This window comes from Coturnix japonica, chromosome 1, assembly GCF_001577835.2.
Source record: "Coturnix japonica isolate 7356 chromosome 1, Coturnix japonica 2.1, whole genome shotgun sequence".
In the NCBI taxonomy this organism is placed as follows: domain Eukaryota; kingdom Metazoa; phylum Chordata; class Aves; order Galliformes; family Phasianidae; genus Coturnix; species Coturnix japonica.
Genome location: NC_029516.1, coordinates 77,441,350 through 77,513,438, shown reverse-complemented (window position 1 = coordinate 77,513,438; position 72,089 = coordinate 77,441,350). Strand labels below are relative to the sequence as shown.

At 38.5% G+C, this 72,089-nt stretch overlaps 1 long non-coding RNA gene across 2 annotated transcripts; it reads right to left on the bottom strand.

Moving 5' to 3' along the window:
* Nucleotides 1-23,013: 23,013 nt before the first annotated feature.
* LOC107321058 lies at nucleotides 23,014-50,516 on the bottom strand. 2 transcript variants are annotated; one of them, XR_004309061.1, is made up of 3 exons: nucleotides 49,371-50,516; nucleotides 48,888-49,020; nucleotides 23,014-28,744 (listed from the first exon to the last, which is right to left on the bottom strand). It is a non-coding gene; the product is annotated as an uncharacterized LOC107321058 (long non-coding RNA). The 2 variants fall into 2 exon arrangements; XR_001558442.2 differs by lacking the exon at nucleotides 49,371-50,516 and having other exon boundaries at nucleotides 48,888-49,358.
* Nucleotides 50,517-72,089: the final 21,573 nt, after the last annotated feature.

Sequence of the window (72,089 nt, the reverse complement as noted above, 5' to 3'; positions counted from 1 at the left end):
CTTTGGAGAGGGAAGGTTGCACAGACACTGAAGAAGAATAGAAGATAAAAAACGTCCGGTCTTAATGGAATATCATGACCTCTGCTAGCACTATCTCAGACCAAGCAGAATGTAAGTAAATGTTTCAGAACAAATGCACAATGTTTGCAAGCTTTCTCTTTCTGTTTCTCACTGAGTTAAAGAACAGAGGGTTGTGAAGGAGTGCAAAAGGTCAGGCCAAGAAGTTTACAGCTAAAAACATTTGTGGTTTGCTCTACAGAGAATTAGAAATGAGGAAATAGGTGAAAAGCAAAATGGTTCATGAATGAATTGCTCAGAATTAGGCATTTCTCGCATTTGTGTTTCACGTGCTCTGCACTGATGCCCTGGAATTGGATGTGCTGGAGCTCTAACTATTGCAAATCAGCTTTACACCAGTGCTTGTCCCTTTCTTTATGGAAAAAGGTGGTAGTCCAGTGAAGAAATGTGGGTCAGCGTGCAGTATGGACAATCCAGTTGATAATGTTTAACCAAATTATTTATTTTCATAGTGTGACATCCACTACTGTATGATATAAACAAATTTATTTCAATTTCTGCCATCATAAACATCTATGTATGTTTCATTGACCTTCTAATTTTGTATGTATGCCTGTAAGAACGTGCTGTTTTGGGAAAAATCCACCTCAGAATCACTTAAGCTGTGTTTCCACATGATAATACACCTAATTTTAAGGTGCACTGTAGAGAAATTTGCCACATGGCATGAAGTGCTGGAGCTGTATGAAGTTTCCCAATCAGTGCAAGCTGTTCAAAACTGTTACAGGGGAAACTTGTTTGCAGTAAGTTTTATAATAGAAGGCAGTGTTACATCCCATATGTAAAGCTTAAATGCAGCTTAAGGCACAGTCCTGTGTTAGTTGTTCTGGGTGACTGTAAGAAATATGGTTGCACGACTGCATTTAGTCCTATGAGAATAGATATGGGTGGATGAGCACGTCTTTTATGAATCAGAAAGAGAGACTGTGCAGCCATACCTGTTTGCAACTGGTTCAAATATGTTAGTTTCAACACATCTTATCAAATTCACTTACTACCTTAACTATCAAAAGGAGCGAGGTTTTGTATGTTTATACCAGTGACATGAAACAGTGCCCTGTTGTGATCCCATTTGGGCACAAAACGTAGAAGAATCACAGTGTGATTCCAGTGTCATGTTGCTGTAGATACTGAGTGCATCTTCAGAATTTAATCTACTTTGGAGTACAGTCGATCTATGCTAGCTATCAAAAAATAATCTGAGCAGTCAGCAAGGTACAGTGTGATCTGCTTCATTCATCAAACTTGTGAAGTTAGGGGACTTTTGTAACTTCCCACTGCCTGAATCCATTGTAATAAATTTGGATTGCATGTCAATTGCTGCAATTTATGACTACCTATCTCTCCAATCTGAATATGTATGTGATTTTAATTTAAGGCTTCCTTACTGTACAATATTTATTATCAGTTCTTCATTTTAACCAGCATTGAGTTAACTGCTATTTTACACTCCTCCAATGTCTTCTCTTTTCAAGGTCACCAGTTTTGCGACATCACTGAAAATGAAGTAGGACGTATGGTTCTGTTTAATCAAATTTCATGCTCTGCTGCCTCCTTCTTATGGCCTCTGTGCTAATTGATGAAGTTTTCAATTAAAGTCCTCCATCTTTGTTTTAATTCTTTGTTAAGGTTTTTATTCCATTACATGGTTTCATGAGATCTAAGTTGGTACAAGTGCAAACTGTCTCTGCCTTTCTAACTGTCTAGTTACCATGATTTAGCTATATTGCTCTTCTCATTCCCCTCTTTCTTATTATTAAAACCCTCTGTGGACTTGAATCATCTGTTGGATTTAGACTTGAACTCCAAAAGTCTGATTCATCCATCACTGAGAGATTAGTTTACCTCATGAGTTGTCATGGATAAAAGTTTCTCTGTATATCAGTCCTTTCAAGCTGTCTTGCTCAGCAACAATGAAGCAAATTGCTATTCCTAAAGATATGCTAAAATGACTCTTGTTACTATATGGGTCCATGACAGGCATGTGAAGGAAACCTTGCCTAATGGAGAGGTTTTCCTAGCAAGCACTGATTCTATTTTCATTCTTTATATTGCGTTTCTGTGGATCGAGTAAATGTTAATGTGGCAAATATGTATTGATGCACAGGGCTGATTACTCATTTTGTATTTTATAACTCTATGTTTCAGCCCCTAAGTAGCGCTATATCGAATGTGTTTCGAAATCCACTATCATGTTCATTTAAAAAAAAATCAAATAATCTTTTGTATCAAATGATTTTTTAAAAGGGCAGAGAAAACGCTCTGAAAGAATCCATACAAATATATTTTTTCAGGGAGGCTTTGTTTGGTTAGGGGCAGTTCTTCATTTTAAAAGATGAGCTTTTTACTTATGTTCTGATACTCTCAACTCTGAAGAAAATACAGACCAGATAATTCTCTGAAAAATCTGCAACAACTGTCAGAAGTCTTAAAGGTTTACAGTGTAGAGTCTGCTTTATGATAATCTTCAAATAAAGCATGAAAGCTTATAAAATAGTCTCAGTTTTCTTCTTTAAGAGAAGCAAAATCAGATTTTCTCTCCAACTTCAGCTAACAGAATGTTAACACAGAGCCGAAACATTGACAAGAATGACTGTAACAGAGCAATTCCACAGTTGCTGGGCTTGTGCACTTTAGTATGCTGTTTTAGAGTTGTTATTGCACTTAAACTATTCCCCTCACTCTGGGCTGAAGAGCATACTACAAAGATCTGTGCTCTGAAAATCTCACTGTCTTCTGGTGTTGAACATTCTGGCAGTTACCAGGGAGAACCTTGAGGTGGCTGGGAGTACCTGGGACTTGGAATTCAGGAAGCATCAGGTGAGATCCTGCTTCCATTGCAGGCACTGCCAACATTCCTGCTTATTTCAAAATGGTCAAGATTGTAACCTAACATCCAAGATGATATCATAGAATCATAGAATCGTAGAATCATAGAATGGCCTGGGTTGAAAAAGTCCACAATGCTCATCTAGTTTCAACCCCCCTGCTACGTGCAGGGTCGCCAAGCACCAGACCAGGCTGCCCGGAGCCACATCCAGCCTGGCCTTGAATGCCCCCAGAGATGGGACATCCACAACCTCCTTGGGCAACACGATCCAGTTTGACACATCCAGAGTTGATGGCATAGTCTATGGATCAAACACTGTCAGGGATCCTTGGGCTTCTAACACTTGTACATACAGTACCACAAATAGGTTTAGTTGCAGAGTTTTCTCCTCAAACCTTGCACTTGCATATTGTCAAGCAATCCAATTTAACACTGTCCTTGGATACTAATGTTCCTTTCAGAGTTTAGCAACCTTGGCGGACTTGCCTTCATCAATTGATGTGATTGAATTTTGAACCAGTAACTATTTGCAGTATTTAGGATATTCTTGAGCAAGGAAATTCCTAGTTCAACTGCACTGCCTGAAGTACATTTGAGGTTCTTTTATTTGCATTCAGCTTACCATCTGATACTTACTCCCACAAAAAATTGTTCCTACTTCTTGCTTTACAAAAAATCAAAGTAATCATTTCCTAATAATCTTCTCCATGTTACTGTCATCTCTGTTCATTTGTGGATATCTACTCTCAGTTGTCTCTTTCCTATACACAGAGCCTCAATTTACTTATTCCTTGTTTAGAGAATATTGTTTACTAAGTAATATTACTATCCTCATTTTTTTCTCGTTCTTTTACAGCCCTTCTGATCAGAGAGCTAAGACTGCAAGTAGTGTTCAGCTGTGGACACACCATGGGTTTATACAGAGGCATAATTATGTTTTTAGATTGATTCTGTTTCCATCCCAGTAATTACTTGCATCCCACTTGTTTTTTCTCCGGCCAATTGGTTTCACAGAACAGCTACTCTAACAGGGAGTTCTTATTCCAGAAGCCCAGCGGTTAGTTCAGAGCTCGTCCTTGCACACATCATGTTGAGGTTGTATCTCCTCTGTGCACCACTGCGCATTTAGCAACTCTGCTTTTTAGCTTTCATTTTGTCCTCCGCTGTTGTGCCATCTTTCAATATATCTTTGCAGCCTCTTTTAATTTCTACTGTCTGAATAATTTAGCACTGTTAACAAATTGGTCTTCTCACTATTCCCTCCTCTTACCGAGACATTTTTGAATATGTTTATTAAATGCATTTTGAGAGGGAGATTGTTGAAAGCTTTCAGAATGTCCTTTGACTGTGTTGTGGAAAGCCTTTGGAAAGGCTTGTACTCTCCATGTCCAACACCTAAAAGCGAAACCACTTCAAATGAATAAATGCTTTTGCTTCAATCTCTGTTTTTCCCTTCTTCTCCTCACCACAATATAGGTCAATAATGTCCCTCTTTTGCAAACTATTTTAGGACATTGGGGAATTAAGATCATATAAATGCTACCTTACAGTATTTCTTAATTTAGCCATTTCAGTAACGGCTTATGTGGTGAATGTTTGAAGTAAGTCATAGGAAGAATACAAACTGTTCTTTAATTGTGTCTGGCAGCCATAATAATTAATAATTGGAGAGCAAATGTTGCCGGCATTTGAAGTATGCAACTGTTACAGTGAAATAAATTTATAATGTGCCCTTGCTTTAAAAAACCCTCAAAGCCTTTTTGTGCTTTCATAGGCATATTCTAGAGTGTATTTCCTCATGCAAGTTGGCAATTCCAGGAGTGCAGAGATGAATTCATATTTAAATCAAGACTGAAACAAATATGAAGACAATTCAGAATTTTACTAAAGTAAGTGAATCAGATTTCCTTATTCTTCTCATAGTTATTCAGTACTGCTGAGCTTGCAAGAAAACAATTAAAAAAAAAAAAAAAGAATCCACTCCCCCAGCCCAGCCAATAATGAGAGCAACAATAAACAATAAGACAACTTGCTTGACTTTATTTATTTAATTTTAATATATGATGTGTTCTCTCTCAACACAGTGAGGCACAACACATAGTAAATATTAAATCAGTTTTATCTGTGAATGCCTTTAAGCAGCATTTATCTGCACTGGTTGGTTTTTAGGAGACAGTAAGTAAGTACTCAGTAAGTAAGTACTCAGTAAGTAGGAAAATTTATCAAACTTCATTTGCTACCTGGGGGATGCCCAGACTGTGCAAGGAATGGACTTGTTCTTCTCATTCAATCCTGAATAAAAGCCAGTGTTCAGCTGTTTCAGAAGCAGATTTGGCACCAGCCAGATGTGCTCCCCAGCAGCCATTTTCCACCAAACACAGAAATGCCAATACAGGTTTCTCTCAGTCCTGGTGTATTTCTTTCCCCAGATTCACGTGATGCTGTGTGCTCAGTTCTGCTGTTCTGAGCCATCTGTCCTACAAATTATAATCAAAGATCTCCTTGGTTCCTCTGTGCCAACCATTAACATCAATACCAGTTCCACTGTAGGCAGAGATTGGTCAAAATGATTCCTTCTTGGATTCACTCCAAACTCTGTTATTATTCTGCATTCTGTGTCATCTAGAGCTTCTAGGCACAGTGCTCTGATTGTGTCAACCAAAGCCTTAAGGATAAAACAAGGAATAAGAATGTTAATAGTATTATACAAGTATTAATCCCACAAAACAGGTGGGAAATTGAGTTGGTAAAGTGAGGAAAGAGAGTAATATGTGAAATGTCCGACTGCATATCTCCTTTCCAGACATTCTAAACAATGCCCATAAATTTTGGTCAAATCAAGAAACATATTAAGTCATCCATTCCTCATATGATAAGCTTCTCTTAGAGTGCTTTAACTTGTTTTTTTCCATGGCTTCCCTCATTACAATATACCAGCTCACATTTTTCTGAATATGTCTGGTGCAGACCTGCTGAATGGAGACTGGAAGGTGGAAGGAAGCACAGGAGTTTAAGCTGCTGCTTTCTGAATGGAGATGATACTACCAGCTTCTTCCTTGAGAGAGCTCATACCTGACTTTGTTTTTCTGCTATAGTGCACTGAGGACTCTTCTGCTGCTCCACTGATATTCAGTGGGCACAGATGGATTATTCTTTTGCTCTGGAAATGATGCATGTCTTTATTCCTTACCTTATTTGTTCATTATTACTTATCAACTGTGTTTCCTGTCTTTGCAAGATGACAGATAGGTAGCTGTTAACCTTTCAATCCTCTTATTGTCTCTAAGTATTTGGCTGACCCTCGTAAGTGTGCCATGCCTGTAATTCTTGCATGATACAGAATGTAGACTTCTCTAAGGTCTAGCTGTTATAACTCTAAGTGCCGCTCATGCTGGTGACTTTGTAATGTGCACAAAAACTCATATCACTTTCAGGTTTAATTGTTTTGCATAATCTAAGAAAAGTATTTAGCACAGGCTACCTTATATTATGCATTTAAGCTTACACTTCAGCCAATTTGTAACCAGTAAACTAGTAAGAGAAATCATTATTCTGATTAACAGCTGAATAATACATTTGCAGCCTCCTGTTTCAGAAGTTACTGTGAGAAACAGCCTTGTGGTTTGCTGTATCTTCTGCAGTCCAGCTGGCTCACTCTAAACTCATGTTTGCTGTATAAAATCCTAAAACAGCTCTTCTTAAATTTAGATTTTATTGAACTTAGTCATTCTATTTTTAAAACTGTACTGCAGATTACAATCCAAACAGATCAATATTTATAACCCAAGTAGTGCAAAGAAAATACATTAATAAGTAAAATAGAAATGATTGCACTTTCATGCAAAACTTGGTGAATCTGATGTGAATGGTACAAATTTTAGATGGAATTATCAGGAAAGGAAAAATGTTTCTGAAAAGAAAGAAAAAAAAATCTGATTATTCCTACAGAACAGGTAGCAGATTCTGATCTACTTCTGTTTAACACCAGTGAATGAAAAATAATTTCACTGATGTCAGTGAAGGAATACCTTTACCTGAGAGAAGGAAAACTGCAAAACCATACTTGCAGAGCACATGGTCAGTGAGGGAAGCTGGGTTCTTCTGGTAATGGTTGGTCAAGTTAAAGTAACTTGGCTCCTAAAGGTGTGATATCACACAATGCATGAGAAAGCAAGCCTCCCAAATCACTCGGAAAGTCTTACTATCTCTGGTAGCAGTGCATATTTTGGTTCTGATATTATTGTATCACATGGCTCTGCATACGTTGTACTTTGTTCACCTAATCTATGTAGAAACTGTTTCAGGGGAAAATTGCACTTGATGTTTGTGCAGTCACTCTCTCTGTTAAGATATTAAATGGACATGCCAAAACCTCAGTCCACTCTGCAGTCTAAAGTAAGTGGGTATGCCTCAAGCATTTCCCTCTTCATAAAAGTAAAGTAAATTCAGTAAAGAATGTGCCTACTTCTGAGTAGGAGGACAAGAGTGAATTTCTGTCACCTTTAACCCTTTTTTATTTTGGCTCCTAGAACAGATTTGCACAATCCTGGGCAGTGATGTCCAGGTCCCAGATAGGTTCCTGTTTGTTCTAGACTGTCTGAGCAACCCCTGAACCATGAGAAGAATGAAGAGAATTCAGGAGCTCACAGTGTCGGCTCATCAGTGTTATTTTTATACAATCAGGAAATGTCCTATTGAGTGTAAAGTTTGCTAATGAGGAGAATCTGGCCACAATAGGATTGGAGTAAAACATCTCTATTCAGTATAACCAGAATTGCATAAAACCACAACTTGTTCTTTTTTGTATCATGAAAAAAAAAGGAAACAAAAAGCTAGCCTTTTTTTTCTCCCTTTGAGCTGTCAGATCAAGAACCTTACACTAGCAGCTGCCGTGTTGTACTTGTTCCTATATAAGTCAACAAAAATCAAGATTGACTTTCTACGGTAATAAGAAGTCATAAGCGGCACATACAGGTGACTGTATGAAGAGGTTTCATTGCTTCCTACCACTTCAGATGCGCTTTGGTCCATGTCAAATTGAATCCACATCCCTCAGAAAAAAAAAAAAAGAAAAAAAAAAGATAAAAAAAAGGACTTCATTGTCAACAGTAATTGCCAGGAACAGATTCTCTCCTTCCTCATCTGTCCCCCGAATTGATATTAAAAATGGTTGAAAAGCTAATGAAGATGAGGCAATCCCCTGAGGATACTTCTGAGAACACATTTGTCAACCAGCATTTGAGTCAAGCACTTTCATGAATGACCTAACTAGTATGCAGATTCTTGCTGCTGTGACAGGAAAAAAAGTATCAATTCCTATCTCTTGCCTGGAGATCTGTCAATATATTTTTCTGTGCAAATGGGAATATGGCCCACCACAACTTGTCTGCCTGTAACAAGAAAGGAATGGTAGATTCTTGTCTAATTATGTGTTAGATTTCCCAGGGAAGAAAAAGGCATGCTTTCTCAAATTCATCCTCATCCAACTCTGATTCATCTGTGAAAAAGTCATATCTGAGATGCTGTTGAATAACTAGACAGTGTAAATCTTTTTGCAGTCGTGTTGTCAATTCAATTGTGAAAATTTGAAAACACCTGAGCATCCCCAGTGGAAGCTGTTTTGTGGTTCAGTAGGTTTGGCAGGGGTGGCAGTCCTGAACAGGGTGCCAAATTCCTTCCTTTTGCTTACTCATGGGGAAAGTAACTCCCATGTGTGAGGACTAGCACTTGATTTTCCCATTTACTGGCTAGATAAACAGTCTTCACGCACTTAGCTCCTGGAAATAAATCTTCCTCTCTCTTCTGAATTTTGCCTATATGAGCATCAGCCCAAAGTGTTCTACTCTGTGAATTTTCTAAGTTTCCCAGTCTGAACACCATTACCAAAAAGTCTCTTGACATTTTGCCATTTTCAAGTTCTTCATTCCAGTTCTCACACTGAGCTTCCTTCCCTGGCTTGGCTTTTATTTATTTGTTTGTTTGTTTGTTTGTTTATTCTTCCCTTTGCATTAAAATCCAGAAGGAAACCAATGGATTTCAGTACAACTCTGGGATGACAGATGTGGTAAAGAGGGACATAGGCATCATCTCAGTGGTTGGTCCTTCATAACCGTTGCTGTTTCTTTCTCAAAAGAAGGAACAGGTACAAGAAATGAAGAGATGTGCAAGTGCCAAACTCTCCCTCTTTAGCGCAGGCTTCTTTGGGGAGTTCACAAAGACCTGCAACGTATTGCTATATGCATGGCTGATTGTTTTCTGGTATTTTTCAGTTACCCACTGACATAGGAATCTAACCCTGCTGCAGAATTTAACTATAGAATTTAAGCCTTTGTGGTTTTACTTAGATTTCTAGCTCTCCTACTTGCACAGAAAGTGATCTTTGTGTAGCCCTGTGCTGTATTATCCTCTCCAGCCCACACTCTGACAGCATTTAAAAGAGGTGCGACTTTTCTCTTTTCATCTAAGTGGAATGTGTAATGCCCCTCACTGAAGATTTGTCTTACTAAATAATTTGCTCTTTCTCATTTCATCTAATAGAACCACCTAATAAGATTATTTTATTGTCTGTTCCCAACATATGTTGCGTGATATGCATTAGAGTGTGTGTATAATTGTTTGATGCACAAACAGGTGCTGAAAAAGTGGGAGTGAAAGAATGAGTTGGGAATTACTTAGCAGTCCTACTTAGCAAAATGTTTTTGCCTTTGCCTGACAGAGAAAGTAGAAGGAGTAGAAATGTCACAGTGGCTTCCCAAGGATCAAGCCACCTATCTTGTTCTGGTTTGATTCTGGCTTCCAAAATTTATTTCCCTATTTTTCATATGTGCTTTTTCAGTACATTGGTGAGAGAAAATAAATAGTGTTGAACTCTTTATGTTTATTCCGTTTGTTAATAAAATAAAGACAGAGCAAGTGGCTAATTCATGGCTTTTCCTAAAAATATGTCTGCTGCTTTTTAAAAACAGTTCTGCTGCTTTTCACTGTGTCTTCTCCCAGAATTTAAGTCCAAATTTAGAGATATTCTCTGCATTTCTCATACAGTAAAAATCTGTAGGTTTATATTGCCATTTCTTACAATGGTCTTGTCTTTTGTTCTCTCAGGTGTAGCTGTAAATAGTGCAATGATAGAATAAAAAATTGTTGCTGCTCTCTGACTGGTGTTGTATGGGTGTAACCTTTTCACTGTAACCAAAACTCTATGAATATTTGACCTAGTTATGCTCACTGTCAGTTCTGACCAAACCACAGGACCCCATAGTCTTTTTGAAGATAGAGGAAGGTGCAGTTTCCTGTTCCCATCTCTCTCTTTCTCTCTCTCTATTTTTTATATATATTTTTTTAGAGATATCCAACTGAATAATCAATTGGCTTTTAAGTGTGTTAGCTTCCAGCATCACAACATTACTTACAGCAGTTTCCCAAGATGCAAAAATATACACTATCTTTCTAAGTCAGTCTATGTGAGGAATTCTCAGGTGCCCAATTCTGTGTAAGGAGTTAGGGTATACTGCCTACATCTACCAGGAATGTAGCACTTTCAGGCAGTCTACTGAAATATGAAGTCTCCAGAGCTCACCTAATTCATCTCCAGTTGACTGGTACCTTAAGTAAATAAACTGATTTTACTCCAGGAGATATGAGGAGATTTGTTTGATTTCATCATCATTGTAAGAATTTCTGAGGACAGGCACAGTCCATATTCCTTCTACATCACCTCAACCTCTTTCCTGAAGAGTAAGAACTTGTATTTTATTACATTACTCATATCATAGATTGGGTGGGTGATTGGGGATGCAGAGCATGCCTTTGCTTTTGTCTGTTCTTGGTAGGAAATTCCCTTCATAATCAGATGCTTACTCTCATGGCAACAGCAAGCTGTTAAGCCAGTGCAAAGTGAGCATCCTGGATGGGATTTGGCAGCTGTTTGGAGGTTGATGCTGCACTTTTTCACCCTAGTAGGCAATGCATGCTTGGTTGTGCAAAGGGAAAATGTGTATCCAAATGATCCAACTTGGTATAGGAGCATTTTGAGTCAACAGTTTGACAGAGCTTTATTTCTTCTTAAAGGGAAGAACTAAAAGCTGAAACAATGTGGCTTCATCATCTGATTCTTATAGTTGTTTCCAGATCTTAAAAACTGATGGAATGTTTTTTACTCCAGACAGAACATCCTCTGGGTAAGGAACTGACGGGCTCAGCCATGCATCAACTTGCAATGAGTATATTCCTGCAATACAAGTCAGCAAACATTTGTTTTTGTGCCATAAAAGGCCAAGCAAACATATCATTATTATTACTATTATTTTTATTTTATTGTATTTTAGGCTGGTATTTGGGGACTTTGAATATTTTTTCAAAGAAGGAACTGGCAAAGAAGATTAAGTGATCTAATAATTCGTAATAATGAGTACTGCATTTGTGAGTACTACAGAAAGTTATATTCTGGCTTTTGGGACCATGCATGCATTTTTATAGTGGAATAAATAAATAATCATTTGTGACTTCAAAATGTAACAATCTTTAGGAGAGAAGGGAAGAGAAATTCATGTTGATTCAATAGAGAACTGCTGTTCCAGTTTGCTACAACTTTAACAAGAAGGGATATGTTGAAAGTGTACAGAATACTGTGTATTTTTCATGTTTACTGTAAAATTTATACTTCGAATTAAGTACTAACTTGATATTTTTCTCTTTACTGTTGGACTGTGAGACATCTACACTTGAGACATAATAAGTAGTTATGGAAAATATTCCAAATTCAGGCCTTTTATGAAGGCAATGTGAAAGAGCTTTAGTGTCTTGATGCCCTTATATCTTGCTTCAGTTTTTAAAACTAGATTCAGTTCACTTCCGAACCATCACTGTAACCTCTAAGCTATTGCTATAATTTATGGTCAACTGGGTATTGATTTACCCACACCAAATGATAACATATGCTAAGAGCAGTCCCAGAGGACCAGTGGAAATACTTGGGCAGTAAAATGGAGCATAGACTTCCAAAGTCTGACCTTACAGCAATAAAATCAGTTAATGTGAAAAACTTTCAAGAGTTTGCAAATCATTGATATTTCCCATTTTGAGGAAAACCAGGTAGAATTATTCATAATGAAAATGTCATTGCAACTGTTGTCAGATATGAGAGCTTGCTATTTTCTTAGGGTGTGAAAAGGGAGTGTGCTTTACCTCCCATAGTGAGAAGCAGTAATTCTCATGAAGAGTCAGTAATGTAGCTCACAAAGGGGAGTCGAATTCTCTTCTGGTGTTTAATAATTATAGGTCATATTGTGCCTCTGGCTGTAAAGTAGATCACACATCAGGAGTATGCTGCTGACCATTGGTACTAAATTCAGCTTCCAGATGGTGTAATAAGCTTCCTGAGGAGTGAATGCAATCTAAAGGATTCTTGTGGTCTCTTCTAGGAATGGAAAACCCAGCCTGTCATGCAGGGAATTTCTGAACTGCCAGAATCAATCCAGGTCTAGATTCGTTGGCCTAAAATGTGTTCCTAGGCCAGACAGAAAATTATTTCATAGTCTCAGAAGATTATATTGTCACCCTTCTATCTTATTCTGACAAGGCATGTCTTTAGTGAATTCAGTAACACAAGTTGAATACCAATTAACTACACAGCTGCAGCAAGTCTTCTCCACTGTGAAAGGATCAAATTATGATCAGATGATGTAAAAAATAAATGAAAAAATGCCCAGGCCATACACACTGATACATGCAAGTCATTTATCAGTGTTGTAACTGCATTGCTTTACTGGTGCTGTGGGTGGAGGCATTCTGGATTCATGCTCCGTCTGCATGTGGAGCATGCTACAGGACAATGCTGGGGCACTGTCCCTCAACCATGCTCTGCTTTCCAAAGTGAAAACAAATGGTTAACTGAGCTGGGGGAGAAGGAATATGCCCTGCAAAGGATCCTCTGATGCGAAGAAAGGTGAGTACCTTTAGCAGCTGGATATAATCTAAGGCAGTTTCACTGTATCTAGATTGCAAGTATATGGAAAGTATGTTAGAAAAGTTTATTGTTAGCAACATGGAAAAATATTCCACTTTAGAAAAAAGAATATTAACAATTGCCCAGTGGCGCAGTGGTAGGAATGCCGCGTTGCAACACTGGTAGGCCCAGTTTCGAATCCCTCCTGTGGCACAAGTGGTAGAAGTGCCGCTCTGCTACACAGAGGCTCGAATCCCGGGGGTTGGACTCGATGATCTCTAAGGTCCCTTCCAACCCGCACGAGGCTGTGATACTGTGATACTGTGTGAGCAGATACAGACTGGTGGCTTTACATGGTTTATATTTAATTGTTTAGATATCTGTTTTATATAGATTATGTTTAGTTGTCTAGCTACTGCCTTGTTGTAAGGTTTCTGTCTATTTTAAGAAGACATTGACAGTTTGTGGTTAATGATTAGCTCACTGAATGGCTGTGGTTGCACATATTCTTCTCTCTTCATAATTTTCTTGTGGATTTTTTTTCCCACTTTTGAAGTGTATATCACCTTTAAGAGCAAAGTGCTAGGCAGGGACTGGTGGATACAGCCTCAAGGTGATGTATTCATTTATTTTAGGATATGGAGAATGAGGAGTGGGAAAACTGAGTCTGTGTGCCAGAAGTGGCAATCCTCACGCAGAACTGAGAGTCCTGGCTAATGCCAACATCAATGACACCTTTGCAGCTTGGCAAAAGTTGGTTATCATAAAACAAGAGACAAGAGACCAAATTCAGCTCTTCTATATACCCCCTTTAACTCAGAGTAATTCCAGTCATGACGGAGGAAGTATTCTTGTCAGTATTATTAGTGGCATATTTGGACTCAAACTTTGGCAAAAGTAAGCTTAGTCTTTGACACAGTAAATATTCAGTTTCGTTTACCTTCTTCATGTTAATGTCTTAAGTTTATGCTACACTAAATAATAAATAGTACAATTTTATTAGATTGAGTAGACACTTTTACACTCAGTTATTAGCTGTTTAGACATTGGTAAATGGTCTGTTCTCGGGCATGCTGATGCTTGATATCCTTTTTTCTTCAAATGCACATTCCGAATCACAAACCATTTTCTTTTTAAAATCTTTCTCTTTCTTTTCTTTCTTTCTTTCTTTCTTTCTTTCTTTCTTTCTTCTTCTTCTTTCTTTTTCTTCTTCTTTCTTTTCTTTGCTTTCTTTCTTCTCTTGTTTTTTCTTTTTCTTTCTTTCTTTCTTTCTTTCTTTCTTTCTTTCTTTCTTTCTTTCTTTCTTTCTTTCTTTCTTTCTTTCTTTCTTTCTTTCTTTCTTTCTTTCTTTCTTTTTCTTGGGGATGTTATGGATTGATATTTTATTAATGTCCAGAAGCAGAATTCTTTATGATTCCTTATCATTCTTTCTCCCAGCCCTCAGATCAAGATCTGTGCATTAGTACAAAATGATGTATAAGGAACTTGTTTTAGTGGCTTATGTGATCAGCAGAGAGCAAGCACAGAGCCTTCCAGAAACTCTTGGCAGGACCCTGAAATGATTATCACAGATGAGTGGCTGATTGCAGAGCTGAATCAATCTGTGATTACATTACAATACAAGGGCCAGTTTCTGCAACCCCTTATTCACGCAAGCAGTCCTAATGGAGGCAAAGTTAAGAAGAAGAAAGCTGAAATCATCAAATTCCTTTCAAGCATAAAAACCACCCTCAGGAGTTAAGGGGTTAATGCCTTGACAACTGCCTTCCCCCTACATTTTCCATCAGCTGTATAAAGTGTGGAATGAAAAAGATTAATTTAACAGTTGCTAATGGCTGAAGTAAAAACAACTCCAGTTCCCCTCAGACTGTAGTTATTGCTAACTCAGTCTGCAATTGAGAGAAGCTATTTCTTCCAGAAATCTGTTTAACTTTGAAAGAATAGCAAAAACTTCCTTAACCGGGAAAGGCTTTTATGGGAGAATAATTTGCAGGGTAGCCATCTGAAGCTTTTTCTTGAAAGCACAGTGCATTCTACTATTATATTTTGAATTTAATTAGAACTGTAGTAGGAATTATCCCTTGTTTCCCTAGTTATCCTAACCCCAGTGTAACAACATGGGAACAAGGCATGATGTGTTCAAAAGACAGAAGGATATATGATGAAAACAAAGTGGGGAGCGCTGGGTTTGGTAACACACTCCTAGGAGTGCTTATTCCATGATTCTGAAAAGCATTTAAGAATCTGTACTGAAATTTTAACTGTGTATTTAATCACTACACAAAGTCACTACACAAAGCATTTAAGCTTATGCTGAGCTTCAAAGCTGTGGTCAGTCTGTGCTGATGTTAATGGAGCAGGTGCATCCCAACTGATAAACATGAGGCAAATGGGGACCAATGCAAAGCCACTGGTATCCAAGGAGTACCAAACCTTTATTTAGAGGATTTGCTAAGATGGGATCACAATCACTCATTCCCCACTGCTTTAATGTGCTCATAACATGAGTGCTCACCTGAAGGATTTATAGGCATGCAGTCTATGCCATACCTGACATTAGATTTTGAACAGAGACGAGAGTGTTTTGAAACACATTCCAGCACTAGTATCCATCATTTCCACCCCCATTTTAGTCCTACAGTGTCTGTAGTCTCGTTTTTCTCGAGGATCTCTGCTGCTCAGGAGACTGTCTCAAGGCTCACCTAACTGGTGCTGCCCATAAGCAGAGTCCTTTCAATTTCAGGAGTATATGTGGAGCACATGAAAGACTGAGTAATCAGGGGATGGAAAATGAATGTCAGAAAAGGAGGTTAGTTTAAAAGCTGTACTTTTTTGAGACAGAAATCATATGTACATATATAGAAGCGTTCAATTTCAGGTGTTAAACATGTTAATTATGTTATCACAGGCATAACAATGTCGCCATGAGTACAAAAAAGAGTGTAGCTCTCAGTCTTTCCACGGTCCTTTCCTCTTTAGAAGGAGGACCACTATCTCATTAGATAGTGGTTCTGGAGCATGAGGGGAACATGCGCATTTAGGGACTTGCGGAATAAATATAGCTGAGGGTATGTGTTGCTCAGAAGTAGTCTTGTGAATCTTAATATTGAAACATTTGTAGCATCCAGTCTTCTTTTCAATGAGGCTTTAAAACAGTCCTTTGCATGTATTGAGGGTGTGTTACTGGGTATGGGGGAACTAGAGGAGATCCAGGGCCACAAAGCTGTTATGTAGATAACATTTTTTGGACCAGACTACAAAGAGTTACACAGCAGTGGTATATTTAAACTGATTTCAGACTGGAATGTAGCAAATCCTGATGTTTCTCTCAATCTTTTGTGCACAGAGACAGATGTGAGATATCCAGACTGATAAAGCCAAGCAGCCTGGCTGGGGTTTGGCAGCTTGAGGATTGGATACACACACAATTTTGTATTTCTACTCAAATATGTCCTCCTAAAGATGTAGGCATTCTTTTTAAAAACAACAGTAAAAGAACAATGTATTTTCCACGGAATCTATAACCCCATTGGAGAATCCACTATGCAGTCTTCCTTTTGTGGAGGAAATCTTTTCATGAATGGGGAGAAAAGGCAGAAAGCTCTGATGGGAAAATGTAATAAATATAGGCTGCTCCTTAGGCTTGCATAATTTTCTGTCACTGGCCAGTGACACAAGGACATTCAAGTAAAGATTCCTGGATGCTGTGTTTGATCAAATATAGTCATCTCAGAGCAAGAAATTCATTCAGATGTTAATAAAAACGGAAAGCTGTGAAATCATAGCATTTGCTGCATAGGAGGGAGGCTTTGTCTTCTTTCCTGCAATTTACCCTACTTCATTGCAGAAGCCCAAATAACAGTGTGGATAAATGACTATTATCACAGGACCTGGATTTATATGCATTGTGCAACGGTAGGAGGAAAATTAATACAGAAGCAACAACCTGATGAAAGCCATTGTAACAATAGCCATTCTTTATGAAGTGCCGCATCCTAAACTGATTTTCTCTAAATATTTAAATTGTGTATCTCTGTGTGTAAATGAGAGACGTTCTTGTTTACGGTATATTTTCTTCCTCTCCTGCAACTTGGAACACCAGAAAGCACCTTGTGCTCCAACACCCAAAACAGATACATTCTGTATGCACAGGGATACCCGCCTCTCTCCACATGCACATCTCCCAAAAACCCTGTGAAACCCGAAATCCAGACACCTTAGGCTTCTAGAGTCCCTGATATTTCTTCTTTGACTTCACCTCTGGGAAAAACAAAAAACAAAAAGACAAACAAACAAACAAACAAACAAAAAACAAAAAACCAAAAAAGAAAAAACACCACCACAAAAACAGAAAGAAAAAAAGGACATGCAGTTGAAAACTAGTCTGAAAAAGACATAGGGGTGGAGGGAAATATGCTCCTACAATGTTTTTGAAGGATAGAAATTACCTGCTTTTTGTGAGCTATGTGCCATAAATTCAGCCTGGGCATTTGTTATCCAAATTACCTCTTCCTTTTATCTAATGTATAAAACACTGTCACACTCTTGACTAATGTCTCATTTTTGTGTGTAGATGCAATATCGGATGCATAATTAGGCCAATAATTATTCATGCATTAGTGTGAACTTTTTGAAGTATAATGGTAACTTGTTAAATGTATAATTATTACCACTGATAATTAGCAACCATTTTTTAATGTGCATCACTGCTCCTCTAGAACAAAACAACATTTGCAATACTTAATATTGGAATTTAACACATATCCTCCTGTTTTGTTTTTAATATTAATAACTGCCACATCTCCTCACATGATTTATTTAAGATTGAAGACTTGACTTTGCTTAGGTAAAGGTCCAAATGTCCTATAGTTTTGGTCACTTAGTTGCGCTCTACGTTTTTAAGAAGCTGCTATTTTGAATTTTCCACTAATATAATGACTCTCATAGAATCACATAGAATCACAAGGTTGGAAAGGACCTAGAAAATTGTGTAGTCCAACTGTTCTGTTGTCTTTGCAAAGGGAAAATTTAATCCTTTGTGCCACTGTTAAGAAAACCTTTAACTCCCCACAGACACACCAAATTCCACATGCAATTCTTGAGTTTTTTGCTTGTTGCTTTGGAAATTTAAAGACCAAGCATTTGATTCTATAGATGAAATTCTCTGTGAGGAAGTTTATGCTTAAAGATCTAAGCATGTTTCACTTTCGAAATCTGAATGACAAAATATTTTGGCAATCTTGAAGACAAAATGCGTTTTTCTGCTAAATATTTTAGAAATACTTCTCTAGCTTGACCTATTCCTTTTATTACTATGTGTGAGTAATGTGTTGTATATAATTTTTTGTTTGTGTTTGCATATATGTAGGTATTTATTTGAGTATGCTGCCTATACACATGATTTATGTGCACACAAATTCTTTAAATATAAAATTAAATACAGAAACAAATGGGATACAACAAAATGTTTTCACAATTTATTACTTAATCTGAAGTTAAGTATTTCAGAAGCTAAGGTACATCATGTAAACCTGGTTTTACATACATTACAGTCTTTAACTAGCAGTTCAACCATTACTTCTCAAATAGCACACCCATGTGTATCTTTATCTATAGGTTAAGGTTCTCTAAAAAGAGATGTTTCTTCACTTCCACCCCAGGAAGCTTCACCTGGATGTTGCTGGAGGTGAATGAATCCTTATTGACTTCTAAGCAGATTGTAGAGCTCCCTCCCTGGGCTATTCCATCCTATTTGCAAATGTAAATTGAATATGGTATTTCAAATCCTGATTTTTCAAGTTTGATTTTTCAAACTTTCACTTCACTGTTTCAAAGGTATAGTAGCATTTGCATGATTTTTAAATTGAATCATTTATTATTTTTCTAATGATAAAGGAATTTTGAAAACATTTACTGCAACTACCAATTGATTCCTTTCTGATGCTATAAAATGCTTCCATATGTTTTCAACTTATTACAGACTAAGAGGTCATACTTAAAAAAAAATTGCTATCCAATTTTTAAAAAAGCAATAGTTTTTATTATTATTATTATTAATTATGATAAACCATTCTGGGGACAATTTTGATATTTATTAAAAAAAAGAAAAGAAAAGAAAACACAATAATAAATGGTCAAAACACAAATATTTTAATTGGTTCGCTTCAACTTAGCCCTTAATAGAAAGATTAAATGAATCCTTTTACATTGTCATGGAGTTATCTAGATCAATCTATGCCCCTGATGGGGGAGGGCAGTAGGCCCTGACTCCAAAGAATGGGAAGGGAAAAAGGGAAAGGTGTAGGGAGATGGGAGCTGGGCTCAAGGAAACAAACAGAGCAGTGGCAATGATCTAAGGAGGAAAACTTATTTTACTATGATATCGGAACACAAATAACACAATATAATACAATCTAATTGAAACTGGGGCTAATAAATCAAGTAAAATAAGAGAGAGAGAGTTTTCTGAAGACTGAGAAGCCTGCTTTGAAATTGAAGGCACATGGCTTGGAAGCATACCCACACCTGCTACTAGGCAGTGAGAGAGAGAGAGAGAGACAGTGTCACTTCTGTGATGAATTTTCCTTCTTGACCATGAGGTCCTCTGGGACATGTAGTTCTTCTCTGTGCTCCACATGATATTATGATGTGGAATACCAACAGTAGAAGTTACAAAGACATGACATACATCTACCATTTTTTCCTTCCAGTGTATCTTCCAGTGCCAATTGTATTTGTATGTTGTCTTCTACTGCATCACAAAGAGAATCTATAGAGCGTCAAAAATAGAAACATCCAGACACAGCAGTTCCAATGCTTGAAGCTACTTAGATTGGAGAAACAGTTTGGACCCTTAGAAAAACACCCATTAAAGATTCTCGATCCAATTTCAAATTTGAATTATTGATTTGAATGAAATTTAATGGAGTTGAGAGATGGCATCTAGATATAGTTCTTCTCTAACCAAGTTACAAAACTGATGAAAGGCAATAAAACTAAAGAGCATGATCAAGAAGAACAATTAAAAGCTGAATAGCTCCCTGCTGTATTAGAGTGGCAATAAGCTTTTGTTGCCTTGATTTACTGCTTTGTAAATTGGGAATATCATGTCTTTTTCTGATGTTTACGTTGCACTTAACAGATAATTAGGATTGTCTACATGCTAAGTATTTCAGTCATACATGGGATTTTAATGGCAATATCCACACCTGCATATCAATGCAGTGAAAGACAACAATTTTTGCATACTGCATCGACAACAAGAAATGTTTTCTTCATTCTCCCATAACCTTTATTCTGCTTGGACTGTATGAACCTAGAAAAGCTGACACACAAAGCCATAGTGTAGGTGAGGTTTGGGGCACAAAGATATCCTAGTGTAACTGCTTTCTTTCTGTAACAAATGAATATGGATCCTGATGGTTAATGCATTCAATTCACTAGGAGGATTATCAGTATTTGTACTAAATACTTCTCTGGACAAAAAAGCTTGTTGGGACTGTTTCTTCTTTAATCTCCATTTGCATAGCTTGTCCAGTAAGTCTAAAATCACCTTTCTAAATGTATCAGGGCCAGAATACTAAAAGTTGCATGTAAGCGCTGGGGTGTGTTTCCCTATTTTTTCTCTTTTTCCTTTTTTTCTTACTCTTATTCTTTTTCTTTTTTTTTCCCCTTCCTTTTTCTTTTTCATAGTGATGATGTATAGGAAAAGAGATGACATTACCTTACTTTTAACTTCCTCAGCCTTGTATCTTTGTCAGATGGTCATCTGCAGGATCTGGTGCCTTAGGAGATAGCTTCTATGCAAACTTGACTGGATAAACATACCTGTATTATCATGCTGCCCTTCAGTTAATATATGCTGCCTCTTGGGAAGCCTTGCTAATTCGGGTTCAGTGCTGCACTAACTTTAATTAAATGGCTTCTAATTTTAATTCTAGTGGCTGGCTCATATCTGGACCATATCCTCTTTCATGGGAAGAATGAAACATGTCTGCCTACCATGGTAAGACAAATCCCCATGGTTACTCCTGAACATCTTTACTGAGTTAGTTTTACTTGGCTCTGTGACTGTAATGGCCTGGTGTACTAGAAGCCATGTTAATGTCACATTAGTATTTGCCATCAGATGTTCAAAGGAGTCCTGGAAATATATGTTGAACTGTTACTTTTTAAATCAGGAGCAGGAGGGAAAATGCTTTATCTGTATATTGCTTGCCTCCAGAAAGTTGCCACAACAGCAAAAAAAAAAAACCAAAAAAAAAACCCAAACAAAAAAAAAAAACAAACATTTTGAGAAGAACAGGCAACAATGTCAGAAAGCAAATCAGTAATATATTTTGATTTGGATTGAAAATGATGTAATCTTCCTTTTAATTTCTTGCCGTTACAATTTCTTTTCTTTTTTTTTTTTTTAGTGTATCGATGAGAGTAATTGATGTCTGCCAAAAGCAAATGATGTGTCAGCTTACAGTAATTTCCTCGTCAAATCTAGACAAGTGCAAAAATAATAAATGTAACATTAATCCATCAATTTAACTTGCTACAAAAAAACTGAACTGTTCATATTACAAAAATTCTCACTTTTGCCATGGTTTAGAAAATCTTTTTCAAGTGCAAGTACTTTAATACTGATCAATGACCATGCAATGGAGATGAATTTCATATTCATTCCCCGTTGCTGCAAATTATTTTAATTACTTCTTCAAGGGTTCACTGGCACAATCAGCAGAGGTTAGCAGGTCATCTGGGAACATTTATTCTGCCAATTTGTCTGTTCTTGAGGTGTCAATATTAAAGTATTTTATTTTTTGCTACAAATATTTTATATACAGGAGAACTTGTGACCTCGGGCTTCATGAATTAATACATTTGTTCTGGCTATGAAGGTAAACTGAATGTTAATGCAACATTTCAAATACTATAATCTGAAGTCTTTTGTAAAAGGCATATGTTTGTATTGTAGCACTGGGCCATATTTATGTAATGAGAAGGCATAATGTGCTCAATAAATATTGAAGTTCTTGGCTGCCTGCTGAGCATTTGATATTGAAGCATATCTAGTTATAGATTTTGAAAATGATGCCCCTTTTCATTCTGGGCTTGAATTTGCACCTTTGCTACAGTAATTTCATTTTGCATCTCTGCACATAATTATTGTGAAGTTGATGTGGTAGGGGAACAATAGAGAGAGATACAGAGTTTGCCCTGAACAGCAGGCAGTGTTGTATTATTTTAATGAAACATGAAAGTTTGAGGGAACAAAACAGTAAAACTTCCAAAGTTTCCAAAACACAACTTTGGGGTGGTGCTCTGCTATCCTCACAGTACCTGGAGATAAACATCTAGCAAGAGCATTATTATTATACTACGACATTAAAGGAGAGCAGATTTTTGTTTTCTCATCCACAGCAGAGTAAGGAGTTCTCTTTAAAACATCTATCACCTGCATCCGCCAAGAACTTTGGTGCTTGAGTGAGGAAATGCACAAGAGTGTGAAGTGGGCTTTCTAATCTTTCTTTCCTTACAACAACTCTGAATTAGCTCCCAAGGCAAGTGGACTCAAGAAAGGAACTGTCTTTTCCCAGTTTGCACTGGGTCATTGTAATTTTAAGTCACAAGAAGCCATAACAGTTATCTCTGTGAATGTGAGGCCATTTCTAACGTTCATGTTAGAGCTGAAATGCCCTCAAAACAGGAATATTTTGAGAAGATGTGCACCTAAGGCAGACATTCACAACCTAAGCAGATCTCTAGCCCCTTGGAAATGTTGCCATACAGGAGCTTTAAGGATATACTTTTGCAGCAGCTCTCCTAGGTTTGGGAAGATGGTTGTTGTCTCTGTGAGGACATTTTGCTTACTTGTACTGTTGTCTTTGGAAAGCAATCTGCATGGTCTGTGTCCCCAGGAGAGAGTCAGACCTCTGATAGAGTCCTACTGAGAGAGCCTTTGATATAAACAAGTTCTCTTTACTCGGTTAAGAGGACTGCATTTCTCATTCATGAAATTTTAACTCCTTTAAAATCAATGGGCGTATTGCTCTTGTCTGGTAGCGTGGATGTTATTTAACTTCAGAATTTGCAATAATCTAAGTGATAAAGTTCAAAAAGAAATATGAAAGTTGGCTGTTCCACGGAAGTTAGTAGGCACACGGGAGTAGTCTTTTTTTTTGGAGGGAGGTTTTTCTTGACACATAGGAAAGTTACTCCCCCTTCAGCTGAAACTAGCTGCTGAATTTCTCCTTTGTGTAATAGCAGACATCTCCCTGTGTTCTTATTATCGTTCATTCAGTATAACAACCATAAAAGTATACACAGAGGCCCAGCTACTCAGTCACCACAGATCCATTGCCTTCAGGATCCACCGAAAAATCAAAACAAAAGTGTGCACAGAGGGATCTTCAAAGATGATCTATACTTAACTTAAACAATAGAAAAAAAAAAGTCTGTGTCAGTTCAAATCCTCAAACTCTATGATATGATGTTGCCAGACTTGCATCGGTCACCAGCCTGAGTATTTCATGGTATTGAATCACTGTTACCAGAGATGTCTAATGAGATTCCAAACTGTAGAGATATATATTTTTTTCAATGTAGTGAAACCAGGGTCTTCTCAGTTCTTGTTGGATTACTTCTTAAGGACACAACACCTTCTAAAATTTAACTTTGGTTTTACTTCTTGGATCAATAAAGAGGCAGAATTGCCAAAACAGTGATAAAATACTTTTATATAACTATATCATGATTATCACTAAGTTTCTTCCAGCACTTTAGATACCCAGGTTTTCTACACTTATTTCTCTGGGATGTGTCTTCTTTAGGTGTACATACTCGCAGTGTTCTTTTACAAGATGTGTTTTCAGTTTCTTTTTCCTGGGCAGCAAAAATGTTACATTCAAACATCTATGGAAAATATGCTATGAGCTACATTCATTTCAGACACGATACTACAGCTATGCCTGTGACATGTATCATTGGTGAGAAAATGGACCATTTTCTGTTGGTATAGCAGAACTTCTGCTATAGCTGTTTTCAGATTGTGGTCCTACTCTTCTGCTGCTAATCTCATGGGCACTTCTATACACTTCCTCACTGATTTGCTTCTCTTAGGCTATTTATCTTCTGCAGCAGTATGGGAGTTCATATTCCTGACTCTCATATTTCTGGAGATTACACCACTGTCTTCACAAGCCTTCACTTTGCTGAATTCATTTACATCTCTGTATGGAGTGGGAGAAAAATAGCAGCTTGCTATGCTCCACTCGATCCTCATAGCACAGGTGTAAATGACAAGATACAAGATTGCCATGAGTTAGGTCTAGCTTGAGTTACTCAAGCACTAAGTTATACTTGAAGTTTCAGGTTCAGGAAACACTGGGAACTGCCAATTTTCATGTTATGATGTGGTACAATAGTACAGAATAGCATAAAGTCATACTTTGATCACTACATATTTGTGTACTGTATCAAATTTTGACTTGATTCAAGTTTCAAGTTATAAACTTGAATTTAGATTCAAATATCTAACTCTCAGATAGGCAATACTGTCTTCCAGATATCAGATTTTGTTGTAAACAGTTCATGCCACTCTGTATATATTCTTTGGCTTTTATTGTGTAGATTTCCAAGCATACATTACAGCTGGCCATCATTACGGGGACAATCCTTTGCTTCACTATTAGCTTCCTGAGCTATAAAAATAATACTCTGATATGTAAAGAAAAACAGAAGCCTGTTTAGTATGCAGGGTTAGAGACTGAGGACTGCAGCTACTTCATAAGAATCTGAGGTTTCCATTGCAGTGGAGGACTGGGACCTCAGAGAGATGGACATTTGAGGTTGGAGACCACCATTGCACTTTCCATCCTTCTTGTCTATCAGATTCTCACATGTGGATGTATTTTGTGTTCATTAATTATTCTGCTCCTTCATCCAGGCTTCCACTCATAAATCCAGTGAATCTCAATGATTATGATTAATGCTACTTTGTTAGTAAGATTGTTGCACTGAATAACTTTAAAATTATCAGAAATTTGCTCTAACAATTGTCTTCAGTCATACAACTCAGAGCAAGCTAGCGCAGTAACTTGAAAGATATGTAATATTTTACCTTGGTTTTAAAATAAAATGATCTGTACTTTGTCTTTGTAGATATATATATGGACCCCATAGAGTTCACAGAATGGTTTAAACTGAAAGGGAACTCTAGAGGCCTGATCCAACCCCTTGCTCAAGCAGAGCCACCTGCAGCAGGTTGCCCAAGATCATGTTTAGAAAGCTTTTGAATATCTCCAAAGAAAGACTGCACCACTGCTCTGAGCAGTCTGTGCTGGTGCTCAGTCACTTCAGTTCATGCCGATTGCATCTTGTCCTTGACCTGGGAACTGCTGAAAAAAAAACCTGGCTCTGTCTTCTTTGCAGCTCTCTACAGATACACATCTAAGAGATCTTCCTCAACTCTTTCTCCAGGCTGAAGAGCCCCAATTCATTCAACCCTCCTTCATGTAAGAAGTTTCACTCCTTTAATCATGTTGGTGGCCTTGTGCTGAACTCTTTCCAGTACCTCCAAATTTGCTGTTACCCATATATATTTTTAAGGGCAAAATTTAGCTCTGTGGCTTTTTATTTTTTTGTTTGTTCTAATTATACTGGCTATTTCAGGAACACTTAGAGTGGGAAAAGTAATGAGCAAAAAAGAAATTTTAATTTATTCTCAACTTCTGCTTGAAAGGCTGTGGTCTTTATATAAGTCATCTAAGAAATGAACAAAGGAACAATTTATATTGGAGATTAATGAGTGTGAGAGCCTTCGGTAATATGGCAGTAAGTATCATAGAAATGTTATAAATACCTAAAAATTCAGCACAGAATATATGGGCAAAACTCCAAATGGTTGTCCCTGTTGCAAGATGGAAAATTAAACCCTTAATGGGCAAAACCTCTGCCTGTTATTGGTAAGAAGCACTAAAAGTAGCCATTCTTAGGAGCACTTGTGGTTGACTAGCACTTGTTATGCTGCAGAAGAGGACTAACAGTCACGAGGAAGAGGTTTTCTTTGTCATATCAGCATTTTTAAGTAGAGCACAGATGCTTTATGCTTCCAGGCTTGGTTACATTAGAGAAATGTACTGAGCATAGTGCAAAGGATTTAAAAAAAAGAAAAAAAATGACACGCTGGGTGTTATTAGTATGATGAGTGAAATTTTGCTTCTCTCGCTCATAGAAACTACAGGCACTTCTCACTTTTCCATGAGTTTCTAATTGAGATTAGTATACAGTCCGATATTTTCACAGAAGTCACACAGGCCAGAGCGTACAATAGCAATTAAGTATTGAGTGTACATATGACTAATTAATTAGTGCCATAAGGAAACATATGTTTTGTCTCCTTCCTGGAGCCAATTACCACATGCCGGTGTTATAAAGCAGGATGGGAAGTGGCCCCATGCTGAAATAAGAGTTCATTACAAAACAACATGACAAAGAAAGAAGCTTGGTCAGTATATGCTGACCAAGCCAACCACTACAGAATCACAAACTAAAGGAAGAAAATTACTGGGGAAACTTCTGCACTGAAAAAGAGCTCAAACTGCCTTCAGGGGACAACTTCAGATCTCTTGAACAGCTTCTTTTGGAATGAACGTACAATGCTTGAACATACTAGTATGTTGAATGTGATCTATAGCTAAAAAAAAGCATATAGCCTACTTCTAACGACCCTGTCAACCACAGAATAGAGACAGTTTTTGATATTTCCTTCTGTTGTTTAGTTTGGGTTCCTATTTGTGTTTTATGGTGTCAGTTAGATTCACTCCATGCTTCAGTCCTGAGCTATCACTCCCCTGGCTGTCTTTCTAGCCTCAAAACTGCTCATTCCTCTTGAGAAATCTGAACAAAACTGAACAAATAGTTTGCTTCAGCATCTATATAATGATATGCAGTGCACATACTGACTCTAATGAGTCAGTAAGGATGCAAGTCCAGGCTCATGGGTTGACCCAGGGGTTGAGTCCTGCTTTACTGTGCACTTCACAAAGACAGAAAAGACTTACCAATTCTTCCTGACTTTGGAGGCTGCAGAGATGGTCCATTCACAGTCTTTATCTTGCTGGAATTTTATTATGTTCACAATATTGTTTCCCTCAATGACACTTCCTTAAATGATAGAACCAAACTCTAAGAGTACAGTTATAGAAGTCAGGTACTACTATATGGCTTGGTCGTAACTGCCATGTAATTTTGTTTTCAATCAGCTTTAAAAATACTATGTTCTCAGTTACTGAAAGCATGGATAGTGTTCATCAGCAGCATGATGACTGGATGCTGGCAGAAACTTTGTGTCATATTCATTGAATATTTGCACAAATGGGATCACAGCAGTGACAGTAGTACAAATTTGTATATTACAAACACAAATGCCTTCCAGAAAAAATGGTAGTGACTGGTAATGCCTTTTAATTCTCCAAATTGCTACAAACATAGCTTAGACATCACTTTACCCAGCTCCTGTAATGGAGCTGTGGCAAGTATATATATATTTAAAATAAATCTCCTCAGCACTCTTCATACTTCCATTCCTATTTTACACTAACACACCTCACCATACAAATTACTACTCCGTCAGAACTAACCAAACAGGATTTAAAAATATTTGAGATGTCTTTATGATAAGAATATTCATGAATACCAATCCAGAGTTTGCTTACATTTAACGTAATTCACGTAAACATTTTTCTTGCGCACTCATTCTTGGGAACTGCAGCACAGATGAAAACCTCATACAAGCTTTTGTTTTATACTTTTGCCCATCTGTGCTTCTTGCTGCAGAGAAAAAATAATCCTTTGCCTTTGCTCCTATCATTTTTATTGACACTCTTGGCAGGTGGGTGTTGATGAGCTTTTTGTTATTTTTTTCTGCTTTTCCTTACAACTCCCATCTTTAGCTCCACAGCAGTATTTTAAACATATGCCCCCTTCTTTCCTGCTGTTGTCTTTTTTTGCAACTGAGCACCCCATTCAGTTGCCTGGTTTCTCGTCCTGACAGCTGCCATCCTCTCAGGCTTCTCTGCTTCCACCGTGTGGCTTGAAAATCTTTCTGGAACCTGGGTACTTCTAAGCTATGTCCCACTCCTCTGGAGTAGATCTGAGGGTCTGTGCATCCAGAAGTAGGCATGCTGAATCCACAGATCTCCAGGGATCACCAAATAACATTAGCAATTGTCTTTGCATTTTCTCATTGCCAGTGTGCTGCATATAGCCTGATGATGATATTACCTCCATTTTCCTTGACAAAGAAGATGGTGACAGGTGTGGATAAAAAAGCCAGGACAAAGAATATCAGTCCAACAATGTCTGAAATTGATGCTTTCCTGACTTCCTGGGCCTGCTGAGATCTACCCATTCTTTTGTGAGCACATCCTGCCTGGAGAGTCTGAAGCAAGGTTGGCAAATGCACTGTCATTTCTCAAGACTCCTCTCTGAAAAAGTGAAACACTGGATCCATGCACAGCACCATCATCCTGCTTCTGCTCCCATGTTGTCACAGCCAGAGATGCTGTGTGCCAGCTTATGGAGCTGGCTCCACTGATACTCTGCCAGAAGTGAGCCCAGGCATGCTTCCATACATGTCTGAGGCTGGCTGAGCTGTTGTTGGTAGGGCTCACTGGAAAGCCAGACCTGAAGGTCAGGCTGTGTGATCCTTGCACAAAATACTGCGAGTCATGCTCTTCACTTCTCATTTCTATTTCTGAACTGCTTCTGCAGGGCACTGCCTTGTACTGTTTAAGATGAGCCTCAAGGTAGTCATGATGTATTAATAATAATGCCTGATCGTGCTGGACATGAATAGTAAAGCTTTTGGCATTCTTTCAAAGAAGGAAAGTTCCGTTCTCGATCTGGAAACACAAACGATATTCACAGTCATCAACAAACTAATCAACAAAATTTCATTTAAAATCATCTTAAAATTCATGCTCTGACTCAAATATCTGCCTGTATCTGATACCTCTACAAGCAGAAGGATGTAACAGACAGTTCTTCTCAGCTTTAATATATGGGACATTAAAAAATATCAAGATCTTGTTAAAAGCTTACTCAACAAAAACTCATCAAATGGAATTAATTGCTGCAATTGTCAACTTCTGGATTTTGATTTTGATTTATTGCCAAATGGCAATTTAATGCTTCAGAAATGTAGAATTGTTATTCTGGTGGCACAATATATCAGAGAAACATCAAAGCCGTTTATAGCCTATGTGGCTGAGTTGCACATGAGGTTTAAGAAAATATTCTGTTTAAACACACGTAGGGTTGGTTTTTTATTGTTAAGCATTATCAGGGATAGCAATGTTTCATTGGAGGCAGATCACTATCCAGAAATATAATTAATCATGATTATTTATGTCATACCTAATTATCAGGAAATAGCCCCAGGGATACACTTCAGTTATATTTCAGAACCTTCAGACTATAATTACTTTGCTTTGTATTAAATATTCTCTCCATACTCTTGAAGAAGTTTATAACATAGTTATAAGGAATAAGGTCACAGGGATAGAAATAGCTAATGTACAAGCAAATAATGAAAATACGTGCATTTGGGGAAGCGTTGAGTTATTATGAGCAGTATATTAATTTCATTCTCTTCATAATTAGGTAAAAGAAATGGTTTTCTAGTGTGGTTTTTAATATGTGAGCACACCAGCACAATAGCACAGGCCTTGAAACAAAGAGCTTTTAAAATTCTGTTAATGTAGTGTAAAGTGGATTAAAAGTTTGGGGGGGGAAAAAAAGCCCTAAGGGTCTAAATTCTCAGTATTTTCATTTGTAAATTTTTGGAAGCTATTTTTCAGTGAGGACTTTTCACATTCTAAGGATTTTCATAGCTTCTGGTATCGCTGTAAAAGTTATTTAGATACATTTCTGGTTTAATATTTATAACCCATTGTGTGTAATTAAGGCATTTAATAGGAGTTGTAAAATTAGGTAGGCAACGTACATGAGTACAAATGCACGTAATTTACATTCCTGGTTGTTAATGATGTTGGATGCCTTTAAAATGAAGAAAGGATAAGGTTAAGTATAAGACCTCAAAACACGCACACACTTGTGGACCTAAGCTATAATTTTATTGAAGGGCATACCACACAACAAAGTCATTCCTGTATAAATGAAAACCTGGACATTTATTTTTACAAATAAGTGGTTTTTTTTTTTTTCCCTCTTGTTTTCTCTTTTAAAAAAGACAACAACATATTTTCAGCACCGCTATGTCCGGAGGCTGTTTTTGGGCACACTGTTCTTGCATAACAGCTTCATAGAGCTATGCTGGAATGCACGTCATTACACTGTCTTTGGAAGAAGGTTTGGTAAAGGGGCTTGGCTTCTGGGGATTTTTGATGGGGGAGAGTTACGTACGATCAGGTCCAGAATTCAAAGCATGTCTGGTTATTTTTTTAGCTGACAGAATATGAGCTTAGAGATACTCATTTAGCATAGTATTTTGTTAGGCTCATAACACTAACGTGAAGCTGGGCTCTGCGACCTAAGTTCACATGCTGACTGTAACATAGATGGTTAAAACCTGTGTGCACCAGGGTCCAAAATCTCAGCACAGCTCCCATTCAAGAGGCTGAGGCTGCATTCAGTGGCCTGGGACTGAATGCTTCCACCTTGTTGTCATGCAGCGGGTGCTGGGAACCTTCCCGGTATTGGTACAATGCATTGTGATGCTGCATAGTTTCACTCTTTGGACTTGACCTCATATAGGTCCCACTGCATCTGGAATCATGCTTTGCTAAGATTCTGCTTGTGATTTGTCTGTGACTGCAAACATACTGCCCTGGTGACCACACCATTGTTGTGTGTAGTGCCCACATGTTGTTCTTCATGGCTGTGTTTTTCATGACACAGTTTTGAAACCTCTGCAGAATCTGACTTTACAGAGCCCTCATTAAAGTGAAATTAGAGGATTATTCTCTTTGCTAAATTATTCAACCTGTTTAAATATTAAGAATAAAATAATAAAGATGGTGTTATTTTAAAATGCTGAAAAGGAATGCCTTGTGTTAGGGTTCAAAGTCAACAAACAATCTCCTCTTAAAACCAGGAATGGATAAACATAGAAATTATTTGCTAGTATTTAATGGAGAGGCAGCCCTCAGCCAGAGTCCATTACGATTTAATGACCACACCATCTTTAAATCAATGATTAAAAACACTGTGTACATTTGAACTGCCACCCTCTGTCTTCTGTGAATAATATTATGTGGGACTGAACGTTATTTGGGGAACTATTTCCTCAACAAATGTCTGATTTTTTTCTGTCTTCTAACCTGATAGGTGTTTCATTCTCTGTTCCCTGCTTAACTGGACATTTTTTTCACCTATTAGAATAGAAGGCAAAGTGTTTGCATAATTGAGCATTTAATTAATTAAAGCAACTAATATTGAAAGTCATTGTTATGAACTAGCCACTTGCACATGGCATTTTCCCCTCTATGTTTATTCATTTTCCTGATTTTCTGAGTAATGTGTCAAGGTGATGAGCTGCTTGTTGCAATGGGCAGGAGCAGTCTTCCTTTAACAAAGCATGCAGGTGGCCAAAATGATTCAGTGACTTTAGAGAATACCAGATGCATTTTTTTTTCTTGCAAATTTATAGCTTCCAAAGACAACTCCTAGGTAAGACACAGTGAATTTTATACATCTGGAACAGCTGGAACAGCTGCCCTGAGAGGTTGTGGATGCCTCGTCCCTGTAGGTGTTCAACGTCATGTTGGATGGGGTCCTGGGCAGCCTGGTCTTGTATTAGACATGGAGGTTGGCAGTCCTACATGTGTCAGGGGGTTGGAGCTTGACAATCCTTGGAGTCCCTTCCAGCCTGAGTCATTCTACAATTCTATGATGATTCTATTATACATTTGATGTTGTTCAATCACAGAATCACACAGAATCACAGAATCACAGAATTACCCAGGTTGGAAGGGACCTCAAGGATCATGTAGTTCCAACCCCCCTGCCTGGCAGGGCCACCAAACATACACCTTTACTAGATCAGGTTGCCCAGGGCCCCGTCCAACCTGGCCTCTGTTGTTTTTTTTTTTAGTGAATTTTGTTGATGTTGTAGTAATGCTCAACTTTCACAAAAGCAGTGGCATTCCATCTCCCTTCTTTGTGTGCATTAAAATGTGCTGGGAAACATCCTTGAGCAAAACTTCCTGTAGAAATGAGTGGTCCAGGTGAAAGCCTATCCTCCCCCAAAAGGCTTTGAGGACTTCAGCCCCAAGAAACACTTCAGAAATGAGAAAATTAATTTCCATTAAATTTTGTTTTAGAAATATTTTTTTCTGATTTATGTAGAAAGAATAAAAATGCTTCATAAGGCTATCAGAGAATCATAGAATTGCTCAGGTTGGAAAAGACCTTAAAGATCACCAAGTCCAACCACAACCTAACCATAGTATCCTAACAACCCTCTGCAAAATCAGGTTGTAAGAAAAAATCTGGTAAAACAAAACATTTTGTTATGCAAATTTTTTATTTTAAACTTGATTTGCTACAAATTGTCATAAAAATGGGCAAGACCAAACAGCAAGTATTAATATTCTGCAAGTGGTACTGCTGAAAGCTTTTTTAAGACAAGTAAGTGTCTTTATTCCTAACATGCCTAGACTACTTTTTCACTTTCTCTCCTTTTTTACTACCTTTTATATACTCATTAATAGTTGGATATTTTGTTAAAGAACTCCAAATGGGTGTTTTGCTATTCTTAAATGCAAAACAGAAGCAATCAATAATTCTGTCTGCTGCTAAATAGACCTAGACTCTGGGTGGTGTTAGCAGTGGAGAAAATGAACAGACAGGATTAACAAGTGTTTTGATCATATTGCTGGTTTAATTCTGCTAAAAAACAATAGTATCTTGTGGGATTAAACAGGAATCTTTCTTTAAGAAGATACATCAAAGAATTGGAACTCTTTTTTTTTTTTTTTTTTTTTTTCCTTTTTTATTTTATCTTTTCACCTTTGGTCTTTCCTATTTCAAACTCTCTTCAGGTGCCACATTCTCTTTTCACGTACCTATTGCATTCATCAGCTCTCTCTGTTTGTTCAGTGTTAGATGAAGCGGGCACTCGGAGAGCCTCACCAGAACCTACTGAAAGTCACAAGAACATCCTTCACTGACCTCGGAAACATGTTGTTTCGGAGGAAGTTTCAGATATCAATTGAGCATTGAGATAAACTCTTTCATGTGTAAACTTGGTAGCTGCATCACCCCTTCTCTTTTTGTCACTTCATTACATCGTGTTGCAAAGGTTAGGCAGTAGAGAGTGATGCATTTCCTTTTATTAAGGAGCAGTGGCAAGGAGCTGTTGCTTAGGCTTTGTTTGCTCTGCCTGTTACTCTCAATGTCACTGAAACACAGCATGAAAATTAAAACACTGAGAGGAAGTATAATAATTGTGAGCCGTCGTCCTTATCTACTGAATAATGGCATTTTTTCTACAGCCTGTGTTCCCCGTAGCTGGTGACAAGCTCTGCCTGAATGCGGCTGAGCCACAGCAATGTCAATCTGAATCTTCATATCCAAGTAATTATGAAATCTCCAGAGCCAAGAACTCTTCAAATCAGACATATGCATCAGAGCAAAATATTAATTCAGCAAACACGACACAATATAGCACACTCGTTAGTAACTGATTCCTTTACAGCTTTGCAGGTTCTTTTCCTGACCCATAAATGACACTCAAGATAACAGAGTATTTTTCACTTCCTGAAATGAAAAAATTTTACATCCTTACAGCCAAAGCCTGAACTTCCATCACTCTATTCTGATTTTCAGTGAAATGCCAAATGCTCAAAATCCCCCCCAAAAGGGATTTTTGTACTGAGTTGAGTGTTGTCCAACACAGCGCTCTTCTTTTTTGCTAAAACCAAAACACTGTGCAGGAATTTTGACCATTTTTGTTTCATTTGGTTCTACACTTTAATAACACATGATAACATGTAATTATTCTAGGAAACAAACTGCTTTTGTCCACAATACATTTGTTTCTGGAAAATCCTGCTTTTTGCTGTGCCAAAAAATGAATGCTCTTCCACAGAACCTGTCGAGCTGAATGGATCAGGAGATTCCCTCGGGATATTTTCAGTTGTTTGACTGCAAGGGTCTTACTCAGCTGCTGCCCCTATCCTTTTGAGTTTTAAATACTCCCACAGTTCAAATACAGAACAATAGCAAATAACTGTAAGTAAAAATCGAAAAAAAAGATAGTCAGGAAGGCTTTAGGGCAGGAAGCAGTGTGTCTCCATCCCTCCAGTTCACCCATGATCAGGCTTCATTTAGTCCTTGACTGCTTGCATACGTATATGTGTATGTATAGTTTTTGAGCTAACAAATATTTCTTCTCTCCAAGGATGAAGCTGAAATGTGAATGGATAAGAATACAGTGTATATGAAAGGTGTGGCTTGAGTGGCTGCTGATCCCTTCAAAAACATTTTAAAAGCATCTCAGATTAGTAGAGGTACAGGTTGGGACTGTAAGGTGACACTGGCAGGTGAGAAGCCTTTGGGAGCCTCATCCCTAAGGGAACAGGCAACTAAATATCAGTGTTGAACCACTGGGGGAAAGAATGCAAATGAGAAAGAACAAACAAAGCTTAGCTGATATGCAAGTGTCCTGATTTTAGTATTATTTTTTTCCCCCCTTCATCTTTCCAGCTCTTCTACTGCAGATGAAAATTGCTTTAGAGGAAGCAAGAGCAAAGCAGTATGTTTTGGTGCTGCCAGGTAGTGCTGCCTCTCATGGTGATCCCAGGCTCTGTCACCGTGCCATCTCCTCAAGTCTTTCTGAGCTGTAAATTGATTTAAAAACAATTGTAATGACCTGCTTGCATCAACTCAATCAAACTTCATTATAGAGGTAATAACAGTATGTTAGAAACTGTCATAGATTTTCTTAATCACTCCCTTGGACTTCCAGTTCTTTGGTATTCTGACAGATTTTCAGCTGCCGAGCACGTGCCACTATCTGGATAGTGTGAATGAGAGGAGGTGTGTCAGGAAAAGAAGTAAAAATATTTGACTGACTATTCAATAACCTGCTTACTAGACTGAAAAACAAAACAAAACAAAACAAAAAAAATAGCAGTCGAAAACTAACTACATAGGATTATGCTACATGCATATGAATATTTAAGTGGCACAGAAAGCCCTGCTAAAAGAATATATAACCAAGCACCCTGGAAACATGCTGATGGCAGGGAATGCTGTCCTTAGAGTATGTCCCCTGCCCAGACAGTATTTTCTGTCTGTGACTCAGTGATGCACTTGCATTCTGGACCTGGTACCCTCTTCAGCTCCACCCAAATCAGAACTTCTCCCATTTCTTCCTTTGAATTCAACTTGAGCCACCCAAGAAAAACAGAAGACTTACATTTGTCTGAAGATTAGTGCAACATGGAGAGAGCTTGAAAAGATTTGCATGGCCCAATATGGGTGACTAAGGAGTTTAGCCTGGCAAAATGACAGAGTTAAGCTGAATTTCTGGCTCTGTTACAGGCTCTTTCTATGGCCCTCAAAATACTTTTTAGTCTTCTCCCTACTTTCCAGCTTTTGATGTGCCTATTTTATAGAGTTTTTGGGCCAAGAGGTATTGATCCAAGATTATGAGGCCTTAAAAAGGCTTTGATGATAAGACTTACATAGTTAGCAACAAAGGTAATACCTGTCTATCTGCATGTTTCTGTGGCAGCTCTGCTGAGAAGGAGCAGGAGACAGAGGTGCATGTTCCTCTTGGATAACAAATCTGGATTTTAGCCCAGGCACCAGAGACTTAGATGGCCAGAAGTAAAAGTCTTCAGTTCTAAAGATTTAACTGGGGTCTGGTCTTGCAGCAGTAGAGGACAGTTCATCCCTATTTTTATTTCTAGTCAGTGGGAGAAAGAATACCTGCGTGAATTTATACAGTTCATATATTCACATGACTAAATTTAATGGAAAGAGAGTTTGCAATTGTGAGTAGTTTTGGGGATGATGTAGTGATGTGTGTAGGAGAAGTTTAGAGAAGAAAAGTCTGCCAAGAGAGGAGAGTGTGCCTGATCAGAGCCTGGAATCAGCATTTTTTTGGCTTTGGAAGGGATAAATGTGAGAATTTTGGTGATAGAGACAAAAGGGTAAGAGAGAAGATGAAGAGTGAGACCACAAGGATCCAGAAAATAGGAGGCATCAAAGAAAGAAAGGAGGTCACTAAAATGAAGGAGAAGTGCTGAAAAACCCAGGAAAGAAAGAAAAGAAGATGGTAAGATAGGAAAAGAAAGAAGAACGAAGAGTTACCATTTCTGCACTGCATAGGAAATATTACCTTCAGGAAAAAAATAATTAAAAAGATATTTTGAAAGATAAAAGATGATGGAGAGAAAAAGAACAGAACAGAGTGAAGCAATAAAGAGAAAGAGGGAGACAAAGTACATGCAAACGAAGTTTTTAATTAGGGTAAAGGATAAAGATATCTACAGGAAAAGAAAAAAAAACCACATGGATGAGACATTAATTTATGTAGGGCCCTTCAGGCTCAGGTTTTTATGCCTCTTTTTCACTATTAACATTTCAAAGTTGAGCACGGTTCTTTTCTCTTGGTCATTCTGGACATTTTTTCCCCCTGTGATTCTATACATTATTGCTCCTATAACATAGAATGATGTAATACACATTTTTCATGTTTATATTTTTGTCTGCTCATTTTCTAGCATTGTTTCCTCTGTTAAAACAATCTTTTTATCTTTACTGACTGCAGCTTTCTGGATGACAGCTTCTCTTTTATCTGGGGAATATTTTTTGTAGAACTTGGCACCCAGTCACTGCACATTTGCTCTGCATCTCTCAGCACCGCTTACCATGCATACCTTTCAGGGAATGGCATTTCTTTCTAAGGAAACAATGAGAGTGAAAACTTACTCAGACTATATTTGCCATGAGTTTGTTCATGGAAAATATGTTTTATGAGTACCCTTGCAGTTTATTTTTCATACAGATGATTCCTATGAATTAGCTTTTGTCAGATAGATGGAGTCATCAGCTCCCTTTGCAGTCCCTGACACCAGCACATGCTGTAGGTTTGGACTTCTCATTAAATAAATTAGACTGTAGAAAATACCTGTCTCAGAATCAGATTTACTTAATGGTGGTAAAATATAATGGAAAGCCCTGGTAACACTGTTTGCTATTTCAAAAGCCTTGACACACTGTTTGTATTGCAGCTTCTTCCACTTCCCCATTCTTATTAGGGAAGCTAACACAGCAAGGGAGGCAGGCAGGTGGATAATCATTCTGCCTTCAGCATCTGCATTGCAACACTCAGCAAAGTGCAATTTTAAAAGGAAACCACAGGCTCTGAATGATGCATGCATGTGGTATGGTTCCTCAAGTAAACTTTTATGGAAGGTTTACAGTGGTGGGATATTGAAGGGGGAACATTCATCTGATCTCATTATCCAAATGTTAAATCTGGGATCATAACTGTGTGAGCTTTTAGTATTGCAGTTGTAGGGATTTCCAGATTAGGCACATACACTTGAACAGACTTCAGTCCAAGTAGTGCTGGAGCAAGTGACTATGTGGTGACTAAGATATGGCGGCTCAGACCTTGGCTCTAGATAGGTTCCTGGAAACTTTGTCCAGCCCACAGTGAAGCTCACATCACGTCATCTTCACTGTTTGAGTCCAGTAGTAACCTACTATTTATAGGGAGAAAGAGGTAACTTGCCATAGATTCAAATCAAGTGTCTGAGTGACCAGGATATTTGCAGCACGTTTTCTCTCAGTGCAGAGGCGGTGAAATGGCACAAACACAAATTATGTGCCATGCACAGTGGGAAAAAATCATCCATGACATGGATTTTTCAAAGGTGTTTAAGAAACTGGGCACCCAATTTCCAGCACCTTTTAACAAACATGAGCCACCTTAGAGTCTAGTTTTGAAAAACTCTGAGCTTATTCTGATTCCCTGGTCTTTACTCAGGACAGAAGATGTTACTGATTCAGCAGAATAACCTAGGATCTTCCATAGGAAGAGCTAAGCTGTGAGGGCTTGTCATTGCCAACAATCAAAAAAGGTTTTCTGGGTGATGTTGCCAGAGTTCTCCTCCAGATAAACTCAATACTAGAGCTAGGGGCCAACAAAGTCAGAGCCCCTGAGTGCTGTGAGGAGTGGGATAGACTTGTGATGTGTGAATGGAGCTGGAAATCTTTCTGACTGAAGAAAAAGGATCACGGTCATGGAGAGTAGATGGGAAGAAGGGAAGAGAGCAGGTTAGAGCCCCTACCAGACCCTAGTTCATGTTTTGAAGCATTATAAGCCAATAAAATAAAATAAAATAAAATAAAATAAAATAAAATAAAATAAAATAAAATAAAATAAAATAAAATAAAATAAACCAAAAAACCCACAATCTGGATATGATATAAGTTGCAAGATTCCTTGTCATACCACACTAAATATGTGGTGCATTTGGTGGGATGCAACTTTTTTTTCTCTTTAGCCTTGTTTGGTGTGGGTTAGGTGAAAAGGAAAATTCAAAAGGAGGAAAAATGAGCCAGTTAAACCTGTAGCAGATGGAAGCTGTTTCTACTAGCGTTTAGCTATTGACTTAATAAGTAGAGCTAAGGTTGGAGGGGTTGGGAGTGGGGGAAAATGATGGCCTTGATCCATTTGTTCAGTTGCCCAAGGTGATTAGTTCTTATTACCACAGGATTAAATGACACAAAAAAGAATGGAAGATACATAAAGTCTGCAGAGGCCTGCAAATGTCTTGTGCATCTAAAATGGAGGGCATTCTTATACAGCTGTGTAGACCCCATTAAATTAAAATGAAGGAATAACTGTCTTTCAGCATTGATTATTCTAACTACGTAATTATATTTCTGTATAAAGAAGAAATATATGCATGGCAGTTTTTTGTTTGTTTGATTGTGGGATTTTTTGGTTGTTGCTGTTTGTATTTTTTTTACATAGACACATGCAAAAGTATTTTGTGTGTGTACATGTGTGTATTCAAGGAGCTCTATTACGTTGCAAACAGCCTGACCAAACTGTTTGCCAGCCTCTGGGAGATTTTGTATTAAGCCTTGTATTCTTACCAGCCTCACAATGATCTCAGATAAGCAAACTGCACCTTTGTGGAAGGGATAGAAGAAAATCTATTGTTCTGATGTTTATCTATTTGCATGTTGGGAAAGAAGTGTGATCTCATTCTCCATTCATTGCCTTGCATTATTCTTCTGTTTATCTCTGTATACATTTTCTTTGGCCATCTCTCTGATGCAGATGCTTGAAGTAATCTTAATGAGTAGAAACTCACTGCTTATTATTAAAGCTGTTTAAGCAATGTAAGGTTTCATTTTATCTTGTAAGCTCCTCTTATTCTTAATTGTAACAATCTCATTCCCTAAAATGTCTGTGCTTCCATTATTAACTCCTATTAATAACTTTTATTAATAGTACACCGTTCAAGTTCCCGCCTGTGCTGAAACTCTGCAAAACAAACTTCAAATAGTCTTCATGTTTTGCTTTAAAATAAGGAGAAATACTCCATGTAGAAGCAAAGATGAAGACAACATTGCACCAGAATCTCTATTACGGTTACTACTTATTAACTTACTCTTCTCACTCTACCACAAAGCACTCAACATGCCCTGAACAAATGCTGGAGACATCTTAATTTCAAAGGAGTGCACAATGGCGAAGTAGATTGGGAGGTAAGGTCAGATTGCCCCTCTGCAGTGCAGTACCATAGCTGGAAGCCCAAATCTTTGGTGGGAAAGATCACAAATCTCCCCTGAATTTTGTGGAAGCAACCAGAGAGCACAATGAACTCAGAGAGATGCAATAAGGAAACAGCAATTACACCAGGAGGGTCTGAATCAAACTGTCACTGCTGTGCTGCTGTCAACAGAAGCAGTGATGCAGCCAGAGGCAATGCGGAGCTGGCACCCTCCTCACTGCAGCTGATGCTGAAGTATCCATCATTGCATGTATGAACCGCAGCACGGTGCCACCTCTGTAGTGCTCATGGAGAGAGTGAAAAAGAGGAGGGAAAAGGGAAAGAGGAAGAATGGAAACAGCAAAAAATTAAGTGCAATCCAGCCCTGCCTCAAACCTCCATCCTGGTGAGGGTGGCTGGGCAGAGTGTCAGAGGGAGGACTAAAGGGTTTCGTCCTGCTGCTGCCAGGGCTTCCTGGCTCCTCCGGGTAGACTGACAGGGTGGAGACAAAGGCAGAGAAGAGGGGTGCAGAGCAAATATTTGGGGGCAAGGTACAGGAGGAAAACTGTGCTTACCTCCTCCTGGAGAGTTTGGGTTACACCTTTTGCTTTAGGAGGAAATAAATAATATATTTATTGTCTTTGAAACAAATGGACATGTCGTGCAGGATGCATCACCAGCTTGGAGCCTCTGCCTCCTCCTCTGGCAAGCTCTAGTGCAGAGATGAACCTCGTAGCTTTCTGCTAAATATTTCATCTGAACTGAGCTCTGGGGCTCAGTCAGGATGATTCCAGAGCCCCAAACACAGTCGACATGACTGAGACAGCAGACAGCAGACTCAGCTCAGCTCTCTGCTCAGCTCCCACCAAACCATCGCTTGCTACCCCAGCCCTTTGGGAGTGAGGAATACGCACTTAACAGAGTGCTTGCTAGCTATTATTGTGACCCTGAATATGGCATTTTCTTCTGTTGTACAGCAGTTGTTTCTCCCACTAGGTCTTTCCCCCCCCTCCCTATAGCTTTTCCAGCTTGCTTCCTCTTGTGCCTTTAATAAGAAATGAGACTGAGAGAGGTAGAAATGAGAATGACTACACAGAAGGGACATCAGGTGTCTGAGTTGTCCCTGTGTAGATAAATACCTCTTAGTAGACAAATCAAAAATGTATGGTGGAAGGAGGTTTCTGGTAGATAATATCAGCTTGCTATAACCCAGAAATTCCAACATTGTAGGAAATGTTGATGATCATGATATTTCATTTTGTTCAAAATGAAAAAGTCATGAAGTAACCTTCTCGTGTTCAGTAATTCAACATTTTAAAACATCTGAATCAGATCAGTCTGGAACCCCTCCGTTCCATCTTGGGGAGGCTCTACTTCAAATTTTATTTTAGATGAAAAATTGTAAATGACAAATGTCAAAACAGAAAATAACATTTTAATTAAAAACATTTGTGGGGCAAATTTTGAAAATCAACCTTCTGTTCTGTCCTGATCTAATACGGTAAGATTCAAAATCCTGGTCTGTCTCTGAGTAAGAAATTCTGGCTGTTGCTTAGCCCTGATAATATCCAGAGCTCAAGTGGAGCATTGATCCTGGATCCCTCAACCAGTAAAACTGCTTTTATGTGTGTGTGTGTGTGTGTGTGTGTTCTACAGATGACTTCCATCCCTCTTTATCATAGCAGTTCCCAAAATCAGCCAAAAATATCTGCACAAAAGCCTCTGTTATGTCTCCAGGCTTGAATATGGGCCAGTGTTACATATATGGAGAACAGTAACTCCGTATCGGAGCAGCTATCTCTTGCATTATACTCACATAGTCTGAGCTAGATAAAATACAGAGTGTGAACTGAAATTGAATGGTCCATAAAGACTTTAATTATTCACTTGGGAGGTATGTCCTGAGTCCATGAAAAGAAGGAAAATAAATAAAAGCATTATGCCTTTCATTATTGGTTTGTACGTTTGATTACCGAACGCTGTGCTGGGCAGCCACAAAGGTTCTGTGAGGAACCTAGGACTTGACATTTCCATTACCATGTTGCCCTGTGGCAATGTTTGGTACAGGTGAAGTGTCTTCTATAAACAGACTCTGAAAAGGGCATGCAAAATTTGAAGCAGTTGGAATGCTTCCTTTTAGACTCTGCTACAACATCAGAGGTTCCAGATGCAGTTTTTGGTTAGAGACAAGCAACAAGGAAGATATATCTGAAAAAGACATTCCAGCATCCCTATGTAATTATTTGGCTCTACATCTTCTTCACTTAGGAGTAATATATCCGATAAGGGGACTGCTAGTTCATATCCTCTGTAATGCAAGGCAAAAAGGGTGCTATTTTTCAAAATAAGTTGTCAACTTATTGATGTACTTCGACTATCCTAAAGTAAATATATTAGTATTTTTTAGAAACAGTTCTCTGGTGGTCATCACTTACTTTCCACTGCAGGGCAATATATTGCTTGAGAAAACAAAGTTGAAATACTCTGCCCATTTTTCTTCTGATTTTCATGGGCTTTTCTTATGACACAAACAAGTACCCCATGGCATATCTCTCACGACAGTGCAGCCTGGTCAGCATGGTGCTTCCAAATGTCAGGTATTCCTGCGCTACTGCGATGTGCTCTGTATTGGGTGTCCCCAGACCTCCAGTGCCATCACTACAGCTGGAGAGGCCATGCAGAAGAGATGGCTCCAAGTGCTGAGCCCCAGTGGCTGCAGCAGGAAGGGCTGGGATAAGGCAGGGCTCTCAGATGGAGAATTTCAAGCCCAGTATAGTGACAGGGATTTTTTTTCTCTGCCATAGGATCATGTAAGCAGCCCTGTTCCACCCACCTGTATCATTACTGCAAAAAGGATGCCGTATCTTGTGTGCTATTGTCTGGATTGCGACACACTTTAAGGGGGAAAAGGAAAGGTGGGTGTGAAAACACTTAACTGCTATAATTGTCTCCTATTAGCTTAAGCATCTCTCTCTGTTTCCTGCTGTTGATCCAGTCTTAAGGCAAGGGAGGGAGTAAGGAAGATATTCTTTTGGGTTGGCACACTCTTCATTTTGCTTTTGCTTTACTGTTTTATTTGTATTTATTTAACTAGCAATTAATATGTAGACTATCCAAGATTATGGGTAGTTTTAACAAACCAAATCTTTCAACTATTCTCCTCCTTGTAATTTCAACCAGTCCCTGCGAAGTTCACCTCAATGAGTAAAACACTTAAATTTAAGAGACAGTTTCCCAGATCACAAAAGCAGTAATTTTTATGTGATCCATGGCACAAGGAAAAGTGATGTAATTCTTGTGAAGGAAAGGACCTTGTAGGTTAATTTTTGTGAGTCTCGAGGTACAGTATGAACCTTATTGTTATGGGTAGGTTCCTCATCTTTTTTTCGTATGTTTTCATCGTATACCACTGAAGACTTTGACATGCATTCAGTAGTAGATTGAACTGTGGCAGGCAAAGCAGCTTTGTATTCATCACTTTGTGTCTTGTCCCCCTCTTGGAAACTTCTGACACCATGGCATGGACTGTGGGTCCCCTCCTAAAGCACTGCAGTTTGCAGCCAACCTTATTAAAGTGAAGCTTAAACCATTTTGATTCATGACAACATCCATTGTGCAAAATGTGATGGTCAAGAGGCAACTCAAAAGGTGCTCGGCCACTGCAGCTACAAGGGAAGCAGCTTTTGGGAGATGGCAGAGTAGACAGCAAGGGAGCAGAGATCACTGCTGCATCAGGATTTTAATCTGACAGTGAATGTGTGGGAAGATCCTTAAAGCCTCCCAAAAAACAGTGACAATTTTTATATTTGTTCCCCTGTAAATGTAATAATTCCTTTCCCCTTTGTGCCCGCCCAGATTCTAGGTCAGATGACAAGAATGGTGTCGAAACCTTAAGCCATCTTCAGCTATTTCTTGAATTTTCCAATAACTTCTGGTATGAAATCTGAAGCAGGGATAGAAGCATTGTCTGTCATATTTAGCTGCCCTGAAATTGTGTGACATTAAAGCACAGGAAAACAAAATCTTGAAAGCTGATAATCCCTGCTCTTCACTGGTCACAGAAAAGCCAGGTTAATCTCAAAATATTGATGCCGTTTCTGGTACTGACATACCATCTGCTCTTTTTCATGCTAGAAGTGACCGCATGTGAACTTTAAAACCCATCTTGTAGGTAACGCTTGTTTGCATCCTCAGACATTTTACTTCCGTGTAAACTTGCTTTTCCTTTCACCCATTTGCAGTAGTGATGTTATAACTAACATACTAGAGCAGGCACCAGAGCTTGGTGTGGGTTTTATTTTGATATGAAGGGAAACAAGTGCTGCACCTTGCTTTTGAAAGCATCTTCTTATTTCTGCAATTCTCTGTAGCAATAAAACAATTTATTTAAACTCCTTCTAGCAACCCACAACCTAATTTTCCTTTCTCATTACAAGTGCTTATGACAAACACATCATCCAGGAATTTTTTGTGTATGCAGACATGAATACGCCTTCTTTAACTAATGGGATTGCTTGTTTTATGTGAGATACACGTTTAACACATACATTTGTAATGCAATTATTGATGCAATGGATTAAGTATGAAAACCACAAAACCGTACAAGAAATGAATTCCCAGCCACTGAGAATGCCAGAAGGATTCATGCACGCTGGGAGGAACTAGCACAACAAATAAGAAATGTAAACTGTGACCATCTTTGCTGCTTTATCAATGTTATGGGAATAAGACTGTGTGCAAACAACAGGTTTTGGAGCTGTATCAAAACACACTCTTGTAAACACACATGTATACAAGTGCATGCACAAATGATGTAAACAGAACAGTTTTGTGACTGCATAGTCACTTTACAAAAAGCCAGGAAATCTCAGAATTCAAACAATGGAGAAGACAAAACTACCCCCTCCATTCTCTCTATGTATTATGAGATAGTCATCGATGAGATAGTCACATATAGATTTTTTTCCTAAAGGACTGTACCTCATTTAGCACACAGGACAGATGCTGCTCACTTAATCAGCAGTTATTCAGTCTCTTATTTACTCCTCATTATAAAACGCAGGGCCCCAAGCCTTATTTACTGCACACTATTCAAACCCTTCTCTAAAGACAGAATTTTCAGTTGCCTCCTGGGCTTTTCTATTGAGCTCATCCCTGTGGTATCTGAGCACTTTGCAATGAATGCACTTATTTATACAAGACCCTTGTGAGAATAAGGGATATTATTAGCCCTATTTCACAGATTCACAGACAGAATTTTGGGTTTCCACTCTGAGGCACCTACGGCCACATTTTTGCGGTGTGCTTCAGCTTTATCAGTTTAAAGCAGAGTTCAGGTCCTATTGAGCTTGGTTGCAGCTGTGATACTCAGCGTTTCAGCAAATCAGGCCCCAGGGTATGAAGTCAGATACCCAGGAAATAAAATGTGCAGAATTACTTTCTGCTTAGAGGAAACTTGGTGGGGTTTTTTTGTTGTTTTTTGTTTTTGTTTTTTTTGTGGCTTCTGACATTTTTGTCTAGTCCATTCCTCCTTCTTCACCCAGTCCCCACCTCTCACATCATTTCCTCTGGGCTCCCTGGGGGCAATGGGGCAGGGACCATCCACCAGCGCCTGCGTCCTTACCCCAGTCAGGAGTAGGACAGCTGAGGGACATGTAGTGGAGGCCCAGAGCCCAGAAAAGAACCCCTTTTTGGGACAGGGAGGGGAGAAGGTCGGGCTGGAGCATCTGCTACACCAAGGGCAGCCAGGTGAGAGGAGCCAGAGTCTGGCAGAGCCCTGGGTTGCACAAGCACTACAAAGAAGTCAGTGTATAGAGAGTGAAAACCTGGAAGATGTTCAAAGGAGGAATTTAGTGACACTGTCTGGACAGGTGGGCATAGTATTAGAGGAGCCAAAGTGCAGATGGAATTGATATACCCAGTGGATATAAAGGAAAGTGAGAGGAGCTTCTGCTGTTACATTAACAGTTAAAGATTGACCAAGGAATATATGGGACCACTGCTGAATGGAGCAGGAGATTTAGTAACAAGATACAGATAAGTCTGGCATGCTAAATACTGGTTTTGCTTCAGTCTGCCCCAAGAAGTTCTCCCAGACCTCCTGCTTAAAGAAGGGGTTCAAGGTGGATAATCATAGGATCATAGAATCCTTAGAGTTGGAAGGGACATCTGAAGGCCATCTTGTCCAACCAATGGCCAGCAGTAGATGAGAAAGGAATCAGAGATGGCTTGCAAGGACTCAACACACACAAGCTGAGGAGGTCATCAAGAAAACCAAGATCAAAAAAAGCCAGTATCTTTGTAGTGGTGCATGATAAGATACTGAACTATGGGCACAGGTTGAAAAAGAGGAGGTTTGGCCTGTAGGTAAGGAAATACGTTCTCCTGTTGAGTATGGCCAGGGAGTGGAGCTGACTGCCAAGCAATGTTGAGAAGGTTCCATTCTTGGAGGTTGTAAACATCTAACTGTGTACACTTCTAAGAAGTTTGGTCTGGCTTCTTGACTGACCCTGCTTTCAGCAGGAAGTTGGACTAGGGAACTCCCCAGGTCCCTTTCCTCCTTAATTATCCTCTGGTCTTCCTGAAGTTTCAGCTTTCCTTTTTTTGGCAAGCACTTTTTCCTAACCGAAAACTAATCTAAGATTTGGCTGTGGTCTTTCTGACATTTGAACTATCCTCCTTCACCGAAATGTAATTGCAAGAAATGCACTCAGCCCAGGGCTGGCTCATGCTCAGGGAGGCGGGAATCTGAGAAATTAAGTGCTGAACCCTGGGCATTTACTTAGGTCTTCCCTGTACACATGAACTGAGAAATTCACATCTTCTCATCCAAAGGACTACTATGATGTGAAATGTGCAATTCTGTTCACGAGGTGAGGAAAAAGCATATTTTTGACACAAATACCACACTTGATTAGAAGCACAGGGATAGTAGTACTGTCCAAAGTGAGGCTGGGAGAAAACGATGAAAAAAGAAAGAGAAAAAGGAGATACTCACGTATTGTCCCTTAACTTCATTCTCATATAAATTATATATATATAATATCCTAAATAAAGAAAAGTATCATCCAGCAGCAACACTGAGCACTTCCCAAGTAGTGGAAGTCACACACAGCTGTAATACAAGTATGGCCTGGTACAGAGAAGAGCCCTATAACAGGTAATGCTTTCCAAATCTCCTAAAACAAGGATCTATCTGGAAATGCTTCTGTATGTCACCCTCTCTTGATAAAGACAGTGAAAGCAGGAAATGAACAAACAGAAAAGAATGATAAGACTACATGGGGTTCAAATGTGGTTCTTTTGAGTGCACAGCATGAAGTGTCTGCCTCCTGCCCATACATTTCTGCTTGTTTTCTGTATGTGTACAGTACCATGAATCATGTGAAAATAAGAAAATTCCTCATGAGATTTTCTGTCTATAAATGGATTTCAGAATTTTTGAAAGTGATTGCCAATGAAAAGGTAGTTTCAAGAATGCAAAGTGCAATAACATTCTATATGTGGAGAATTGTACTCTCTTACATTTTTGTTATTTTACTTTCAGCTAATAGAATGGTTTTCAGCTTCTGTGAGGGCAGAGGATACATTATTTTTGTTCAAGAGCAATGTAATTGAGATACATATACATATGCACATATATCTATACACACATGCAGACAAGAGTTTCAAACCAAACTAAAAGAAGCCATATGTAACCTGAGAAAAGGAATACATATATGCATGCAGATTTGCATTACTAAGACAGTTTTAAAGCCTGAAAGGTTTTGTATCCTTCACTGGATTCAGAGGAATAAAGATTTCCTTAGTTGCACTCTCATTGGAGCTGAAATTCACATTAGGCTGCACCTCACTGTGAGAGTTGAAGTTTGAGCAGAAACAATGTTGACACTGGAAGGCTGAATTTCTGCCATGGCGACAGGAAACACCCTTTCCACATCCCCTTCCTGGCAGGAAACATCCTTTTCAATACAAATTCTTAGTACGAGCAAATGGTGTGCAATCCCTTCACAGTGAAAATAAATGCCAGTCAAATGAGAGTGTTGAGATCTTGGTGGAGCTACTAAGCTTTACCTCAACAAGAACAGTCAAGTTGTAGGCAATGCAGTATTCTCCAACAACCTCATGTTTTTGCATAGTTGTATCTGGTCACCTTGAGGAGTGCTTGTTCCCCTCCTAGCCCCATCTACCCATGGGTCATGATCTGGGAAACCACTTTACTCCCTGCTCAGCCTGGTTTCCACTCCATGCTGAGCCATGCCCTGCAGCATAACCGAAGTTCAATCAGAAAGTGAATGACTGTGTAGATGGCACAGCAGGCTTAATCCCTAGAACTTTAATTTCCTTCACCTTTACAGGCTGGCAAAGGGAAGAGGTAACTTATTTATTATTTTTATTTATTATTATTTTTTTTTTAAAGGGAATGAATCCAGAGGCTGCAGGGGATGGGCTTCATTGAAGTAACTTTCTATTTACTATCAAAAAAGAGAAAGCTTTAGGTTTATTGGAGTCATTCTGTGAAATAGCACAGAAAAAGCACGTCTTCCTCCTATCTCTCATTTCCTCTGCCTCTTTCCTATCCCTTCACACAATTTGAGGGGGAATTTTTGACATCCGCTCTTCAATTTATTGGGGCTGTTCTTGGCACTAATTTTTAGTTTCACTGGGAGCATTTGAACTCTTGAATGTAACTTCTCTTATCATCACCAAACCAAGTAGTTATTGCCACAAAAGAGGTGAGAGATAGAGAAAGACGCTTGATACTTCTCAGCTGGGGAAGCTGCTGCTAATAACCTGCTTTTTTGAGGAGAGTGACTCATGCATTAGGGTCGAAATGAGATTTATTTTTCTGAGATAGAAGAAATAAATAAATTTGGAGAACAAACAAACAGTGGTCAGTGATGGTTAGTTTGTACCTAATTAGTCCGGATGTTTACTAATTTTTTCCAAGTGCAGATTCTCTTGGAGACATCTGTGCCATTCCTAATTCTGTGATTATAACCATGTTTATTTCTTCACCCTCCTTGCTTCCTGCTAGGTAATTTTGCTTCTTTGGAGAAGTCAAAGGAAAAATGTATCTTTTTATTACAAGAATGAAATGTATGCGTAGTGAGAATCCTTCAATGACATATGGCTGATAAAGTTGTGATCTCATAATCAGCTTATGATTTGAGTGGGACACATCGTGGGTGCCAGACCCTGCTTGTAACTTTTTCCTGATGTTTTTCCTAACTTTCTGTTGCTAAGGTATGCTAAAAAGATGAAGGCATATACTCACTTCTTCTCTGGTACAACTTTGCTGTGCTGCTTGCTGTTTCATTCGGGCCAAGTCTGTTACACCAGGACAGGGACATCATTGAAGATGAAGGTGCTGGAATGGCATCTGACTCTGTGCTTAGATAAAGGTTGTGCTGGGGAAGAAAAACGAAAAAGCCCTGCTTAGGAAGTTGCTGTTTCTTTAAATGTGAAATAGAAGCTGGAGGCTTTAGGCAGAGGCTGTGCAGTAAGGGGAAGAAAGATTCACGGTAGTTTTCAGTGTTAATCCTGTTCTTTTTTTCAACAAACTTCTTTGTTCAGTTCAGAAGAAAAGATGAATAAGAAGGGGCAGGACAGAAGTACAGAAAGCAATGAATGCAGGAGAAAAGGTAAATCAGTTATGCCCACTTACTGTAGTACAAACATGTAAGATAATAGGATATTGGGAATGTGCCTGTCAAAGCAAAGGATCCAGGAAGAAAGGGCAAATACAAGTGAGAGTTACCTATTTTCTGAGTTCAATGTCCAAAGCAGGCATTCATGAACAAGTCTAGACTGTTATTTTTAAGGTCTGCAATACAGTTGTTAAATTTCACATTGATTCCAGGGCAGAGGTGGCTGGGATTTGTAAAGGCACAAAAGTGCACCTGCTCAAGGTGACAAATCAGTTGTCTAGATCCATTCAGAGCCCGTACATGCTACAAAAGCAAAGAGGATATGAGTGATGTCTTTGTAACCTGGTAATCCAAGGCTAGGTCTGTCAGTGCACAGGGAAATCCTTGGGTCTTGGCTTTGTAAAAAGCACATGATTCAAGGGGGTTACTGTGGAAGATGGTAACACACTGTGTGCACAACCCCACAGGTCCCCACAAAATCCTATTGTTGGGTAAGAAGAAAAATGTGCCTAACTATGCAACAGGGAAGGGAATAAGCTGAGCCTCAAGACTGCTTGCTTGGTTCTTGGGCTCCATCTGTGCCATATCTGATATGTCAATATAGCCCTGATGGGGTGCAGCCCACATCTTGCCCAAAGTTCTTGTCCAGCTTGGTGATAACGGGAGACAAATTGCATAGGGCTGCTAGGGAGTTACTTCTTCTGCAGACCTCCGGACGGAAGGGAAATGATGCTGCCCAGAGGGCCTAAGGGGAGTGGAAGTTTATGGAGATGACATTTCAGTTTATGGGACACGTAAGGAAGGATATAATGCAATCACTTCTGGACATTATATTAAAGGCTCTTGATCTTCTGCTAAGTACAGAAAAACGTACGTTGTTAGCAATATGGCTGTGGCATTTAGGGTATATCACTGGCAAAAAGGAGCAGGGAGTTGAGAGGCAAAGCATTGTTTTTTGAAAACTTCAGCCCAAGCTTATAGGATGTTCTTGAAATGGACTCTTGCAGATATAAGAGAACAGAAATGACGCCACCTTTGATTGGAATAAATCACACTGTCTCATAATAAGACAATCTCTTCTTTTGCTTCAAAAACCTTCTGTTACTTGTGAGTCATCAGAGGGCAGTAGAAGGACTTTGGTGTAAAGTTATTTACTTGCAAGCTTCTGGTAGGCTGCAGTGAATTATAGTTACTGAACAAACTTTTATCTAAGATTCCTGCAACTGAGCAATTAACTTTTTGACTCTTACACTAAAGCAGTTCATGTAAACAGATTGTGGTTATGAAGCGAAATGCTTAACAAGTCATAAATTGCGAATCAGTTGTTGATCTGCCCTTTTTTGTTTCTTTTATTTTCTGCACGAGACATAAATTTTCTGCCTGTAGTGGGTTGTTTTTTTCCAAAACAGTGGAATCTGTGCATCTTTAGGATATGGAAGAATCCCCTGAAAGAGTCAAGGCCTCCAGCAGCTTACCATGTAGGGTGAAAGGATTGCTTTAAGGAGCAGACATGTGGAGAATCATTACAAGCAAGATACCATACATTATCACACAGTGTGCATTTATAGATTTATAAGCAGGGAAAGATTACCTTGCATTTACCATGAATAAGAAAATGCGGCAGTGCAGCTAATGCGAGGTAGCTCAGGATATATAAATTAATCTCCTTATTTATCCTTCCTACTTCCATGAGTAGCCAAGCCTACAGAATAATAATGCAGCTCCTTTGCATGGTGATACTTCTATTCCTTTGTGATTGCTTTGCAGAGTTCAGCAACATTCTTATATAAAGTATCATCAAATCAATAGGAGTTGCCACCATTTAAATAGATGGACAGTTTCAGGCACCCTACAAAATCAGACCTTGCTCTGTGTAGACATCTTTGGATCATAGCTACAAAACAGAGATGATAACTTTTGGAGAACAGGGATATTTCTATTTAATTCCATTAAGACTAGTCCTTGTACCTTCCCCAGAAGAGACTGCACTATGAAGCTTATGGAGCAGAACATGGTAAGAAAGAACCTCTCTGACTCCTTCAACTGTTTAATAATTAGCTATATGACCTCTGTTTGGAAATAAAGGTAGGCTAATTAATGCATACTTCAATAGAGTATTTCACCTACAATATGATTACAATGTACAATGTAAAATTAGAAAAAGATGGAGTACATTCCATGTACATCATGACAAGGATTATAGGAGATCTTCTTTGTAAATGTCTTCTCTCTTTCATTTAATGGCACTTTGCATCACTGTGTAATTATGTATAATTACTTGGAAAAAAAAAAAAATAGACTTCTGGCCCCTTGGGGTGCAACTTTCAGAGAGACAAAAAGGGTCAGTGTTTGACTGTGGTGTGAAAGTTTGTGCAATAGTAGAGCATGTTCTCTAGAAGTGGAAATATTTCTGCAACACTCCCACAGGAGGGCTCATTCAAGTCATCTACATCCTATGTAATTTTAACCCAGCCATTACATTTTCTGCTGCTTTTGCATCATTGTTGTCTTGCAATCTGAAAAATAAAATAATAATTAAAAAAAAATGCTTCTGATCAATTAAAACTCAGAAGGGCCTTCTGTCAAGTTCCTGAAAGTGATTTACAAAGCATCTTCACAGTATCCACGTGAGTCAAATGAATGCGATTATCACAGTTAGGTATCTCAGGTGTTGTACAGAGGCTCAAGTGGAGTTAGGCTCCTCTGTGTGGGGCTGGAACAGAACTGAAGAAGGTCTGGTATTCTACCATCCTATTGTGGTAGATTAGACTTCTCTTGCAAGTTTTCCTGTTGCTTTGGTATCAGGTTGGGCTTTTTACGTTTTAATGTCAGGAAGACTTCAGGTGTATTTGCAAGCACAGAATTGACTCTCTGTGACAGCAATTAACTGAAACCTTTCTGCAAGAAGAAAAGATCGAGTCCTTTTTCTTCCTGGATCTTTTCACAGGTGTGGACTATCTTGTGAGTTAATTTTGTTACTTCACCATCATAAAAAGTGTTTGAATAGCTGTAATTACTGCTCCCCTTGTTCTCTGTCCTTTGACTAAAATGCTTTTAGGTATTTTGCAAAATCCTGAGATATAGGCTGATATGCAAACAATATCCCTGAGATAAAATGCAATAAATGTTCTGTAAGACATGTTTTATTTGTGAGGAGCTCAGATAACACAGTGATTGGTGCCTGGTTAAACAGATAGATTCAGAATATTTTCCTCTGATCCCCTACACAGCTGCATCTTATGTTTTAAAAATTCGTTTGAGATCAGACAGAACTGTTCAGATCCTAAAGGCTTGACAGAGGTTGTACAATTCCAGTGCCATAAAAGGAGGAAGAATGAAGAAGAGAAGGAAGAAATAGGAAACTGCATACAAAGCCTGGAGCACACAGACTGAAAAAGAACTTCCAAATAATTTGTCCTTCTTCAGGTTATCTCTCATTGAAGCAAGAGTTTATACATGGAAATTTCTGGTAGCGTGGCAAAAAAAATTAAGGTTTTGTGCTTTCATGTGAGTAAGGCAGAACCAAGGTTGCTAATTTCATTCTACAGCTTGAGTCTAACTGTGAATGTCTGGGTAGAAGACCATTCAGGATAGCAGGTTTAGAGCCTCCTTTACAGGGACATGCCTCAAGGAGAAGAGGAGAAATGGTAAAATCAGTGTTGGAGAAGGATAAGGAAAGTGTAAGATTATCTTAGCTTCAGTTTTAGTAATAATATGGGCAAAAAGTGTAATGTAGCTGGTCCCTCTGTCCATTTACTTTATTTACATGGCCATGATATCATGTATGGAAACCATCCTGATGACTGCAAAAAAGGAAATTGGAAATCGAGCTCAGCCTCTTTGCAAGTTGTGAATTTACAGTCTCAGTTCAGAGTAACTCTGTACAAACATGGAAACTGTTTAATGACCAAATGTTCATTGCTAGCATCGCTCATGACTATGTCATTCAAGTCAGAATTGCAGTGAGATATACCTTCATATCAGATTGGTGAAACAAATTTTCCTTCTCAGCTCTGCCTGCAATGTTTAATTCAAGCAGAATGACATGTGTTCAAAGGTCACACCACTGAATTTCTGGTAGCTGAGAGAGATGTCTAATTTAGTTGGGCTGTCTACAAAAGCCTTATGAACAACCAGTGAAGGCAGAGAGACTTTTACAGGATGAGCACATGAACTTTGGGTAACCTTATGAAGGTGCTGTCTTTTTGGGTTAGCTCTGATGAAGCTGATTGGCCTCTTTTGGTGAACACTGAAGTACTCCAACTTTGCTAGTCCAAACACATGCTTCTGCTAAGTCTTTTAATCCAGTTATATGACTTTTGAAATATCAAACTTATCTTTTTTTGGTCAAAGAGAAAAGCGAACTGTGATAGTTCAGAAACACTGACATTCAATATTCAACTTTTCTGTGTTGTCATCTATTCTTCTGGCCAAAATTATTTGCTGTGTTTGATCCAAGTTTTTGAAGGGCTTTTGTTGTCTTGGAACAGTGTTTTCTAGCAAAGTAGCCATTCTGCTGGAAAAATATTGAAGGTCAAAGCTGGATATATATCAAACCACATAGCTTCTTTTTCTCCTGTAGCTTTTGGATAAACATAGATTTCAGTCTTACAGGCTGTTAACCTGGCATCTCTTACCAGTTTGTAGTTCAGAGAGAATATAAGTAACATTTCAAATAAGCAGAGGAGTCGCTTCCCCTTTTAGGATGCTGGCTCTACCTTTCTTCATCTCCTTCTGCAGATCTCCTCTGGGGGAAGAGAATTAAGTATACTAATGACAAAAAGGCAAATGTGCAAACTCCCTTAAGGATGCCTTAGAAAGCTACTTCATCACAACAGTGTGACATGGACATGAATAGAAGATCATTCTTTTGCTTCAAATTCCTAGCAGCCATTGACTTTATTGCATATTTTCACCTACGTGAGCTACAAATTAATGACAAATATGTTTGAAAGCTAGTCATTACCTCAATCAGTCAATTATTCAAGGGATGTATCAGTGTGATTAGTTGCTCTCAGTTAATTATAGGAACAATAATTAGCTAATAAGGGAGTCCCATCATTCATATAATACTGATTTTAATTGTTTTAGAGACAATAACTTTAAAAGTCCCTTGAATCTGCATATTGAGAAAGCACCCTAGATTACTTATAAATTTATCAAGTTGCATGAAGTGCTTTATTGTCTTACTTTTCTGGCCAACCTTACGCTTCTACCATCTTCTCAGCACTAGCTTCTGTTGAAAATTAATGAATGTATCTTCAAATGAAGCCTTATTAGTGAATTGCCTTCAGAAGGCTGAGTGTCACACAGATGATTAGACAACTTGCTGCATTTAATTACCTTGCCCCTGGACAAATATAAACTGATGCATATGCTGGCAAAGAAAGATGGATGTGTAAAAGACATTATGCCCTGTTCCTATAAAGGCAGAATCTTCTCTGAAATTTCAGAAGCAAAACCATAGTTTTTCACACTTCTCCCTAAAATTAGCACTGGAGGGAGCATATATGGCACAGGATTTTAGTTTAACAAAGACTCTGCTTATTTCCTAGTTCTATTGGCACTTCCCTCTTTGGACCTTCAGCACCAGCATTGTCTAAATAACCAAAAAGTTGACATTACAAAACCACACAGGATGAGAAGAGTGCAGTCCTCCAGGGACTCATAGAATTGGGCAGTGGAATCATTGCTTTCACCTGCTGCAAGCTGATGTTTCTGCTTGCCTGTTTCACTCATCTTTACTGTAAGTACAGGCTATTTCTTTTCTGATAATGTGGCTGAAAACTCTTCAACCCTCCTTGTAAGATATGAATCTTAGATTTTAATTCTCCCTCTATTGCTTACCACTATCTTGCAATCAAAAATGACCTTGGGGGGTCATCTTTGTATGGGACATACATAGAATTTTCCAAACGCTGCTACTGAATGAATGCCCTAAATGTTCTTACCATATGTCAGAGATGGGCTTTTAGAGGAGTCCCCTTTCTCCCCAGCTGTGCTGACATTTTAAAAACCATATAATTTTTATCTCAGGCTCTTGGTTTTAATCATTTTAATTTTTTTTCTATCTTTACCCTGAAAGCCTCTCTTGATTCCTGCTCCAATTCTAACTGCCCAGGGCAACAACTGCATTAACATATCACTAATATACCTAATTTAATTATTTAAAATTGAAAACAAAAGATAGATTAACTCCAGTGAGACCACAGAAAACGAGAGTCATCTTTAACTTTGTGTAGTGTACTAGTCAGAGCATTAAAGCTGAAATCAGGAAAATCTGCATCTGACTAGAATTCCCTTAGACAATCATGTATGCTCTGTATCACAACTTTCCTATATGTTTTATAGTATTTATACCTGACAGGCTGTTATGTGACATCTATTTATAGGATGTAGTATTTTACAGTTCTCTGTCTCCTTATTACAGCTCCCAGATGACTTGAACTCTCAGTAAGCTCTGTTGCATGCTTTCCAAACTCAAGTACCCTTCATTATCTGTTTTACTTTGTTATACTGAATAAATAAAAAAATCCTGGAAGAATGCAGCCATCCTGTTGTATTGAACTTTTGGTACCTAGTTCCATTAATGCTTTAATCATCAAAAGCATAGCTTACATGTAGGTTTTGGACTGATTTTAAAGAGCTTTTTACCAAATAATGAGAGGAGTAAGAGCCCTTGAACATTCATGCTGCTGTTCTTCAACACATAGATCAAACCATGACATTGCACCAGTTTCTTTACAAAAATGTGTAAAGGTCTGCAAGTTCCATTTGCATATGACACTGCAGAAAGGTGAATATTTCAGGACTGATTTATCTGAGCTCTTGGATGATTTTGTTGAGACATATGTGACACTCCCTGGATAAATCACACCACATCTGAATTCCCATTATTGCTGTTGTTTCTTTGCAAGACAGCTGCAGAGCCCTTTCTTCTACCCAGTATTGAAAATGTCCCATTCTCCCTGATGCAACTTCACTTGATAAACTGATAGCTATTTTGTCTTTTCCCTGCCCCTGCTGCCTTCCATCTAGTTTAACCTGGACTGCTTCCAGCTCATCCCTCAGGCCTTTCCCTCTCCCTGTTATGAAATTTTTTCCTCTTCTTTCCTCAGTTTCTTAATGCTCCATGTCAAGCTGCATGCATGGAAGGAGGCAAGGAAGGAGGTATTACTCAAGGCAAAATTGGTATCAGAGCTGAAAAAAGATAGATATATGGCATGAGTGGATGCCTCACCATTGCTGGGATTTGGCAGATGGAGGAGTGAAAAACAAGATAAAAAATGGTGGCAGCCACAGTGGGTATGGAAAAACCTGCAGTAAAAGGATGGAAAAGTACTAAATTAATTCTTATAGATGCTGGGATATAGACACATAGGGAAAGACACAGCCAAATGCACTCATGTCTCCCTTTTAACAACACTCCAGGAATAAAGAGATTCCTGCTGTAGGCCCTTGCTGAACCTACAGTGATGAAACAAAATGACTTCTTTGTGGCTTCAGCCTCTTTCAGGTTAAATTTACCATCCTCTTCGACTCATTTCTGAGTGCACTTCCTAACCACATGGCTAGACTGTGCTTAAGCATGGCTATATTTGTCCACTTTCTTCACCTGCCCTTTGTGCAGTGCTGCAAGACGGACTTCAGGCACCCAGGCAAAGCACCCTCTCACCCCTCCTCAGAGGTCAGTGTTATTTGCTGATAAGGTACATGGAAAGTGAAACTTTAAGAGCAAGTAGTGTGTCTTGGGAATGCCTTCATATCCCTGCAGCCCTGGGAAATGTGGACATAGCTCATTTTATCATAACAGAGTACAGGTACAGGGTGCTGAGGCTCAGAAGGACAATAGAGGCCTACAGATACTTTAAGTAACCAACTCAGTCAACTTTGAACTGTCTCATTTGGACATCACTGTTTATATCAGTTGTCAACTGTATAAACTGTCAACTGACTTAAGAATGTCTGAGATGTTTAATCTCACTGTGTCTGAAAGTTGAGATCCATACTGGAAGAACACGTCCAGCTTTTTGATAAAGGGAATTCCAAGGAAAATACACATTGGCAATGGATTGCCAGTACTGAGAGAGTGTCACAGTGTGAGGAGAGGAAGAAAAAGAACATTTGGGTAAAGAAATGCACAAATTCACAGTGCTTATGAATCAGATGGTTTAGAAGCTGCATTATACTTTGAGCTCTCTGAGATTGTTCTTTAATAGGCATCATGTTCTCATGCAGAATGGTCCTACTATATAATCCTACTGTTCCTTTTCAGTCATTTAAAATTTTACACCTGCAAAATTGAATAAACTTATTGGTTCTATTTCTTGGAAGGGGCATGTGCTTTTTTATGCTGGAAAACAGAAGCAATGCACATGATATTGGATCAGTCTGATTCAATTACTTTGTGTAATCTTGAATTTAACCTAATTGACAAGAATTTGGAGAGACATACTGAATATTTTTTTTTCTTGTGCTCAGTTTCATCATCACACACAATAAAAAGCATTAATTTTGCCCCCTTCCTCCAACAGCTATAGCAAAATAAATTATTTTAAATGCATTGCTTGAGTTTTATCAGGATTACCTCTTTTCTTCTGTAGGTGCATACACAATTATATACTGAACTCCACACAGTTAGTTAGCGTGGACTAGGCAGTTATTGGCAATGCAATCTTCCTTTGTAAAAGACTCCCTGTAAATTTGATCCTTCTTGAACATTAGAGCACAAGGGAAAAGGAAATAAGGAAAGTGCAGAACATGAGACCAGAAATGGAATAAATAAAACTGGTGTGTTAAAAGACGGAGGAGTGAGGAAAAAGCAAGTCAAAGTCCCCTCTCCTGAAATCTCCTCTAAGTGGCAGATCTCTTCTGTATCACCATGGCAGTATAATACCATAAGGAGACAGACGCTCCCTTAAGCAGTCAGTACCCAAGTAGTTCTGTGTATTTCAGGCCAAAGTGAATAACCTAGAATTGCAGCAAATTATGCTAGAAGACCATCCAAACCTCAGAACATTTCATGGTAAGCACATGTAATCTGCCTCCTCTTAGAAGCACAAGGGAATCAGAGGCAAATAGAGGGAAATTTTAGTGCAGGGAAGAGCTGTATAAAATCCTTAAGATAATCAATGTACAGAGTAAGTCAGAAAGAAAATTTTCTTCTAACAGACACAAAGACATGCTGCAAGTGTCCCCGGTTGCTGGCTGTTACCTATGGATAGCAGTAGTGCTCCTCTATGTCTTTATGCTTTTACACCCCAGAGACTTGGAAAACTGATGCTATTCCTTTCCCAGTTTCCAGCATTTCCTCAGATTTAATTCGTTTTAGCATGGCAAGGCAAATGCAGATTTTCCAGATATGTGACACTTCCTATGATGAAGCTTGTCTAGAAGAATTTTAGCAAGCTCAGAGAGTGCAGAACACCTTTGGAGTTAATTCAATGGCATTCCTATGTTTCTCCATGCCATTTAATTAACTGCTGTTACCTAAATGTTTTAGTCATTCTGAAATTACTTCTGTGTGTTGATAATTTTTGTGATTGTGATTATTAATGCCTGCAGGATAAATGCTATCCATATAAAGTACTATAAAATGCTATATGTCTTTGTGTAGGTAGCGGCATGGAGATGCAGCCACAGTCACTCAATAACCATAAAAAGAGTATGAAAGTTGAATTCAGAACCAATGTTCCTATTGAGTAAAACACCAATAACAGCAATGTGTTGTAAAAAATCAGGGGTATGTTGCAAGATAATACACAAAGCTCACAAGTAAACGACTTGCTTAGATTATGTTATCACTGGTGAGAGTAGCTCGCATAATTGTTCAGTCAAGTATTTTTTTTACATCACTGGTTAGAAATATGTGGGGAAACCTGTTAACCCCACTTGTCCGACCTGTTCCTGTCAGAACTATCTTTAGTTTGAGCTTCGAAAGCAACAAACCACATAAAATCTACGCCCCCTTTCTAACATTATTATCCCTCCTGCTGTTTTAATTTATGTGTTTAATTTTGGTTTTCTGGGTGCAATATGGCTAATTGCTTGAAAACTGTGCAACCTTACAAGTGAAATTTTGCTTTTATAATTTGTAGCACATCAAGTGTAATAACGTACATTTAATTTCTCAAAAAGATAATTATGCTAATAGAATTATTTGAATAAAAATTCACACTCTATTCAGGATAATGTCCTCTACCTCTTAATTTATACTAATGTAGGTTTGTGTGGAATTTTTAATAATCTTCTTCAACCCAGGGCCATGAGTGGCTGGACTGAAGAAAAGGACTGGTGGGACTTAAATACTATAGAAAGGCTTAAAAAGGCTTTGTAGCAAAAACTGTCAGAAGTGATGCAGGTATTGGGTTTGTATAGATGCTATGAGATGCTGCACCCAGCCCTGGTCAAGTGGATGGTTGTGGTCCTGCTATGTATAGCTTATAGAGGGAAAATAAGGAAGAGACTCTGCAGGTGAGCAACTGCACTGCCTACAAGCAATGCTTGACAGATGCCAGAGTTTGTGCAGACTGCCTGTCACCCCCCAAAATGTGTGGTACCTATTGAGTGACAGCACCTTATGAGACTGACTTTCATTGAGAGGGGAAGGGCACTCACCTCTTCCAGGAGCCTTGAGAGGCAGCAGGGTGGAATGCAGAAGAGACACTAGATAGGTGTGAGGGCTTGGAATTGTCTCAAGAGAGATGATGCTCCACACATGTACTGCTCTCTGATGCCCAAAGCCTTCATGCCAGACAAACTTGTTTTGGCATTTGAGCAGCATCTGCAGAAGCATTTATGCAGGATAATAAAGCTTTTGGAGCTGGGAAGGGCTGTGCTGAGGCTAGGTTATTCAAGGGGATGCAAAACTGTGGCCTAGCACAGGCTGGTGGCTCATCCCACCACCATTCAGAGGCAATGCATGCTTGGACCCAAATACTCAGCATGCAGCTGGAGTACCCTGAGAAGTGCAGCAGAGCCTTTCGGACAGAGTTAAGCTGCAGGCTGAATGGGGAACATCTTCACTTGCAGTTGGGAAAGCAAGGCCTTCCATTAACCCTTCCTTGTTCATGAAGCCCTCTGAAAATGGAGTGTTACAGTATTGCTGCACTGAGTTTTCTGTGTTTTCTTACCTGTAGCCAGGTTTAACAACATATATGATATCCCCCTCTTCCCAGATGAAACTTCCTCCCCTGTCTCATATTTCTCAGGGAAAGAATGGCAGCTGCTCTCTGTATCAAAGCACATTGAAATCTCAAGCAGTAGTATACAGCTATTGCTTTTAAAATCAGGCTGTCCAAGGCTTGAAATGCTCATTATTGTATGTGCAGTAAAATCCTAGTCTTGCAGTGACGAAACTCTTGCACATCCCTTGTGAACTGTTTACACAGGGAAGTATGATAAATGAAAGTTTCTAAAGGTGGTGACTTTCATACTAGATTAATATAAGGCACCATGATTAATGCCTAGACTGTCAGTTCATATTTTCTGCCTTAATTATTTCAGGACTTTTTTAATGCATCATAAGTATATTCATGGGTGATCTAAGAGCAGGATTGGCAGCCCAAGAGCTTGACAAACTATTTATCCATGGAAAGGGTGGGGTCTGGGAAGCAGATTTTGCAAAAGTCCTTTGTTTCCTCCTCTTACCAATGTACATGCCTTCCTTCTCCCTCTGCATGAAGTTAATCATCCACAGGACTGATGATTTCAAGGTCACAAATAAGGAGACACTTTTTGTAGTGTTTCCGTAATGTTGAGATCTATTTGCTAGAAAAGAGGTCAAGCCTATTTATTTCACAAATGCTGGCTAACATTAATATCTGAATACTTTCTTGATATACTCTTTTAGGTACGGGAAATAGCTTTAATATCTCGGATACCACATTGTGGTAGCTATTGCCTTTTAATGTTGATCCCTACAGGCCATCAATCCCTAACTAGCATTACTTCTTATTGAAGCTGAGATAGTTTCAAACCAAAATTTATAGGTAGAAGATTCACTGTCTTATGACTAATTCCTTGAGTTGTATGGTTCCATTTCAAGCTGGAAATTCCTTGGGCCATCGAACACTACTGATTTTTAGGTAGAACCCTTCACTGATTTGATTGTGGAGTACTTAAAAAAGATTGGACGATATGGCCTCATACTTTTATGGAGTTGAGTTACTTAGTGTTATCAGAACATAATTTTTTTGAGACTTGCACTTATTTGGCTTTGTTTTCCTTGGATAGCTTTAAATACAATGTGCTTTATAAATGGGGAAGAGAGAACAAGTTTGTATGAAATAAAAATGGCAAGAATCTTTACTGAAAACACACACTGAGGCTATTTTTACTTTCATTGCTGAGTTTTGCAGAATAAACAGATTACAATAAACAGAATATAGCAAGGTGATAACATTATTATTATTATTTATACAGCACTATAAATGTGCATTCTGCTTAACAGACAAATAAAAGACATCTCAGGAGATCACTCCAAGTTCAACTTCAGCATAAAGTACAACTTTCTCCTGAACATCTCCTTTTTTTTTGTGCAGTTGCAAAGAACAAATGTTTCAGACTTGAGTGCATTAAACGGAGGAACAGAAATCCTTATTCAGGCTCAAAAAGAAAAAGTGATTTGATCAGCATTGCTTGATGTATAGGCCAAAACCTACTCTCTGATAAAAATCCTCCATGACTGCAGTGAAGGCCAGAGCTGACCCAGTGTTCCCATCAAAGCCGCTGGAATTCAGGAGTGCCCTGAACTTCTGAAAATTAAGCAGATATTTTTTATGTTCTTAAGGATGATGGCTCACTGTGGGTCATAATACCTCACAAAAAGCTGCTGCAACATATCACACTCCATGTTTACCACACTACTCGCTTTCAACCAAAACTTTAATCTTTAAAATATTGTTATTCTTTAATTTTTTAAAGAGCATAAACACTAAAGATGTCCAGGCCTAGAGAAGGTCTGTGATGAAGGAAAATCTTGGAGATAGAATGATGTAGAAACACCAATTAGAGCACTGATCTGAGCAATGAAAGGCAATTGTGTAAGCTTGTCTCTCAAAGAGTTGAGAAGTATATAGTTACCCACAGATATTTGCTAGTAATTAGAAGAGTGAAGGGAATAACCCACTTCAGAGAAACAAAATGGTCCAAATAAACACTCTCAAAGTAAATTTACCAAAAATATTAAGCAAGAAACACAAGAAATTATTTTAAAATACTGCACTAAAAATACCAATTAAAATATGTGCCTATTTATTATAATGTCTATATAATTCAGAAGAAGGAAGGAATAATTGTCAGAAATATTTATAAATTGCACGGCAATAAGAAACTCTGGCAGGTGTTGAGTTTGTTAGGGATAAATCATGCCCAAACTTCGGACGTTTAATCAGGAAGGTGCATAGATTTCATTTTATCTGCAACTGCGAACATTATCAGAATGCAAAGCTTTTGTATTTTGGTAGTGTGCCATAGGGACACAACCTCAGAACAAAGTCTTTCTTTTATAGCCTAATTGCTAATGTAAAACCACATAAACACAAATACAGCAAGCAGTTTTATCTTAATTTATAACTCTGTCTCTGGGCAAACCAGGTAGTACTTCAAGACAGCCTTTCTGAACACCTGTTCCTACACAAACTTGCATGATCTTGAATCCTGTGGCTAGTTCCAGCTATCAGCTTTAAGAAGTTCATTGCTTCTACACATTCCTGCCAGCAGCCACTCCCTTCAATGCTGCTTCTTTTGATGTCTTTTCTTATCCTTTCCTAGCATGGGAATTAAACTGACAAAGCTGAGTTAATGATAAAGTTTTATCTTTGAAGCATTTCAAAGCTTACAAAAGGAACATAAGTATCCTTGCCTGCTTCCTAGAACTTCTTAACAGCTATTTGCTGTTTCCGGGGTGCAGATTTTGTGTTTTCCTCTCTAGCAGGACCTCACATGATCTAAAGAAACAACTACCCACGGGTAATCTCTTGCTGACTTGCTACCTTACCATAGGTGTCAGATGTCTAATGCAATGTAAGGAGGGTCCAGCCCTTTGTGCCTGTCTCCCTTGTATCCACTACTGGGGAACAGAATGCTTACTGCAGCAAAAAGCAAAGAGAAGTAGTTCCCCAGTAAGAATATCACACTAATCATTCAGCTTTTCATACTTACACAAAGGTAAGCCCAAGACAAAACCTTCCCCCTCAATAAACATTCAGAGCAGGTCCCCAGAGCCACACTTCAGCTGTAGCCTTTGCTTACTCAAATAAATGTCACCTGAGCACCAACGTATAACGCCTGGATTTTTGCAGCTCCCTGGAATGTGAAGCAATATTACTCTTTCTAATCTTCACTATAAGCTAGATATGGAAACATGAACAGGACTAGTTCTTTTTTCTGTGCAAGAGTTTGTTTTGAGCATACATACTGTCCACATCCTGGACCTTCCATAAGTGGTAGGAGTAAACAAAGGGTGCTCCATTACAGGACCACAACAGTGCTCCAAAAAACTGTGCTTGCCTTCAAGCCATGAACAAAAATCGATTTGTAAACCTGTACTGAAGTACTGAATGCTTTGTTTTCAGTAGGAACATGAGAAAGCCTATTTTTTGTTTGTTTATGAGAAACAGAGGAAAAAATGGCAATAATCCTCACTTCCAACCAAATAAGATAAGATCTGACAGTCTTCCAAATTACCATGAATAGTAACAGTGTTCTAGCACTGCATTATATTCTGAAATTGAAGCAATTAGTAGACTGGAAATGTGCAGTGTTCCAGACCCATACGCATGTGCTTATTCTATCATGGCCACAATGACTGCAGTTACAGATAGTGGGGCTTTTGCTTATCATCCATTTATTCATGATGATTCTGACCACTTCAGAAATTTGGAAGTCTTCCTCTCCTGTTGGTTTGACCACACTGGAAATGGTCATACTGGAAAAAATCTTGATTCCTATGAGTTCTGCAGGACTTTTGTAACCTACCAGAGCTGAAGTGGGATTTCCCCGTCTCTTGAAAATAACTAGAAGCAAATAGTAGCAGCCTGATAATTTTTTTTTTTATAAAACTAAGGAGAAAAATCCTCTTCCAGGGATCAGAAAACACCAAAGCCAATTCTATTGAATTGGAGCCCACCTTCTGACATACTTTATAGTCCTTCCAGTATGTTAATTGATTTCAAATACCATCTGAAAACACTGTAGGATGGCATCCAGAAGGAGAGGGATCTGGTGTACCTGGCTGACATTTATTATTACTGTTCAGTTTCTGAGCAAATGCTTTTGGACACAATCCTTTTTTTTTTTTTTTTTTTTTTTTCCTGGCCTGCAAAATAAGATCTGGAAAATTGTTATTGTAAAGTAATTCCAATGAGGGTAATAAAAATTGACCCAGATGTTCTGTTTTAAAGCTCTCAATCAACAAATAGCTTCTAAATCAACAAACAGCCTCTGTTTGAAAGGCTAATACAACATTTCTGCTTATGAGCTAAAGGAAAAAATCCCTATTCTGTATGGAAAAGGATTCAGCTAGTGTCTCAGATTCCATTCCAGGTAGATTTGTCCTTCCTGAAACTGTCCAGGAAGAGGTCTGGGTGCTCTGAGAATTCAGAAATAAAAAGAAGCCTCCAAAATGATCTTATTGCTAACTTCATCTGCTTCTGGCCTGCATCCAGCAAAGCACTTACATTTGTTCTTTGCTTTGAAATCGGCTTGGTGATGTCAACAGGGCTTCTCATGTATCTGCAGTTAAATACTTGCACAAGTGATTATCTGTCTCTAGCCTCTCTCCATCATGGCTTGAACTACCCACAGTGGTCACTAGGAGGGAGAGCCTTGTTTTATATTTCTGAATATCACTTTACCAAGATATTTTCCTCTTCAGACAAACGTCCTGCCATTTGGCTTGCTGCATTATGCTCCAGTTCAAGCTCAAGAGCTCCTTCAGCCCAAACTCTTCCCTTTCAATCTTGGGTCTGAACAGATCCACTCAACTAATCAAAGATTTTCTCTGTACCCAAGGAGATTTACTGCAAACAGATCAAGTGCTAAAGTCCTTTGCTGGAGATGGCTGATTCTCTGAAAAGCCAGCAAGGCTTATTAATACTTACTAAAGAACAACTCGCCTTCTCTAGTTTTGCTCTTCTATTTCCTCTTTTCTCCTTGATAGAGAAATGTCTACATGATGAAACGAAGTGCAGTCTTCTGGTGACATTATCTGAGTAGAAACTTAATAGCTGCCTTGCAAGCTAAGGAACCACCTTTTCACTTTTTCCTTAGAACTTTGTAAAAGCTAATTGAAAAGCAATCACAGCCCAGCACTTAATAGGCTTTCACATTTCAACAGCAAACATTTTTTTTTTTTTTCTTCTGTGTTCAAGAGGCACATCCTGGGCAAATTGCTCCCTTTCATAGAAGGTAGGTAGTTTGATCTTGGTTCGAGAGAAGGCTACAGTATATCACTTTTATTACCTACTTTGTATGAGAATAAGTGTTTTATAAAAGTTCTGAAGGTAATTTCTTATGTCAAGGAGGGCAAAACTTAGCTCTTGTACTCAAGATGCTTTAATTAGTTTTCCCTGAGTCTGTTTTCTCAGTTGTCTTGCTGCAACTGCATTAGTTTTATTACCCTGAAGAAATAATTTGCTCTTATTAAGACCAAGTACTCTGTTCTATAATTTAATATGTTACATTCATCTTTAACATTAAAAGGCCTGAGCCAAAGTTCACTGAAATCAGTGGAAAGTCTGCTACTGAAACCAAAGAACATTAGATCCTTTAAGGGAGTTTTAGTCTTAAGAAGCATCTATACTGCAGTTATTATGTGCAGCCTATCTACGTTGGATGTTATTTGAAGTGTAACTATGCTAGGACAGGGCTCTGTGGGGTCTGATGGCAAGTATTTATGCAACTCCTTGAGCAGGTGGGGCTTTTTTTAGTCTGAGATGGGTTTTGTGCTGACATGGTTATGTTACTAGAAATACCTGCCCTAGTTAGCTTAAATTTAGCTTATGTATGGTTACACAATTTGAAGTTATTCCAGTATAGGCATACTTACATTTTAGACAGAAGTTTCTTGTGTTATAGTGATATGATTTTGTATCTTAAATCAGATGTATTTCTCTGTCTGTGGTTCTAATTCATCACTGGATGTATCATGCTCCTGCTCATCAGCGCCCACCAATAACACGCAGTTTTCTCTCATGGTATTGTCATTTTCAGTTACAATCTATTTTCTTCTTCCATTACTTGAAAAGGGTTTGATAGCCCTCCTTTTCTTACAGGTACATGTTTTTTCTAGCCACCTGTGTTTCCCTGGTGGAACTGTTAATAGCAATAAATTAATCCCTAGATGCATTATAGCATGGTTGAGCACCATTATATCAACAACCAAGCCAGAAAAACCTTTCTAGCTCAGTTCCTTAGAGACTGATTAAAAAAGCCATCCCAGAAGTTCAATGATATTAGGCAGTATAACAACCGCGTTTCTTGCTGGAAGCATTATTTTCCACAAGTCTATATTGACAAATGTATTTCAGAAGCATCCAATATGCTTGTTTATCAGTCTGAAATTTCTGAGAATATATTCTAATTTCAGAAGAACTACTAAAATCCTACAATGGACACCTTAAACATTACTTTAACAAGAAAGTTCCTAGTTAGGTTCATTGATATTCAACAAGGGAAAATATGATGTATGTAAACAATCTGAAATACTTAAATATAGTCTGCTCTTTGTTATGGTCTTGTATGTCCAGTCAAAAATCCTCTGACATATCCCACTATGTCATTATGGACCAGATCCAAAACTGGTTCAGTCTAATCAAGGACTGCCTGATACTTTCAGTCTCCTTTACTTTGTATCAGATGGAGCTAAAAACTTGCCCTCTCTAACCTGTCTATAATACTCAATTTTTCAAAATGGAACAAAGATTTCTAAACACAAGCAATTTTGTGTTCTTGTTTTTAGTTACTTTAATATATTTCTTTTCCCTTTTCCTTTCCCTTTCCCTTTCCCTTTCCCTTTCCCTTTCCCTTTCCTTTCCCCTTTCCCCCTTTTTTTCCCTTTTCCCTTTTTTCATTTTTTATTTTTTATTATTTATTTATTTATTTATTTAAGCCCGTGATAATTTAGGGTAGACTTAGGTCATTTTTCAAAGTTTCTTCTCAATATTGATAACCAGAAGATTTTTAAGGGAAGCTTCAGATCAAGTGAGGCATAGAGTGTTCTGGCTGCAACGACAGGTATTATGAACTCTGAAACTAATTTTCACATCATGGTGCTGGAACTTTTCCACTTTCTGTGGCCTCAATGCGTAGGTTTCATGAGAAGTATTACTAGGACTTCTAAATGGGAGTAAAAATGAGGGAACAAATTGAGCAGTTATTAAGAACGAAGCTATTTTCCTGATGAAACATGACTCATGCTGACAATGGAGATTCAAAGTACTCTACAGATTTAATAGTCATAAGTAATATTTCAATAGTGATAAGTGATGCTTGAAAAAGACAAATCTTGAAGGGAAAGAAATTCTGCCAGAGTTTTCTCATACACTTCTGTGTCTCTTCTTGGGTCCCTTTACTGCATCGTTTATAGGGAATCAATTTGTAGGCTTTGGGGACTGCTGAAGTTAATTTCCAAGAAGCGTAATACATGCATGTTCATACACATAGCAGTTTTATTCCATACCACTTTGTTTTTATATATATATATATTTTTACTTCAGTACAGACACTATTTCTTTGGATGTCCAAGAACTGATTCAGTAAATCACCCAGATACAAACAAACAATAATACATATTCTCAATCTTGAGGGGTTATGAAGACAATGGTTATCAGGCAGATTTACAACTCTCAAAACACCTGTTTAAACACATGAGCTCAGAAGCCAAAGGAGGCACAGAGTTTGCTTGGTTGTCTTTTCTTCACTGGGAGGTTCAGAAATAAAACAATTAAAAACCAACCAAACAAACACAAGCAAACTTTTATCATACATGTGCATATGAAGAGAAAGGACTTACTCTACTTTAGTTATGCATTACCACTAGCCCATCTGAATGCTACTGCTGGAACAAAGAAAAACACTTCCTTTCTGTGATCTCAAGTGTTGTGTCAAGATATACATTCCTTCTATGTATGCAAGAATGAGTGCATTATAACATTACTGTACTGCAGTAGATTTTACAAAACTTCTCACATTTTTCAGTAAGTTTTAAAAGTTAATATCAGTCTTGTTGTAATATGAAAGTAAGATTTTGTTCTTATACTTTCTAAAATGTGACATGCATGTTTGATTTTCCTCATACAAGTCTGTTTTTTAATGAGGTTAAAGGCTGTATGAGGTGTCTATTTCTTGGCTCACAGAAAGGCAGAGGAAGAAATTAACACTGGGAAAGAACATTATTTGCTTCTCTCAGCATGATCTTTTTGTCTTCAAATCAAAACCCCTTTATTATTTTCATCCTTGCTCTATTGAAATCTTGGGGCAGGGGAACACAGGCAGCTGGATGTTCCTCCAAGCACATTCAGGTATTCCAAAAGCCTCAGGTGTGAGCTCCTGTGGTGATTCTTTAAGTCCTTAAGCTAATCTATTCTCCATCTCCTTTATAACGAATACTCTGCTCTTCATTTTCTCTGTTTTCAAGTTGGACAATTCTATTTTCTGCTTCACCAAGATGAGTCAAAAGCCTTTGATTTATACTATCAGTTCTCTCATTTATGGATAGTACCATTGCAGAGATTTTTGACTATCCATTTTGCTTGCAGGTAAGGTTAAAAGTGCTCTGGATTTTGACAGCTCTGCAGCAACAGTGGACCCAGGAGAGCAGCAAGAATGAGTCATGTGTCCTCTAGTGGCAAGTGGAGAGGAATTCATATGCTTAAGCTGCATGAGGTGGTTGCTCCTCTTTTGTTTCAAAAACAAGAGTTATGCCTAGGTGCTCTAGCCAACTAAATTGATCAGCAAAGCCATCAGTTTGAGGTTGAGAAGAAAGGAAATGCACTTGGAAGCAACATTCAAATGCATCACATCTTTTCCAGGCTGATTATGACCATGGTTCTTTCAGTGCTTTCAGTGTTTTTCATAGGTTTCTTCTCTTCCTTTCACTTACAGTGCTTGCTCAAAGATTTTACTATGATCTTGGGTGACCAGAAGAAAGCAGGCACATCTTTTAACTTGCATGACTCTTGGCCAGACAACTGCCTTCTGCCTGTGGTCCCCAGAATTATAGAATAACAACTGTCCTTTGAGAACAATTATCTATGTTTGTAACTGTACAAGCTTCTGACTGCAATGTTGAGACCTTCTGATTAACCAGATTTAATTGGTAAAGGGCAGCAGAGCACTTGCAGTAAAAGAGGAATCTCAGACCATGCACATGGGGGGAATTTTCAGAGATGCCCACATTCTACTGAATGTTGGTAGCAGTTAGGCACCTAGCACAACCTCTCTCTCTCTCTGCATGCTTTGTCCTGAGACAGAGATATATTGCTAATGTGGGATTCAGTAATTCTAGGGGTGGTTTGGTGGTGTGTTTTTTTGTTTGTTTGTTTTGTTTTTTGTTTTGTTTGTTTGTTTGTTTGTTTTTCTGTTAAGAAAGAAAAAAATAATTAAAAAAAAATCTATTACTTTCCACTGAGTTTACAAATGTAAATGCCAGAAGGATTCAGGTTCCCAGTCTGTATTTATTTTCCTAGTGAGACTATTACAAAGGTAATTAGCTATACTCAGAATATAAACTACAACAGGGAAGATCAAGGGATATTGTTTCTATTTTGTGACAACCTCTGATTTATATTCATTGCACTAATATGTTTAAAAAAATTAATTCCCTATATTTAAAAGGGTTAAAATAAGAAATAAAAGTGGCTGTGCTTTACTGATAAAGCTAGTATTTAACAACCCTGCCTAAGCACTGGTATTAACTCTATGCTGAGATATGAGGTGGGAAGGAAATTTTTTACTGCTTTTGTGTTTCTGAGATTTCCTTGCAACCAACACTCAGCCAAGCTGGAGATAAGATGGCAATACTGCATTCCTTTACATCCTGCCTGCTCATAGCACCTCAGGTTAATGCAGCCTACCTCCAAGAAACTGTGTGTATCGGTCTGTTTGAGACCCAGGTGCCAGCACTAATGTTAGGAAGCCAAGTGGAAGACTGGGCACAGGACTTCTTTTCAGCTGGCAGACAGAGAAAAAGCTCTTTCCAGAGATTTTCTTGGAGGAAAAATTATTTTGTAGCATCATTGGAGGGCGACAGGAAGGGTCAGAAATGAAATGAGATAGCAATTTGTTGGTAATACAGGGAAAATGCTGCCCGTGGATTTTGAAGTGGGTAACACTTCTTAAAAGCACACCAGATGGAAGTTGACCATTTTGATGCTTGCAGAACACAAAATAGACAGATTGTCAATTACCTAAAGGACTGAGCAATTTGTCAAATATGAGTTGGACAAGCAAAAGAGAAGTTAATAGTATTGGGGAGTTCAGCGAACAAGTCAGCCTAGATGTGTGAAAATCTCTAGCAAAGATTCTGTTTTTAAGCATATTTTTAATCCTAGCTAAAATAATTCACTTAGCAGTGGTGGATTTTTTCTTGGACACATTCTTAAAGTGCATTTCCTAAGAAAACATGGTCTAGGCATTAGGATCATCAGCTTATTTTTATGCTTTGCCTTCATAACTTTTCAATTAATTAGTCAACTGGACAATGGGATAGGGATCTGAGATGCCTTCACTTCATACAAAGTCAGTGCAAATGAATGATTTGTGTGCCCCAGTGGCGCAGTGGTAGGAATGCCACCTGCAACACTGGAGGCCCGAGTTTGAATCCCCCCTGTGGTGCAAGTGGTAGAAGTGCCGCTCTGCTACACACGAGGCTTGAATCCCGGGGGTTGGACTCGATGATCTCTAAGGTCCCTTCCAACCCGCACCAGACTGTGATACTATGATGATGATGATGATGATTTGACAGAGAAGACAGTCCCCTACTAGTATCATCTTGTTACATTATGAGCACAAACTACAACAAGCCTCAGTGCAGTTTTGTTCCAAAAAATGGAGTCAAAGGAAGACAGGTTTTATTCTTCATCCTGCTAATAATGTGACTTCCTAGAACCTATTAAATCCAATAAAGAAACTTAGCAGCATTATAAGCAAAAAGACTGTCACATTTACACCAGCCTATACATTAATAATCTAATTCCTATTTGCTATCATTATTTCATATTGCAAAGACTTGAAAAAAGTGCTATGGTGCAGACTTGGGTAGGGATCCAAACCACCAAAGAAGTGGCCTGATCCACTTTTTACTAAACTCAACCACTTCATATTCTTTGCCTCAAATGTTGTGCTATATTGGGCTACTGTCAGTGATACTATATGGCAAGGACATGACAGGTAAATTTGTGATGTTGGAGATAAGCCATAAAAAAACCCAACAAAATAAACCAAAAAAACAACAACCGAAGAGATCAGGCCAGGTGTCTCAGGTCTGTCTAATGGATATACAAGAAGGAGATTCATGCATGCACACACAGGTGGATAACAGGGAGAAATGCATGCTGAAAGATTAAAAAGGATTCATTTTCTTATGTCTGACAGTCACACAATTATGGATGCAGCAGCAAGAGAGCTGAGATATTAGTCAAAGAGTGATATTGAACAGGACACCCTTCTGACCTAGTCAGAAAATGTTTTAAATAGCAGTAATGCTCAGCAAATGGAACTCAGGTAGGTGTGTGTGTGCTTTGTACAAGTGGATGTTAGACTGCAGGCCAGTTGCCTATAGATTAGAAAATACTTAAAATAAATATCTGTAAGAACACTTTAAGATT